This window comes from Crinia signifera, chromosome 1 (genome assembly GCF_055691185.1).
Source record: "Crinia signifera chromosome 1, ASM5569118v1, whole genome shotgun sequence".
In the NCBI taxonomy this organism is placed as follows: Eukaryota; Metazoa; Chordata; class Amphibia; order Anura; family Myobatrachidae; genus Crinia; species Crinia signifera.
In genome coordinates, this window is record NC_139217.1 from 253,201,678 (window position 1) to 253,273,766 (window position 72,089).

General features: G+C 42.9%; 1 protein-coding gene across 1 annotated transcript; it reads right to left on the reverse strand.

The window, feature by feature from the left end:
• Nucleotides 1-35,902: 35,902 nt before the first annotated feature.
• Nucleotides 35,903-53,483, reverse strand: CILP2 (cartilage intermediate layer protein 2; the record flags this gene model as incomplete). The annotated part of the gene is made up of 7 exons (XM_083179319.1): nucleotides 35,903-38,289; nucleotides 38,376-38,533; nucleotides 39,836-39,944; nucleotides 41,555-41,827; nucleotides 46,401-46,550; nucleotides 47,837-48,016; nucleotides 53,195-53,483. Coding segments are annotated over 7 exons (3,546 nt in total), but the record flags the coding sequence as incomplete, so codon positions are not given.
• Nucleotides 53,484-72,089: the final 18,606 nt, after the last annotated feature.

Sequence of the window (72,089 nt, forward strand, 5' to 3'; positions counted from 1 at the left end):
GCGGCGGCTGTCCCCCACTTACACCCATGGCAATGGTAATGTATTCCCCCTTCGTAAAGAGCATGTAATCCCACATGGCACCGAGCATGGAACCCCTGGCAATGAGCATGTAGGTGCGCAGCACTTATGTAGCATAATTTTTAATAGGCATTATGGTGTTTGGCATAATACGTAATGGACATTATGGTGTGTGTTTTAACATGCAATGGGCATTATGGTGTAAATTTTTAATGCGCGGTTTTGGTGTGCAATGCCCCTTTTTATAAAGAATATTGTGCATTATTGCTCAATCCGTTTGGTATAGCGGGTATTTTGGCTCAATCCATGTGGAAAATGTGAATTTTGCCTTAATCTGTGTGGCATAATGTGAATTTTGACTCAATCTGTGTGCCATATTGTGAATTTTGGCTCAGTCGGTGCGAATTTTGGGTCAATCCATGTGGCATAATGTGTAAGAGGCAAATACAGTATAAGGGGGTTACTATTATGTTGCATGATTTGTATAAGCGGTATATTGTGTGGTAAATTTAGGTGACATAGAAACATAGAATTTGACGGCACATAAATTCTGTCTAGTCTGCCCCTTTTTTAAACATGTTACCTCAAACCATATTTGATCCTTATTTTTTTGTAAGGATATCAATTATGCCTATCCCAAGCATGTTTAAATTGTACTACTGTATTTGCCCAGGGCCGGCGCCACCACTAGGCAAATCTAGGCATTTGCCTAGGGCGCCTGCCACTGGAGGGCGGCATTTTGCCCCCCCCCCCCCGTGCCGCCCGGGTACCTGTCCTGCGGCGCTGTGTATTTAAAGCTGGCGGTGGAGGCAGCGAGGGGTCCCTGCAGTCAATTAGAAATAACAAGCGCTATCCGCCGGGCTATGCGGAAGCGCTTCTGTTGTGAAAACACTGGCAGCAAGGCGCACGCTGATCTCAGCCAATCAGCGTGCTGCCAGTGTTTTCACAACAGAAGCGCTTCCGCATAGCCCGGCGGATAGCGCTTGTTATTTCTAATGGACTGCAGGGACCCCCGCTGCCTCCGCAGCCAGCTTTAAATACACAGCGCCGCAGGACAGGTACCCCCCTCCCCCGGCACCGGACAGCACCGCAGGACAGGTACCCCCCTCCCCCGGCACCGGACAGCGCCGCAGGACAGGTACCCCCCTCCCCCGGCACCGGACAGCGCTGCAGGACAGGTACCCCCCCCCCTCCCCCGGCACCGGGGCGCCCCCATCCCAACTCGCCTGGGGCGCTCCGGTGCCTTGCACCGGCCCTGTATTTGCCTATACCACTTCTGATGGGAGGTTATTCCACTTATATACTACTCTTTCTGTGAAGTAATTCTTCCTCAAATTTCCCCTGAAGCTTCCTCCCTCTAGTTTCAGTGCATGTTCTGTTGCTCCTCTTCCTGTGAAGATTGTCTCCCACCTGTACCTTGTTAAAGCCCTTGATATATTTGAAAGTTTCTATCATGTCCCCCCTTTCCCTAGTTTCAGTGCATGTTCTGTTGCTCCTCTTCCTGTGAAGAATGTCTCCCACCTGTACCTTGTTAAAGCCCTTGATATATTTGAAAGTTTTTATCATGTCCCCCCTTTCCCTAGTTTCAGTGCATGTTCTGTTGCTCCTCTTCCTGTGAAGATTGTCTCCCACCTGTACCTTGTTAAAGCCCTTGATATATTTGAAAGTTTCTATCATGTCCCCCCTTTCCCTTTTCTGCTCCAAAGTATACATATTAAGATATTTTAGTCTTTCCTGGTACGTTTTGTAATGTAGGCCATTTTAGTTTCCCTTCATAAAAGGTGTTGAAATGTTGTCTACCAAGTTTTGACTCAGTATTTTTTATATCACTGGAGTGCCGCCCCACCCCGCAAGTATCTTAGGACATCGGCATCCTGTGGGTGCACCTTTGGAGGGCACCCACCAATATATCTCCCTGCATTTTTCCTATGCCAGTCCCCTGCCTTTTGCTGGCATATATAATTAGTTGAAAGTATTTGCAGAACATTGGTCACGCCCCCCACATTATTAGGTGCTGGCCACAACCCCTATTATTGTGCATAATAGGTCCTTGATCATTTTCAGCTCCAGGCCCATTTACTAGATGTTGAGTGACGAATCTCCAAACCCGGATCCAAAATCTCCTTTTATTGGGCAGTAGAGACATATTTTATTAGTATGCAAGTAGGAGATACTGTACATAAAGTAAAAAGTCAATTATAATTATATCATAACTCAGGGAGAAACACTTAAGTATATCTGCGGCTACATCATCAAGAAGGGGATCCAGTGACATTTTGCAAATAAAGAAAAATAAGAGAGAATATAATGGAAAAAAAAAACAAAGAAGAGAGAAACAAAATCAAACCAAAAATAATAACAAAATAAAATATCTAAATACCTATTTGAAATGTTTATCTTGGTTGTACATGAGAATTTATTACTCTACCTATTAGTGTCCCTGTTTTAAGTGTATTTATGTTTTACTTAGAAACATAGAATTTGATGGAAGATGAGAACTATTCTGCCCTAAACACATGTGCACGCACACACTTACACACTAGGGTTAATTTGTGTTAATAGCCAATTAATCTACCTCTATTTTGGGTACATCCCAATGGTCAATCTCCTGAAGGATGCCTAACTACCTCTCCCACCCCCCCACCCCACCCCACCCCTCCCCACCCCCACACAGTTGGGGGTACTTGAAAATAATATTGGTAATGGCGGAAGAAAAGGAAGAAGTCTCCAGACAGTGTAAGATGTCTCCAATTGCCGTGGAGCTGAACCATGTCACGTCACTTCTGGATCCGTTTGCAGCGTCATCAGCGTCTCCTTGTGCTTTTGCCTGACCAGCAATCCACTGGGAGCTACATGCGCTGTCCTAAGACATCAGTGTCCATCTGCCCCGTACTGACATGGGTAGAGGAGGCGGCAGCATTAATCCTACAGTCATTAGCGGGAACCCCAGAGTCAGTACAGAGCCAGCGGTCACACACACAGAGGGACCCGATTCCTGACTGCACACTATTCCTCCTCTACTCCTTAATATAAGGACATGCATAAGAGGTTTACTTATTTGTTTTATTATTTATTGTGTATTATTTATCATTTTTTACTATTTATCATTACTCTTTATTACTATTTCTATTTGTGCTTGTGCATACATGTATTTTCAATAAATAGTTTTTACTATAATTAGAGATGAGCGGGTTCGGATCCTAGACATCCGAACCCCCACGAACTTACCTGATCCGAGGCCGGATCCGAGGAGTTCGCCGGTTCTCGCCATCTTTCCGAGTCCAAATCGAGGCTAAAACATCATCATCCCGCGTCGGATTCTCGCGAGACCTGGGGATATATAGTTCCCGGTGGTCGGCGCCATTTTCAAACAGGCTGGTGATTTCAGACAGCATGGATGTGTCCGTGCTGGCTGCTGAGGGGTGAAAGGGGGAAACCTGCTGGGGAAGGGGGGGGGGGGGATTAATGCATAGAGGTGGCTACTAGTGCTACAGAGGGGGCTGCATTATTTTAATAAATACAATTTTTTTTTTATTACTGCTGCCAGTGCCCAGGGTGTCAGCATGTGTGCTGCATCAGTCCAGGGGTGCCCACATGTGTACTGTATCCATCCAGGGGTGCCCACATGTGTGCTGTATCAGTCTAGGGGTGCCCGTATGTGTACTGTATCCATCCAGGGCTGCCCACATTTGTGCCGTATTTGTCCAGGGGTGCCCACATGTGTGCTGTATCAGTCCAGGGGTGCCCGCATGTGTGCCGTATAATTCTATGGGTGCCCCCATGTGTCCAGTATCAGTCCAGGGGTGCCCGCATGTATGCCATAAAATTCCATGGGTGCCCCCATGTGTCCTGTATAATTCCAGGGGTGCCCCCATGTGTCCCGTATCAGACCAGGTGTGCCCTTTTTTAATGAAAATAAAAATAAGGTGCTTTTTTTTGTGCCGCCCACTTGTGTCGCTTATCATAGTTTTCCAACTACTTCCGTGCAACCTTTTGGCCTAAAAACAATATTGTGAGGTGTTCAAAATAGACTGGAAATGAGTGGAGATGAATGTATTGAGGTTAATAATAGCGTAGGAGCAAAAAAAAAAATTATGCTTTTTAAAAAAAAATCAGAACCAAAAAATCCAAACACAAAACGTTTAGGGGGTGTTTTGGCAAAACCCATTAGAACCCAAAACCTGAAGGTAATCAGAACCAAAACACAAAACACGAAAAGTGGCTTGTGCACATCCCTAATTATAATAGCTTCCAAATGTATTCCTAAGTGTCCCACATTCTTTTTCATTTCCTGTTAGAGTTGTAGCCGGGGACCGGTGGTTAGAGGTCGGTCATGTGTCGCTGCTGTATCCCTTTGGGTGTCTGGCTGCAATGTCCACAATTGACTCCTCACGAATCGTGAGGAGTCAATTGTGGACATTGCAGCCAGACACCCAAAGGGATACAGCAGCGACACATGACCGACCTCTAACCACCGGTCCCCGGCTACGTTTACCAGCGAGGATCTGATCCCCGAGATAGGCACCTTCAGACACTGCGGCGTGTTCTACTACTGCCGGCCGCGTACACTGAGGCCAGTGCGGCAACGACGACACAGCATACTGGGCGCAAGCTCATGACAGTGAGAAGGTAACACCAGGGGATTCAGTCTATTCGCATCCACGAGTATCGGGTCTGCTGGAGTGACAACTACCCAGCATTGAATACCAACAATACTGATGTGTCGACCCCGCGGGTGATAGTGCTGTATTCCACAGTACGGACGCCACCAACTAATATCGGGCATCCAACAGAGAGTGCTAAGCAAGTGGTCTACTTTCCTTGGATTACAAATTGTTCAGTATTACATCTCTGGACACTAACATCTTGCACAGCTCTGGACCCTTGTTGGGATTATAATTACTGGCATCCACACCATCCAATCAGGACTCTGTAATTATCTGATGCAGACTTTTTACTTTATTTTTATTTAATTTTTTATTTTTTAGCTTTTATGTCTTTTGCATGCATGCATAGGTACATGTTATGTGTTTGTGAATTGCGATACTCGTATGTTGATTGTTGATTAAAACATTTTTTAGTGTACAGAAGGCGCCTACTGGCTCTCTTTTCTTCGCTAAAGCTTTCTCTAAGGGCAGCAACCCTAAACCAGAGGGCAGCATTCTGTACATCACACAGCACACGTGCCCCTAGCGCTCAAAATCACCCCCCAGTTTTGTCTACCATTTTTAAAATGTCATATTTAACAAACTCCTTCTTTAATAAACAAATCCATGTGCACTGCAGGAGGGGCAGAGAGAGTTAGATTTGGGTGAGGTGTGTTCAAACTGAAATCTAAATTGCAGTATTTACTCAGCACAGAAACAAAATAACTGCCCCAAATGTAATAGTGTGTACACATGGTGCGATTCCCTTGCTATTCGACTTAAGATTCGAGTGCTATACAATCTTTGCTATCTCTGTACTTTTTACATACAATTCACACAATCTGCATTAGATTTGCCCTATATAGTCATTGCTGCACCTTTCTATCTGGGTTTCGATTTGTGCTGTCACGAGAGCGCATCAAGATCGCAAGGTAAAACAACTGTGCGATCTGCATACGATCTGCTTGCGATTTTGACTATATAGTCAAAATCTCATGCTAGATTGTACCGTATGTACACAGTATAACTCTCTCTGCACATGTTACATCTGCCCCACCTGCAGTGCACATGGATTTGTCCATTAAAAAAGAAGTTTGCTTATGCAAACCAACCAAAATCAGGCCCCAAGTGTCATCAGTTTATGATACATACTGTTGTCTGTCTAGCCCAAATTATGAATATACTGTTCTAAATAGAAACAGAGCTTTGACTGACAGGTTAGCCAAGCTCAGCCAATCAAGGGAGCACTGCTGCTGACAGGAGTCACAGGGGGACTTGGCATTTGGGAGAAGGAAGCCCATGTGTATACATGGGCTTCCTTCAGCTTGTTTGGCCAGGCTTGACCAGGTTTTTTTATTTTATTTTTTTTTACTCCGGGATTCCTACATGGAATGAAGATCTACACTGAATGGATGGTGAGTATATATTTTTTTTCCACAGGTACCCTTTTGGATTCTACATGGGCAATAGACTGAACCTACGTGTTCAAAATAGATACGTATGGATGTGTGAAAGGGGTAATACATTTACTATTATACTTTATTTGTGTGTGTCATTTATTTCAGTATTGGTTCTGTAGTGGGTCTGCAAGTCCAAGTGGGCCCATTAATACCCCGCATGCTGAAAAATGTGGCTCTCCATCCTAGCATGCGGGGGAGGCTTGCTGGGCCTGGTAGTTCTACTACAGAATCCAATATCTATGTTTTACACTTTTATTTAACTCTTTATTTACCATGAGACTGTCCTGGGCTTCAGCACGGGCTGGGTGTTCACCTTTATTGGGATGGTCTCCACTACCCCAGCAACCTGGCCCAGGTCTGAAGCATCACATGGATCTGACTGTCCCTGCAATGTTTCAAGCCTTGTCCATATTTGGCTACCGGCACACTCAGCATCCAAATACGAATATCGACACTTGAAAATACAAATCAGGAGAATACGGAGGCTTAGTAAATTTGCTGTATTCTCTGGTCCTATTTTCAGCCGATTATGGTCAATCCTGTTCCTAACCGTTCGTGCACGGGATCGTAATCGGCCTTCTTAGTAAATTTCTCACTAAATATACCATTGTTTTATAGGCAACTTCTGATGTGTTAGGAAGGTACTGGTGCAGAGGTTTATAGGTCTAATTCATTATGAGCTGTAGTTTTGCGGGACATCACAAACTACAATTGTTCACTCTAGCATGTAGGTTGCTGCCCAGCACAACGCAAGATGGTACTGCATCCCAAGTCCCTTCCCGTGATTGAAAAATCTTGCAATGCAAAAAGGGTAAAGCTTTGTTGTGCAGGAAAGCGCTTGTATCTTTAGGGCAGACTCCTGCCTATGCAGACTTGTTGCAAAGGCATGTGCTTGGCCACCATGTTTTGACTTGCAATAGCTGCACAAGGCCGCCGAAAGGCGGGTGTTGCGGGTACAGCTGTCCCGAGCCCTGGCCTCTGGAAGGGCCCGGGCAGCTCATTTTGCCCACAGCAACCCTCCGCTGTCTGCTGCCTGCGCTGCGCTCGGCCCTCAACAGGACTACGGCGGCCAATTAAAATGCTGCACTGGCTTTTGAGCCAATTAGAGCTCATCTACCGTTAGGCAATCAGAGTGGCTGCCGGTACACGAGCTCTGATTGGCTCACCAGCCGGTGCTGCATTTTAATTGGCCGCCGGCGTCCTGCATTGAAGAAGCATGTACTTCGGGACCTGCTGAAGACGGGTGGTAAGTGAAGGGAGGGGGGAGATGGGAGTGCACAGCTCATCATCATGCATGTAATGTCACGCAGCCACTTTGGAATACCCTTCAAACAGTGCGGACATGCCTGCATTGTCCTGACCATGCCACCCGAACAATGTGTTGATGTTCACAAAACGCCCCCTCGCCACCTCCCACCTGCACTTAGACTGCTGCATATGCAGATTACTGAAATCGCCTAGTAGCGATTATCACTAATTAGTGATGGATGCTGAATACATGTACTGCCTCTTTAGTTTATATTAAAATTGTTCTATTTTTACCTATCAAAAGTGGTATTGAAATTTTCGGTACTCTTTACCTAGAACGGCGCCCGCGATTAGAATCGCGGGCGTCGGGGGTAAAAAATCGCGGTCATCGCGGGCATCGCGGGTAAATCGCGGGTACATAAAAATCGTGTACCCGCGATCACCGCGATTTTCCCATAGGGAACAATGTTAAAAAGCCTGATTGACCGCGATTTTACTTTAAAATGCCTCAATGCCCGCGATTTTCACATAGGAATCAATGTTAAATGGGCTACAGAGCCCAAATAGTCACAATTAACCCTTAAATGTCACCCCAATTTTTGTACGCCACGCCACGATCCACGCCAACCCGAAGCGTGGCGAGCGCAGCGAGCCCGCGAGGGGCGGCGGTACGCGTCCTCCGACCTTTTCATGCCCTACTATCCACGTCGGCGTGGAGTTGAGAATAGAATAGTGTGGCGAGCGCAGCGAGCCACCGAGCCCGAAGCGTGGCGAGCGCAGCGAGCCCCACGAGGGGACGCGGATACCTTCACAGTTATACGCGTCCCCTCGCGGGCTTCACAGGTATCCGTGGCGAAAAGCGGACACCTGTGAAGCCCGCGAGGGGACGCGTTTACCTGTGAAGGTATCCGCGTCCCCTCGCGGGGCTCGCTGCGCTCGCCACGCTTCGGGCTCGGTGGCTCGCTACGCTCGCCACACTATTCTATTCTCAACTCCACGCCGACGTGGATAGTAGGGCATGAACTATCTGCTGCGCTCGCCACGCTTCGGGTTGGCGTGGATCGTGGGGTGGCGTACAAAAATTGGGGGGACATTTAAGGGTTAATTCTGCCTATTTGGGCTCTGTAGCCCATTTAACATTGATTCCTATGTGAAAATCGCGGGCATTGAGGCATTGAATGCAAAATCGCGGTCAATCAGGCTTTTTAACATTGTTCCCTATGGGAAAATCGCGGTGATCGCGGGCATCGCGTCGCGGCCGTTTATGTACTGCCCGCGATGTCGCGATCACCGCGATGGGCGCCGTTCTAGGTAAAGAGTACCAAATTTTCTTTAAGCAGCATTGGCTTTGTTGTGCGCTATGTTTTTTTCATTAATCTGTTTGTGATACATTTCCAATGTCATAAAGTACCAACATTACATTGTACTGTATGTTATTGCAGAAAGAAAGAAATATTCATAGTTACATAGTAGGTAAGGCTGAAAAAAGACTTGCATCCATCTAGTTCAACCTGGTATAGATATCCATTGCTGATTTGGTAGGTTCTGGTATTTTACAGACAATTTATATTTCTTATTTGTACCCATGGATGTTTTTCTCCAGTAAATGTTTGTCCAACTTTGCCTTGAACGCATTTAATGAGCCAGCCGTTACCACCTCTCTGGGAAGAGAGTTCCAGAGTTTGACTGTTCTGACCGTAAAGAAATTCTTTCTACTAGCTGAATGAAATATTTTTTCTTCTAATCTATACTCATGCCCTCGCGTCCTAGATTCCTTTCTAGTAGAAAAGAGGGTGTGAGACAGTTCCTTATATTGGCCCTTGATATACTTGTACATGTTGAGCATGTCCCCCCTTAAACGTCTCTTTTCTAATGTAAATAGTCCCAAATTGCTTAATCTCTCCCCGTAGCTTAAATTCTCCATTCCCCTAATAAGCTTTGTTGCTCGCCTTTGGACTTTTTCTAATTCTATGATGTCCTTTTTATAGTGTGGGGCCCAGAACTGTACTCCATACTCTAGGTGAGGTCTCACCAATGCTTTATATAGTGGCATAATTACCCTTGAGTCCCTAGTTTCCATTCCCCTCTTAATACATGCCAGAATTTTGTTGGCCTTTTTTGTAGCTACATTACAATGGGCACTACATCCTAGTTTGCTGTCTATTTGGACTCCTAGATCCTTTTCAAGTATGGAATTACCCAGTTCCTCTCCACTAAGGTTGTAACTTGCACACTGGTTGTGTCTCCCAAGGTGCATAACCTTACATTTATCTACATTGAACCTCATCTTCCATTTTTTTGCCCACTCATCTAGAATTGCAAGATCATTTTGAAGCATGGTGACATCTTCTGATGATTTGATGACTTTGCTAAGTTTTGTATCGTCCGTAAAGATGGATACATTGCTGAGTAACCCTATCCCAATATCGTTAATAAAAATGTTAAACAAAATAGGCCCCAAAACCGAACCCTGGGGAACTTCACTTAGTACCGGTATCATATCTGATACGGCACCATTCACAACCACTCTTTGTTTTCTATTACATAGCCAATTCCCTACCCATCTGCAAATATTTTCACCCAATCCTAGGTTCTCCATTTCATTAATCAATCTCTTGTGTGGGACAGTATCAAATGCTTTAGCGAAATCTAGGAAAATCACATCTACAGCATTTCCATTATCGAGGTTTTTGCTAACCTCTTCATAGAACCCTAGTAGATTAGTTTGGCATGAACGATTTTTCACGAACCCATGTTGGTTAGTACTGAGTAGACGGTGATGATCTAAATATTCCTGGATACCATCCCTTAAAAATCCTTCAAATAGTTTACCCACAATTGATGTTAAACTAACGGGTCTGTAATTAGCGGGATCTTCCTTTTTTGAATATTGGCACTACCTCTGCTATTCTCCAATCTTTTGGTACTATACCTGACGATAGTGACTTGCTAAAGATATAATGTAGGGGGGTAGCTAGTTCATCCCTTAATTCCATTAATACCCTCGGATGAATCCCATCTGGCCCTGGTGATTTATTTGTTCAGTATTATTTCCTTCGGCGTGAAATCCACAATGAGATCTGGCTTATTTGTCCCGTTTGTGGTAAATGTTCGTTCCACAGTCTGCTCTCCCTTAGTAAATACTGATGAGGAGAACTCATTTAACAGTTTTGCTTTTCCCTTGTCCTCAGTAACACTTTTTCCACTAGTATCAGTTAGTGGGCCTATGTTTTCCTTAATTAAACGTTTACTATTTATGTATTTAAAAAACTTCTTTGGGTTGGTTTTGCTTTCAGTGGCTATGCACTCTTCATATAATATTTTAGCTGCTTTGATTACCCCTTTACAAGTTTTATTTGATTCTTTGTATTTTGCGAACGCCTCCTCATTCAAGTTATTTTTATAGAATTTAAAGGCTCTGGTTTTTTTTTGTTTTTTTTTTTAACATTAAATTTTTATTGAGAAAGATTATTTTTTGAAAGGAACAGCATATGATAAATTGAAACATTTCAACATGTATGGGAGCTGTACTGGAAGGGATGGGGGGGGGGAGGAGGGCACAGAAGAAAGAAAAAAAAAAGGGGAGGGTTGGAGGGGGGGGGGATACATCAGGTGTACAGTAAAATACAATCCATATAACAATGTATTACTTAACAATCAGATGGTCAATTACAAGGCTGAGGTAGATGAACTGGAGCTAGGAGATCTGAGGGAAGATAGATCGACAGGTCCAGTTTGTGTGATTGAGCGACCCGTATTCTCCCTATATGTGGACCACTTAATCCACTTAACATGTATAGAGGGGGCCAACGTGGAACAATTGCAATCTGTCGTTTCAAAGATAAAGTGTTTGTGTACTTTATTTTCAATCACTAATACCGTGTTTCCCCGATAATTAGCCCTACCCCGATAATAAGCCCTACCCCAGATTTTGGACGCTGGTCCAAAATAAGCCCTCCCCCGAAATTAAGCCCTATCAAATTTCCCATGTTTTTTTTTTTTTTTTTTAACTGTAGCCCCCGCTCAGCCCCGCTGACCCCCGCTGCCCTCCGCTGCCCTCCGCTGCCCTCCGCTCACCTCCTCTCACCTCGTCTGCAACACCGCGGCTCCCGTTCCCAGGGATGCATTGCGGTTGGCGCGGCGTGACGTCACGCCGCGCCAACCGCAATGCATCCATGGGAACGGGAGCCGCTCAGCTCAACGCATACAGACGGAGTCGGAGAGGAGTCCCTGCACAATAAGGTTTATACATGGCTTCAGGGGGGGGGGGGGTTTATACATGGCTCATGGGAAGGCAGGACTTGTCTGGGTCTTTCTTACTGAGAAGTTCATAAAAGGGAGATACCTGGTCCCAGTCACTAACTGTTTTAATGGAGCAGTGGGGCATGTTTTAAATAAGCCCTCCCCCGAAAATAAGACCTATGGTCTTTTTTGAGTGAAAAAAAAAAATAAGACAGTGTCTTATTATCGGGGAAACACGGTATATTGGGGATTTCAGGAGATTTCCACAATTGGGCTATGGTAGCTTTTGTGGTGATCAGGATATGCCCCAGGAGGTATTTGTCTCCTCCAGCGAGATCGCTGGGGAGATAGTGAAATAGAGCCAGGAGGGGGTCTCTTGGGATAACAATTCCCAGCACCTTTGAGATAAGTAGGAATACTTCACTCCAAAGGGGTTGAATTGCTGGGCAGAGCCAAAAGGTGTGCAGGATATCTCCCACCATTCCGCAGTTCCTCCAGCAGCTAGAAGAAACGTCAGGCCATATTTTATGTAAGCGATCTGGGGTGTAATATAATCTATGAATTAATTTATAATACATTTCCGAATGGTTGATACATCTGGAGATCTTAAAACATGACTGGAAGATAGCTTCCCAGACTCCTTCGTTAAAAGCATTGGGGAGGTCTTTCTCCCATTTGGCCTGTGCGGGGAACCTCGCTTTCTGCGTAACACTAAGGAGGTGTTGGTACCACCTAGAAATGCTTCCTTTCGTAGACTGGGTCGTGAGAAGGAATGGTAGTATTTTAGGAAGACCAATCTGAGTTGGTGCTTTTGGCAGGTATTTCTGCAGCCAATTCCGTAACTGAAGGTATTTATAGAAGTCATGCTTCGGGATATGGTATTTAGATTGGAGGTAGGAGAAGGGGGCTATATTCCCATCCAAGAGGACATCTTGTATGGAGTGAAGGCCTAATTCCCGCCATGTGTGTAACTGTAAATCCTGGATCGTAAGGGCTATTGTGTGGAGGGACAGTTGCGGGGCAGGCAATACTGTGTCCTGTGTACAGGAGACTAGACTATGCCAAGTGGCCATGGTTGCTTGAATCGCTTTACATTTCTTGACTCCTCCGATAGCTGGAGCATTGGGCATCCAGGGTAGATCTGATAGGGGGAAAGGTAGTACAGCGTTTTGCTCTATAGATACCCATGGTTTGGGAACCCCCTGGGAAAACCAGTCCCTGGCTTGGGCAAGTACACATGCCGAATGATATTTTTCCAAATCAGGGTATGCCACGCCCCCCGCAGTTTTGGCTACAGTCAGAGTTGACCTAGCTATTCTCGGCCTGGCTCCGCCCCAGATGTACTTAGATATTAGGCGATTAAATTTGTTACACAAAGTTTTAGGGAGAGATCTAGGAATGGTACGAAAGAGGTACATTAATTTGGGCAGTAGAACCATTTTTGCCGCTGCTACTCGGCCGACCCAGGAGACCTCTTGCATCATCCAATCTTTGACAATCTTTTCGAATACCCTGAATAGTGGGTCAAAGTTGCATCCCATTAACTCACTCTCTCTGGAGAGATTTACCCCCAGATATTTAATAGATTTAGATTGCCATGAATATTTGTATTTTTCTTTCAGGCGCCGAAGGACATCTCCGGAGACATTAATTGGGAGAGCCTCAGTCTTTGTCGTATTTAGTTTGTAATAAGAGATGTCTGTATAGGAGTCTAGGACATGGTGTAAATGGGAAAGGGAAGTTTCGGGTTCTAGCAGGCATAGCAAAATGTCATCAGCGAAGAGGCTGATCTTGTGGGAGGTTTCACCTATCTCGGGACCAACTATAGAGCGCATGGATCTAATATGCTCCGCCAAGGGCTCGATAGCCAAGGCGAACATCAGGGGCGATAGGGGGCAGCCTTGGCGTGTTCCATTAGTAATATTAAATGGGGAGGAGGAGCAGCCATTGGTGAACACTGAGGCTGATGGTGCGGAGTACAATGCTAGGATGGATTGTAATATTCCATCCGTAAAACCAAATCTGCGCAGGGTGGCCTTCATATAATCCCAGTTAAGCCTGTCAAAGGCTTTCTCTGCGTCTAGGGAGAGGATTAGCAACGGTACTCCCTGAAGCTGACAATGTTCCATTAGATTGATGACCCTTCGAGTGTTGTCGGACGCTTGTCTACCCAGCACAAAACCAACTTGGTCTTGGTTTATGAGGTTGGGTAGTACTGGCGATAGTCTGTTAGCTATCATCTTAGCGAATATTTTAATATCTGTGTTCAATAGAGCAATGGGACGGTAGTTTTGCACCGCTGTGGGTGGTTTGCCTGGCTTCGGTATGGTGACAATTCGGGCCTCCAGCATTTCCTTTGGGAATGAGGAGGAGTGGGAGGCTTCATTAAAGACTGGCAGAAGAGCTGGGGCAAGGGTAGGCTTAAAGGTTTTGAAAAAGTTGGTGGGATAGCCATCCGGGCCTGGGGCTTTATCTGAGGGGAGTGAATCTATGGCCGTCTCAACTTCTCCCAGCGTCCACGGGGAGCTAAGTGCACTGCGTGTCTCCGAATCAATAGAAGGGAGATCCAGTTTCTCCAAAAATGTGTTTATGTTAGTTAGAGTCGGTTGGGGGGTGTTAGGGTCTTCTTTTAGGTTGTACAGCTGAGCATAATAGTCTGCAAACGTGTCTGCTATGATGACAGGGTCAAAAACTTTAACTCCCCTGGCGGTGTAGATCGCATGTATGCGCTCTTTGGCTCTACGACCCCTCAACTTGCGGGCTAATAAGCGGCCTGCTCTATTGCCTAGGGTGTAGTATCGCTGATTGAGCTTTTGAATGTTACGGTGGACTTCATTGAGGGCAAATGTGTTGACTGCATCTCGGGCAATGCGGAGTTGTCTAAGAAGGGTTTTATTGTAGGGGTCTGCTTTGTGGGCCGTTTCTAGTGTGGCTGCTTTTCTTTCAGCCGAGGCTAAGCGTTGCTTATATTGCCGCTTCAGCCTAGCCGCTACCTGAATGGCAGAGCCTCGGACCACTGCCTTTAGTGAACACCAGTGGGTGAAGAGAGACGTATCTAAAGGGGAGTTAGTTTCAAGATATAGGTCTAGTGAGTCTGAAATGGCTTGGCGAGCTTCCGGGCGTGTGAGAAGGTGTGAACCCAATCTCCAAGAACCCGGGGCAATTGTGCGTTTACTAACCTCCCAGGTTATCAAGAGTGGAGAATGGTCCGACCAGGATATTGGTAGGATATCAATCTTACTAATTGACGCAAGTGTACCCCTATCAACCAATGCCATATCTATCCTAGAGTACGACCGGTGTACATGAGAGTAAAAGGTGTAGTCTCTTACCGAAGGGTGCTTGGATCTCCAAGCATCAAACAGTGCATACTCAGCTAATAATTGGCGGAATTTAGGGGATGGATCCTGGGACGGTGTCCGATGTAGGGTGCGCGTAGGATGAGAGCGATCGACACTGGGGTCAAGGACCATGTTAAAGTCCCCGAGTATCATCAGGGCTCCTCTTAAATGTCGTTGCAGGGTCCTACAAAAATTCCTGCAAAACGCAATTTGTTTAGCGTTAGGTGCATAACACGAGACCAAAGTGGTCTCAACATTGTCCAAGTGGCCTACAAGTATCAGGTACCTCCCCTCGGGATCTTCATATCTAGAGGATAGCTGAAACGCGCAGTTTTGGGCAATAAGAATAGCCACTCCGGCTTTTTTCGTGGGGCCATTGGCCGTATAACAATGGGGATATCTGGAATTAGTAAAGGGGGGGGGGGGGGGTTATGTTTTTGAAAGTGTGTCTCTTGGACTGCTACAACTTGTGCTTTAAGCTTGTAAAAATAATTCAGGGCCACCTTCCGTTTGTGAGGGGAGTTTAAGCCCTTTGCATTTATGGATACTACATTAACCATTTTGTATATTGAGGACGGCTATCACATAGCTGAAGGGTTCGGATGTATAACTCACTATACCTGATGTTTTAAAAGAAAACATACTTGGAAAACATGGGAAAACATGAGGGAATTAAAAGAAAAAGTAAAGACAGAACTAAATTGATCTCCCTTGAGATCCTTACCAGCCGCCATATCGGGGCGACTGTGTACATTATGTGGGGGGGGGGGGTAGTGGCAAACCTCCCACCTTCTAGTATATGCGATTAAATATGCAGAACTGTAACGAGAGAGGGGAACCAGTCTCGCATGGATTATAACTTTGAGAATTTGAATTGTCAGTAACTGGAGCGCAGAGCAAAATGTGCCGGAAACGATCCAACCACTGAGTTTTAACAGAACCGCAAAAAATAGCAAAAGTCTCAGCAGTAAACAAGGCACTCTATTGCACGTATTAGCAACCTCAGAGACTAAGACAATATGATGCAGTAATATAACAGTTGAATCAAGACAATGTGCAGGGCTTACCCCCTAGCCTACCGCAGACCAGTCCTGCTGGAGTCTGCGACTGGGGGAGCCAGCCGAGCTGGAGTCTGTAATGTTCCATGACTGAAGCATCCTCAAGCCATTCTCTGCATTATTAATGGAGACATTGGAGCCTTCGCGGAACACTAACAGTTTAGTGGGGAATCCCCATCTGTAAGGGATATTTGCATTCTGTAGGGCAACTGTAATAGGCTTAAACGATCTGTGCTTCAAGAGCGTCGCAGCAGACAGGTCCCCAAAGAGTTGAATTTCTCCAAGAGCTGTAGCCGTGTCAGATGATGGTCTGGCAGCTTTGAGCAATGATTCCTTCGTGTGGAAGTAATGCATCCGCAGCAAAACATCACGGGGAGCATTATCTGGGGCTGCCCTGGCTTTAGGCAGTCGGTGAATTCGATCGATAAGGAGGGTTGCGGCGGACGTCTGCGGTAAGAGTCCCTTGAAGATGTTCATAGCATAATCATGCAGGCTACTATTCGAGACAGATTCAGGGATGCCACGCAGCTTGAGGTTATTCCGTCGCGATCTATCTTCCAGGTCTGTCACCTTGTCGCGTAGAGAACGTACCTCCGCCTTTAACTCACCATGAGAGTCCAGCAAACAATTATGCGACCCCACCACCTCCTCCATCTTAGTTTCCAGATGGTTAGTGCGGCCGCCGAGATCGTCAATCGAATGCTGGCAGGCCTGCAGAGTGGTACGGAATTCAGCAGTGACGTCATCTTTAAATTGGGACAGGAGCAGCTTCATTGCACCCACAGTCAGGGCGTCGCCGTCTCCCATGGAAACCACAGACGAAGCTACCGGCGTTGCCACGGGGGACGGGAGTGGAGAGGCCACGGGGGTGGTGGGGGGAACCGCGTCTTTAGATTGTAAGTGTTGGGAGGGCGGTTTAAAAAAGGTGATTTGCGGATTCGGTTTTGGGGTCTTGCTGCGTTTGGACGGCATCTTAGATGATCTAACAGGTTATATGAAGATTCCACTTGTACAAAACTACCCAGCAGAGGGCTCCGCTGTCAGATGCGGGACTAATACATCCCCCTAATTCTGTGAGAAGGTGGGGGGATTCATGCGTGCTAAGTTAGCATGGGCAGGAGTGCCAGCACGTGGGAGAGGTACATACCATAGCCCCAAATGTAGGGCGCTTCTTATTTCCTCAGATTGACCCTGTCACAGTGCGTGGTCTTAGTAATATTTATAGTTATCCTCACTTCTCAGCAATAGGGGTTCTGGACCGTTGAGCGAGGGTGGCAGAGCTAGCAGTGATACTCTATTGAGGTCGGCAGAAAGGTATCATGAATAGGTGCCTCAGTCCCCGCTTCTTTCCCTCTGGGGGGACGTTCAGGGATGGTACCCTTTGGGCTGGGATGTGGTGGGGAGCCCAGGAGTGACTGCAGCAGGAGGGGGGGCCAGGATTGATGCTGGGACAGCCAGCCACCGACCTGACTCAGATCAGGGAGCCTCTGCCTCTCCCAATATGGCCGCTGCACCCAGGCTCCCCTGCTTGTTGGGACTATAGTGCACCTGCCCCAACCAAGATGGCCGCCGCCCGCTGTCTCTCGCCTCCAGTGGGCTCAGATGGAGGGGTGCACTTTTCTACATGTGCTGGTCCACCTTGGGGGCCCCTCAGTGCCGCTCGGAGGCACTCGCTATCTGGTGTGTGGCTGGGGGCAGTGTGGGAGCGCAGCTGCAGCGGCTCCCGGAATCCAAGATGGCCACAGCTATATTTGTATGGAGCCCGGGCGGCTCCTGAGGTGCTTCTTACCTTCAGGTAAGGGGGCTGGAGGGCTAGGTGAGGTCCGGCAGCACCAGGGCTCCCGCTGGGAGGATGGACTGCCTCTGGACGCAGTCTTAGGGCCCGTCCTCCCGCGATCGCAGATGCGGAGATCCGGCGGCGGGTGGGCAGCAAAATCGAGGTCCCGGCTTGCAGGGGGTACTAGGCCACAATCCACAGAGACCAGTGGAAAAGGTCTCCCGACTCCGTGGCCGTTCCCACTCAGGTACCCCAATGTGCAGGGGGCTGCTGTGCTTGTAGGTAAGGGTAAAGTGGGCCAGGTGAGGGTATTTTGGGATTGTTTTGTGGGCTAGGGAACCGGAGCTCTGGGTGAGTGCTGCTTACTCCTTCCCTGGTCAGGCCACGCCCCCGCTCTGGTTTTATTGTTGATAGCTGACCTTACTTCTTTGTCCAACCATGGTGGCTTTTTTTTGTTGAATTTACCTTTAGTTACTTTAGGAATGTATTCAATAGTTAATGAATCAAGCATCTTTTTTAGAGTATCCCACATTTCCTCTGCATTTTTTCCCTCCATAACCGTTTCCCACCCAATTCCTGTTAGGGCTTCCCTGAATAATTCAAAGTTTGCTTTTCTGAAGTTTAGTATTTTTGCAGATCCTTTTTGATGTAATTTACTGAAGTTGATTTCCAGTGAAACCATATTGTGATCACTGTTCCCTAATTGTTCAATTACTTTTGTGTTTGAAACTAAGTCTGTGTTATTTGTTAATACTAAGTCCAAGAGTGCCTCATCACGAGTTGGAGTTTCTACCGTTTGTGTAATAAACTGGTCTTTAAGTAAGCTTAAGAACCCATTGCTTCTTGCTGATTTACCTGTTTCGTTTTCCCAATCAATGTCGGGTAAATTAAAATCCCGCATAATTAATACCTGACCCTGATTTGATGCTTGTTTGATTTGGTTTAAAAGAAGAGACTCTTCCCTTTTGTTTATATTTGGTGGTCTATAGCATACCCCTATTATAAATTTGTTTTTTGTTTTTTTATTATTGTCGGTTATCTCTGCCCACACTGTCTCCGAGTTGTCGTCTTCCAGGTCTGTGCTCATATTTTTCTCACATGATGTTAAGTTATTATTTACATATAGGCACACACCCCCGCCTCTTCTATTTTCCCTGTCTTTCCTGTAGAGTGTATAACCCTACATGTTTAATGCCCAGTCATGCGACTCATTACACCATGTTTCTGTAATACCAATGATGTCGTAGTCGTCCCTACTGATCACCGTTTCTAGCTCCCCGATTTTACTCACTAAGCTTCTTGCATTAGCCAGTAAGCATTTTAATTTATGTTTATTTTTAGATATGGCTCTAATATTGTGATTAGTTTCACCCCAGGACCCATTTGAATTCTTTACTAGCTTTCTCTTTCCCCTCTCCCCTTCAATAGACTCTCTACAGGCCTCCCCACCATGCACACTGCCTGCCCTCTTTCTCTTCCTCTGTCATTCCCTCCTTCCCGTATACTAAGATCATCTGTACCTAAGAACTGTAATGGGGTAACGTGACTGTTACAACATAACATTTTATTACATGACATTCCTGATGCACCCTGAGAGTTACCCCCGATTATACCCTTGTTATGTCCCAGGACTTTGTCTATGTCTCCGTCCCCCCCCCCATCTCCTTCCCCCATATGATTCCTGATCCCAGTCCGGCTTCTCTCCCTGATGGTCCCATAATGTCTTGCTGCCCCCACCCCCCCGTCGCCTAGTTTAAGCTAGATGTTCAGCTGTTATGTATCTACATTGTTTGTATAATACCTATATAGTATCTGTGCAGCACTGTTCCTATGAAAAGGAAACTATGCATAATGTCACCCCTTGATGAAGTCACATTGACGAAACGCGTTGGGTGATCTTTCCTCCTACCATTATCTAAGATAAGCACCTTTATTGATTTTATCAATAATCTAGTCTTTTATTATAAGTTTATTTTATACAAAATTGTTTTTATCTTATGTTCTCATAACTTTATGTTCTTTTTATACCAATTTGTCATCCAATAAATTTATATATTTTATATTTTATATATATATATATATATATATATATATTATAATTTTTTATATATATAGTCGCATTTTACAATAATTAGTCGCCGACATTTTTATACATTGCTTTTTATGTTTGTTTAAGTAACGTACCATTATTTTTATTTAAAGATTGGCTGACACCCTATACAACTAAGGGAATATTATTGTTTGTAATACTATCTAAGCACAAGTGGCGCCGTTCATCCAAAATATATATGCATAGTGTTTGTTTAGTTCTTTGAAGTGCTGTTCAAACCAGCGTGGCAATCAGATTTCTTGTGTCATCCTCACTACTGCTAAACATGTGCTCAGAGTTAAGTAGTGCTGTGGCAAATTAATACACTTTACCAAGGGACTATAGAGCCTGTGTGATGTCCTAGATTGTAGCTAATAAATATGTAATACATAAGAGTAATCTGTTCTGGGAGCTCATATCAAGCTTTTACACATTAGATTATCTCTATTAATAAGCGAGTGATAATGACCTATTAAAAAATAAGTAATTACAGTTGCCATTAAGTTTTTGTCCCTTGACACAGCCACATCCTCATAAGATTCAAACAACCGACATATAAACATCTATTCACAGTTATAGTAAGACATTGAAATGTTTCTAAGTGGAATATAAATAGTATTTTAATCATACCTTCCAACACGTTTCATGTGTGTAGAATACACAAGGTATTTTTCACATTTTTCCCACTGAGGGGTAGATTTATTAAACTCGGTGAAGTGATAAAAGTGTCTATTTTTTATCACCGGCCAATCAGCTCCTACCTGTTATTTTTCAAACCAAGCCTGCAACTTCACAGTTAGGAGCTGATTGGCCAGTGATAATAACCAGGCACTTTATCACTTCTCCGAGCTTAATAAATCTGCCCCTCAGAGTTTCTTATGGAATGAACCTTAACTAAATTAAACAATTTATGTTTCATTACCTTTAACATGAATTATTTAATTTGGAATGGGTGATGCTGAAATTAGTATATTTATTGGAAAATAACATAATTTTCCATGCTGTCACCGAATACAAATACGTCTTGTTCAAATGTTATAATTGGAGTAGAATATCTGGGTGAGTAAACAAGCACATTTTTAAAAATAATAATTTTACCTCTTATTTAGTGTACCGTACAGTATACCACGGGTACTCAAACTCAGGCTGATATTAAATTACCATTAAAAATTCATCGGGTTTATTCTCCTGATGTTTTGCCATTTTTCAGATGAAAACACATGATTTCAGTGAAATCAGTGTTTTTTATGCAAAAAAAGCCCACTTCGGACCTAAACTAGGCCATTTTTAGGGACTTTGCTTCGCCTGCTGGAGGCTAATATAATAGCCCTGGCGATGAAATTACCCCGATCACTGATCGGAGGTAATTGAATATCGGTCTTCGTCCTGAGGTCCAAAAACAATTCTGTTTTTTAAGGTCTCACAGAATTAAAAGTGTGGATCTTTTAAAATGTGTCAGTAAGTAATGAATTCACAAGTACACCTGCAAGGTCAGGGGTGGATCAAGCCTTTGGGGGCCCTGGGTCACTTTAGACATGGGGCCCCCTCCCACTAGTCATTACTGGCCACAAACTGCACAGGAGAATATTACACTGTATATATATATATATATATATATATATATATACATACAGTATATATATATATGTATATATATATACATACAGTATATATATATATATATATATATATATATATATATCACCCAACTGCCTCGTGGGGCAGCTTCAGCAGCACTTCGGTATGAGTAAAGAATAATGAATAGCAGACTCAGCTATACTGCAACGTTTCGAAATTTATTCGTCATCAGGCATAAAAAATACAAACATCGCTCACCTTATATCCCCATCTCCCACGTGAACCGCACCTATCGGGTTTGCCGGGAGCGGACCATCCCACATATCCGCATCACTTCCGGTCCGGTCGTCCAGGAGATGTGTCAACAACACTAACCTCTCCCGGATACCTGAACCAGCCTATGATGAGTCACTTCCGCCTGGGTTACCACGGAGACGCGGCATCGCTGCCCGTCTGTCTCCTGGATACCCATTTAGCAAGTGACATCGGTTATGGTCAAAAGTCCGTTACCGCGCTGACCCGGATAGTGGTATAAACAACATATAAATTAAAACACCAGGCTGAGGTTAACCCCGCTACTGCATGGACCTCCATATATAATGCAGATCAATTAAACATATTATACAGGTATTTTGACCACAATTGCTATACAATCAGCAGAACATACACTATACAGAATGCATCATCACTCAATAGTTCTGTAAAAAATGCACAAGACTGAATGAATTCCACAGACCCCAATGTATCCCCCAAATCTCAATGAAAATAATAATAAAAAATAAACTAAAAATAAAATTAAAAATAAAAATAGAAATAGACAGAAAAATAAAAAGAAACAAAATGAACAAATATTACAAATATTACAAATATTACAAAAAAGCATGAAGCCCAAGGTGATCATTCAATCCATTTGGAGACATGGTATTTAATCTGAAGATCCAACGTGACTCACATTGGAGTAAAGCTAGCGACCTGTTACCTCCTCTCAATCTTGCTGGTACATGATCAATAATCATATAACGAAAATTTGCCATGCTGTGGCCAGCCTGGGCAAAATGTCTTGCCACAGGCTGGTCACTGGTACCTGTCAGTAGTGCAGCACGAATTGCTGTACGATGGCCTGCCATTCGCACACGAAGGGTACAGTCGGTCTTCCCAACATAATGCAATCCACAGGGACACGAAATAAGGTATATGATAAATCTTGTAGTACATGTGACCCTGTGTCTAATTTTATAGCGTTTGCCACTAAAGGGGTGGCAAAAGCTGTCACCAACAGTGAGGCTACGGCAGGTCAAACAATTGAGACACCTATAGCAGCCGTTACGGCGTCCCAAGAAGCCAGAGGATTCTGTAACAGGTGGTGGGGTGATGTCCGTCCGGACCACCCAATCGCGTACATTTCTCCCTCTAGTGTAACAAGACATTATTTTAGTGTCAGCTAAACCCAAGTCCCTATCAGTACTCACAAGGGGCCAGTGATGTTTAGCTATGGTGGAGATCTGGTTACTCAATGGATTGAAATGATTAACCCAGGGCATTTTTTTAGGACCAGGTGTGGTTTCTTTAGTTTTAGTTTTAAGTAAAGATAAACGTGGAATGGCCAATGCCTTAACCTTAGCTGCATTCAGTGTGTCTATGTCATATCCACGGATAAGAAAATTTCTGATCATGCCATCAATTTCATTGCTTGCTTGTTGAGGATCGCTACATATCCTGCAGGCCCTCAAAAACTGGGAAAAAGGTAGGCCAAATTTAAGTGGCCTGGGATGAAAACTCTGTGCATGCAGGATAGTATTGCGATCTGTACTTTTTTTATACAACGTCGTGGATAGAACACCATTTCTTAAAGACACAGTAACGTCCAAAAAATTGACAAAAGAATGATCTATAGTCGAAGTCAATTTAAGTGGACTAGCTGAAAGATTGTGGCCCTCTATAAAATCATGGAATCGCTGTTCAGTACCAGTCCATATCAGAAAAATATCATCGATGTATCTGGCATAGAAGTAAATCATACCAGATACATCGGACTTGAAAAAAATCTCTTCTTCCGCTTCGAACATATACGCGTTGGCGTACGATGGGGCCACATTGGACCCCATCGCACAGCCAGAGCGTTGGAGAAAAAATTTGCCGTTGTGTATGAAATAATTATGAGTCAAAATTATTTCCAATAAATCGCAAAAAAAATCTACAGATGGACCCACATAATATGGACTGGTACTGATCAGCGATCTCACTGCAGAGATCCCCTCCCCGTTGGGGATAACAGTGTAAAGGCTGGATACGTCTATACTACATAAATAACTATTAGCAGGAATATTTTGAATAGCCATGATCTTATTAATAAACATCGTCGTATCCAAAAGGTATTTAGGATGCCGTACTATGCACGGCTGTAGCATGGCATCCAAAAACACCGCACTGTTCTGAAACAGTGAATTGACTGCCGCAATAATGGGCCTGCCAGGAGGGGCGGTGGCATGCTTATGGATCTTGGGGAGGGTATACATGACCGGAGTTACCGGCCATGCAGGTGTTAATGCCTCTCCCAAGTCCTTGCCAATCACACCCTCCCTGACAGCCCGAGATATTCTGGCAGTCAAGATTTTAGAAAATCTTGCAGTGGGATCGCTAGATAGAGGTTGATACACACCATCATCAGATAATTGCCGATCAATCTCGGCAATATAAGTACTCATATTGCCGAGATTGATCGGCAATTATCTGATGATGGTGTGTATCAACCTCTATCTAGCGATCCCACTGCAAGATTTTCTAAAATCTTGACTGCCAGAATATCTCGGGCTGTCAGGGAGGGTGTGATTGGCAAGGACTTGGGAGAGGCATTAACACCTGCATGGCCGGTAACTCCGGTCATGTATACCCTCCCCAAGATCCATAAGCATGCCACCGCCCCTCCTGGCAGGCCCATTATTGCGGCAGTCAATTCACTGTTTCAGAACAGTGCGGTGTTTTTGGATGCCATGCTACAGCCGTGCATAGTACGGCATCCTAAATACCTTTTGGATACGACGATGTTTATTAATAAGATCATGGCTATTCAAAATATTCCTGCTAATAGTTATTTATGTAGTATAGACGTATCCAGCCTTTACACTGTTATCCCCAACGGGGAGGGGATCTCTGCAGTGAGATCGCTGATCAGTACCAGTCCATATTATGTGGGTCCATCTGTAGATTTTTTTTGCGATTTATTGGAAATAATTTTGACTCATAATTATTTCATACACAACGGCAAATTTTTTCTCCAACGCTCTGGCTGTGCGATGGGGTCCAATGTGGCCCCATCGTACGCCAACGCGTATATGTTCGAAGCGGAAGAAGAGATTTTTTTCAAGTCCGATGTATCTGGTATGATTTACTTCTATGCCAGATACATCGATGATATTTTTCTGATATGGACTGGTACTGAACAGCGATTCCATGATTTTATAGAGGGCCACAATCTTTCAGCTAGTCCACTTAAATTGACTTCGACTATAGATCATTCTTTTGTCAATTTTTTGGACGTTACTGTGTCTTTAAGAAATGGTGTTCTATCCACGACGTTGTATAAAAAAAGTACAGATCGCAATACTATCCTGCATGCACAGAGTTTTCATCCCAGGCCACTTAAATTTGGCCTACCTTTTTCCCAGTTTTTGAGGGCCTGCAGGATATGTAGCGATCCTCAACAAGCAAGCAATGAAATTGATGGCATGATCAGAAATTTTCTTATCCGTGGATATGACATAGACACACTGAATGCAGCTAAGGTTAAGGCATTGGCCATTCCACGTTTATCTTTACTTAAAACTAAAACTAAAGAAACCACACCTGGTCCTAAAAAAATGCCCTGGGTTAATCATTTCAATCCATTGAGTAACCAGATCTCCACCATAGCTAAACATCACTGGCCCCTTGTGAGTACTGATAGGGACTTGGGTTTAGCTGACACTAAAATAATGTCTTGTTACACTAGAGGGAGAAATGTACGCGATTGGGTGGTCCGGACGGACATCACCCCACCACCTGTTACAGAATCCTCTGGCTTCTTGGGACGCCGTAACGGCTGCTATAGGTGTCTCAATTGTTTGACCTGCCGTAGCCTCAATGTTGGTGACAGCTTTTGCCACCCCTTTAGTGGCAAACGCTATAAAATTAGACACAGGGTCACATGTACTACAAGATTTATCATATACCTTATTTCGTGTCCCTGTGGATTGCATTATGTTGGGAAGACCGACTGTACCCTTCGTGTGCGAATGGCAGGCCATCGTACAGCAATTCGTGCTGCACTACTGACAGGTACCAGTGACCAGCCTGTGGCAAGACATTTTGCCCAGGCTGGCCACAGCATGGCAAATTTTCGTTATATGATTATTGATCATGTACCAGCAAGATTGAGAGGAGGTAACAGGTCGCTAGCTTTACTCCAATGTGAGTCACGTTGGATCTTCAGATTAAATACCATGTCTCCAAATGGATTGAATGATCACCTTGGGCTTCATGCTTTTTTGTAATATTTGTAATATTTGTAATATTTGTTCATTTTGTTTCTTTTTATTTTTCTGTCTATTTCTATTTTTATTTTTAATTTTATTTTTAGTTTATTTTTTATTATTATTTTCATTGAGATTTGGGGGATACATTGGGGTCTGTGGAATTCATTCAGTCTTGTGCATTTTTTACAGAACTATTGAGTGATGATGCATTCTGTATAGTGTATGTTCTGCTGATTGTATAGCAATTGTGGTCAAAATACCTGTATAATATGTTTAATTGATCTGCATTATATATGGAGGTCCATGCAGTAGCGGGGTTAACCTCAGCCTGATGTTTTAATTTATATGTTGTTTATACCACTATCCAGGTCAGCGCGGTAACGGACTTTTGACCATAACCGATGTCACTTGCTAAATGGGTATCCAGGAGACAGACGGGCAGCGATGCCACGTCTCCGTGGTAACCCAGGCGGAAGTGACTCATCATAGGCTGGTTCAGGTATCCGGGAGAGGTTAGTGTTGTTGACACATCTCCTGGACGACCGGACCGGAAGTGATGCGGATATGTGGGATGGTCCGCTCCCGGCAAACCCGATAGGTGCGGTTCACGTGGGAGATGGGGATATAAGGTGAGCGATGTTTGTATTTTTTATGCCTGATGACGAATAAATTTCGAAACGTTGCAGTATAGCTGAGTCTGCTATTCATTATTCTTTACTCATACCGAAGTGCTGCTGAAGCTGCCCCACGAGGCAGTTGGGTGATATATTTTGGAGTTCCCTGCGAGGAGGTCCTACAGCTGGCACCGGGACAGTGTACCTGTAAGCTGGGAGTGCACAGCAACAAGGACGCTATATATATATATATATATATATATATATATATATATATATATATATGAGACACTTACCCCCTCAGAGAAAGGATGGATCCGGCACACGGTAGTATAGGTGAAGAAAGAGGTTTATTAAGAGTGCAACATTGTACTAAGTGACAGCTGCTGACCTGACAGCCGTTTCAACTGCTGGGTGCAGTTTTCATCAGAGGTGAGGCACAGTAGTACCTCTGATGAAAACTGCACCCAGCAGTTGAAACGGCTGTCAGGTCAGCAGCTGTCACTTAGTGCAATGATGCACTCTTAATAAACCTCTCTTTCTTCACCTATGTGCCGGATGTGCCGGATCCATCCTTTCTCTGAGGGGGTAAGTGTCTCTTATTGCTCTATTATGTTCCTGGCACCGGACTTTTATTGAAGCCACGAGTGCCAACCCGATACACCCACTTACCTATATATATATATATATATATATATATATATATATATATATATATATATATACTGGGTTGCGGCGGCACTCGTAATTTAGAATAAAGACACCAGGAGACTGGAAATAGTTCCCAACGTTTCAAAGCCGGTGCAGATTTTTTTATCAAGGCTTTATTTTCTGCACCGGCTTTGAAACGTTGGGAACTATTTCCAGTCTCCTGGTGTCTTTATACTAAATTACGAGTGCTGCCGCAACCCAGTCTACATATTCCCCGGGGGCATCCCGGTCCTTTAGCGTGGGGCACCGTCTCGTAGTCATACATCATCCCTTCACAAGCATTGGGAGTGCTGCTCCATCCAGCAACTATATGTAGATATATGAATAGAAACCAAAGTGTGACGTTTTATTGTTACCTATGAAGTCCGTATGAGAGCCGCCCAAATTCTGCTGGTTATATATATATATATATATATATATATATATATATATATAAAGAGAAAAGTTTCAGAGGGCGCTAAAGTATTGAACAATGGTGATATTCAAAGATATTTAATACATAAAGACAGTATAACATGACATAAAAATGCTCGATGGGCTTATACAATTCACAGATATAAACTTGATATAATTATAGACTTGCTCTTATAATAACTATTGCCTCTATTTTCTATTGTATATTTTTTGTATTTGATATTACATTTGATTTATTTGTGTTTTTTTTTTTATTATATTCATTATGTATTATAAATATATGTAATTAATTTAGCCACCAGCTTTATCCAATAGATATGTTAGCTGGTATTTCTACGCTCCTCTGAGCATATATCTTATCCCTTGAAGAACCATTGTTTGTGGTATGTAAGATTTCTCTTCTTTTATGAATAATCAATTGTTCTATAAAAATTTTGTTTATATTATCCATATATATTGTACAATTGAGATCCGTATACTAATCTGTCACAGGACATTCCCCCAATTTCATATTGGATATTCCATTACGGGACTGCATAAGTGATTATATATATCTAACAGTGATTAGGTATGTCAAATAACCATACCCTCCATAAACTTAATTACACATCCAATAGGATCTATCACAATTCCAACTGTGACTGTCTGTTGGTATTTAGAATTAATTCCACTATGGAGAAATTGGTATAGCCTTTCTCCTCTTCCTCCTTTTTTTCCTCGACCTGTTTGTGTTCACGATTGTGCCTTTTAATACAGACGTTTTATTTGTTCAACCAATGGGCCTTATTCAGATCTGATCGCAGTACAAATTTGTTTGGAAAATGGGCAAAACCATGTGCACTGCAGGTGGGGCAGATGTAACATGTGCAGAGAGAGTTAGATTTGTGTGAGTTATTTTGTTTCTGTGCAGGGTAAATACTGGCTGCATTATTTTTACACTGCAATTTAGATTTCATTTTCAGCACACCCCACCCAAATCTAACTCTCTCTGCGCATGTTACGTCTGCCCCACCTGCAGTGCACATGGTTTTGCCCATTTTCCAAACAAATGTGTACTGAGCTCAGATCTGAATAAGGCCCAATATTTTCTGTTTTATTCATATCATTGTATCATGATTTTCAGTGCAAATTTTGTCAAATCAAAATGGTGTATCTGTGCCCCTGAGGAAGTAATGATAATGACGAAATGCGTTGGTTTTCTGCATCAACTTGACGACCATTTCTACCAAATACCTAAAGAGGGATTTAGATCTGTGAATTGCATACGCCCATCGGGCATTGTTATGTCATTTTATACTGTCTTTTGTATTAGATATCTTTGAATATCACCATTGTTCAATACTTCAGCGCCCTCTGAAACTTTTCTCTTTCCATACCTAAACACTAGATTCCGTCTAACAGGGGATCCTTCAGAGGTGCTGCTTTAAATTGTTGGAGCGTGATTGGGGTTCTTCCTATATTATATATATATATATATATATATATATATATCAAAGCAGAATCTCCAATATGCGCTAATACAATAAAATAAATGGTCGCTGTAGACACTTAGTTCCCCACTAGTAGGAACTAACTTTACACAAACACACCAACAATAGTGTCTTCAGCGTCCTTACACTGTGTGATGTCATACACAATAATAAATGGATAAAACCAATAAATGAAATTAAGAACAGAGAACACTTGTAGCTTCTTGTTTCTTGTGGAATAGTTTTCTTTTTATTTTCACAGAGCTTTAAAACAGAACCCGACGCGTTTCGTCTCACTTGGAGACTTCATCAGGGGTTTTTTCTCTATAAAATACATAGTATACAATTTTTTAGACATCACAGAGTATATACAAAAAACAATTAAAAATTTAAATATACAAAGTAATTTACACCCAATTCATATGCAATTCATGGGGTTTTTCTTTTTTCAATTTTCAAAGGGGATGGGGGGAACAGATGATATACAATATGGAATTCAAAAAATGGAATTCAAAAATTGGGATGTTCAGTACATACCTTCTAAACATTAAACGCCCAATTAGGCTCTAAGAGATAGTTGTTTTTACTGGACGAGGAAGCGACTAAATTTAATCCTTTAGTGCTATTGTATGCCTATTAGGATCATAAAAAGAATATTGGTATTCTTTAATACAACACTGATCTTATAATATTTTTTATTATTAATTATTAATTTAAGGGGTGGAACATTCATAGATGTATAGACACACATACCTTGGTTTATAATAATAGGACGAAAACCGTCTTTGGGTGCTACTGCACCTGTATACTGAAGGATCTATATACTGTAAGGCTGTTCCAGTACCTAATTATAAAGGATTTTGATTTTAATTCACTGGAATATGGCCTTAATTCACATTAGAAACATAGTAGTGTGTAATTTGAATTTATTATAAATAATATTATAAATAATATAACATATAAAGAGCACTTACTCAGAAATATTCATAGTCCCGAATAGGCACTCTGTTGATTTCCAACCAAATTCTTAATAAATGAACTCAGCAAAAGCAGGCAGAATTTAGGAGATATTCCTAATAGTCAAAAATTACAAAGTCACGTTTTTAGCCCAAGTCAACCTCAATAACCTCCACAAAGCAGTCATATTAAAAAGTAATGACTTACCCAATTGTAATCCTGAATGTGTGTGCTCTCTGAGGTCCAGCCAGCAAGTGAAAGAGTCTGGTGGCTGATCTCTATATATAGGGACGTAGGTGTGATGTCATATCCTGTTTAATGTTAATTCCCAATATTTTTAAAAAAACAACTTTTTAACCTTTTTAAACTTCATAGGGATGTGTTTTTAATTAGATAATTAGATTAAAGTGTTCATGACGTGAATACTTGTGTAATATAAATGAATTTCAATGAATTTCTTAAATACATTATTTTGATATCCCATAATGCAATGCGCCGTACATTGCGTTATCTGTAATAAACTAACTTGCCCAGCAATATACACACTCCATGCCCATAGGCAATGAAGCCTGCGGTTGGCCTTCTCCGGTTACCTGTTTTTCATAACAGGATTTTGTATTCAAACGAAGATAAGTAACAGAATAGCGGCGTGCGTTCCACTCGAGCCGCTTGTGGAACGCACCGCCATTTTACCCGGAAATAGGGTTAGACTCGTAGCTATAGTAGCAGCGTGTGTCTCACCACGCTCACAGTGGACCGCAACGCATGTCTGGGCGCTTAGCGTTGCGGTCCACTGTGAGCGGGGTGAGACGCACGCTGCTACTATAGCTACGAGTCTAACCCTATTTCCGGGTAAAATGGCGGTGCGTTCCACAAGCGGCTCGAGTGGAACGCATGCCGCTATTCTATTACTTATCTTCGTTTGAATACAAAATCCTGTTATGAAAAACAGGTAACCGGAGAAGGCCAACCGCAGGCTTCATTGCCTATGGGCATGGAGTGTGTATATTGCTGGGCAAGTTAGTTTATTACAGATAACGCAATGTACGGCGCATTGCATTATGGGATATCAAAATAATGTATTTAAGAAATTCATTGAAATTCATTTATATTACACAAGTATTCACGTCATGAACACTTTAATCTAATTATCTAATTAAAAACACATCCCTATGAAGTTTAAAAAGGTTAAAAAGTTGTTTTTTTTAAAAATATTGGGAATTAACATTAAACAGGATATGACATCACACCTACCTCCCTATATATAGAGATCAGCCACCAGACTCTTTCACTTGCTGGCTGGACCTCAGAGAGCACACACATTCAGGATTACAATTGGGTAAGTCATTACTTTTTAATATGACTGCTTTGTGGAGGTTATTGAGGTTGACTTGGGCTAAAAACGTGACTTTGTAATTTTTGACTATTAGGAATATCTCCTAAATTCTGCCTGCTTTTGCTGAGTTCATTTATTAAGAATTTGGTTGGAAATCAACAGAGTGCCTATTCGGGACTATAAATATTTCTGAGTAAGTGCTCTTTATATGTTATATTATTTATAATATTATTTATAATAAATTCAAATTACACACTACTATGTTTCTAATGTGAATTAAGGCCATATTCCAGTGAATTAAAATCAAAATCCTTTATAATTAGGTACTGGAACAGCCTTACAGTATATAGATCCTTCAGTATACAGGTGCAGTAGCACCCAAAGACGGTTTTCGTCCTATTATTATAAACCAAGGTATGTGTGTCTATACATCTATGAATGTTCCACCCCTTAAATTAATAATTAATAATAAAAAATATTATAAGATTAGTGTTGTATTAAGGAATACCAATATTCTTTTTATGATCCTAATAGGCATACAATAGCACTAAAGGATTAAACTTAGTCGCTTCCTCGTCCAGTAAAAACAACTATCTCTCAGAGCCTAATTGGGCGTTTAATGTTTAGAAGGTATGTACTGAACATCCCAATTTTTGAATTCCATTTTTTGAATTCCATATTGTATATCATCTGTTCCCCCCATCCCCTTTGAAAATTGAAAAAAGAAAAACCCCATGAATTGCATATGAATTGGGTGTAAATTACTTTGTATATTTAAATTTTTAATTGTTTTTTGTATATACTCTGTGATGTCTAAAAAATTGTATACTATGTATTTTATAGAGAAAAAACCCCTGATGAAGTCTCCAAGTGAGACGAAACGCGTCGGGTTCTGTTTTAAAGCTCTGTGAAAATAAAAAGAAAACTATTCCACAAGAAACAAGAAGCTACAAGTGTTCTCTGTTCTTAATTTCATTTATTGGTTTTATCCATTTATTATTGTGTATGACATCACACAGTGTAAGGATGCTGAAGACACTATTGTTGGTGTGTTTATATATATATATATATATATATATATATATATATATATATATATATAAAACAGGGTCCCACCTTCCCACAGGTAGCTGGAACATACACGTCACTGCAGCTTGTAGAATTTCAAAAGGTTGCCTTATTGACCGAGGTCAATAAAGCAACCTTTTAAAATTCTACAAGCTGCAGTGACGTGTATGTTCCAGCTACCTGTGGGAAGGTGGGACCCTGTTTTTTATACATCTCTACAAAGGCACGCAGCAACGTTGCTTCTTCGTGGGGAGTGCCGGTCCAGGTCTGGATATATATATATATATATATACCACATGAAAATCCTGTGTTTGTCCCTCTGTATATCACTCTGTAGGAAACCTCACAGGCTCACTGCTGTCTCTGATTAAAAACCCTCCCATGACAAGGCCGCTGCTGCTAGGCCTGAGAAGCATGTGATGAGCTCCATCAATCAGAGCTCAGCACAAGCTTCTCAGCCTCAGACCTCTTGTGCAAAGTCTCATGGGTCGACACCCATTAATGCACTGCACACTTGTGCAGTCAGTGTGCCTTGGCCCCATTCAGCCCCATTAAGCATTGTCACATTGGCAGATAGGTGTAGCTGCAGCACTACCCCACTCCCATGCACAAAACATTTAGCTAAAAAAATAAAATAAAATATATAAAAAAAATACATGCTGGCCACAGAGGGCCCTAGATAGAGGGGGGCCCAGGGGTACTGACCCCTTGGGACCCCCTTTAATCCAGCCCTGTGCAAGGTGACCTGATACTGAATTTAAGATCTGCTGACATATACAGTACTATGAATCATACATATTCTTGAATCAGATATGTGTTTGCTACTAGTATATTTTGTTGTTGCATTGCTTCCATAAATAAAAGTAATTAATAACTGTCCACATCCTGTTTCCCCTCAGGCACTTCCAGATCTTAGTGGTACTTTGTTCTTACAATCATGAAAGGATGAAGGAATAAAGATCTACTAAGCTTCTGCCAATAACAATGGGAAAAAGTGTAGCATACTCACATGATACAGGCTAATTTAATGCAATATACATACAGTATCATAAAAGTGTAATTGTGAGACAGGGTATTATAACTTATATTGAATCCACTTATTGTGTACAGTTATTACGGGGAATATGTTATGAGTTCATGAACAATTCTGGATTAAGGGAGGGGTGGCACCAGAGTGAAAGAAATAAGGACCAGATGTATCAATCTTCAAAAGTGATAAAATGGAGAGTGATTCACAGCCAGCCAATACTCTCCTACCTGCCATGTTACAGGCTGGGTTTAAAAAAAGACAGGTAGGAGCTGATTGGCTGGTTGTTTATCACTCTGCACTTTATCACTTTTTGAACCTTAATACATCTGGCCTTGAGTACCCTAAAACCTGGCTCCAACCCTGTGTTCAGTGTCCTGGGTTGGGGGTATAAATACATTTAAATACATTTAAATTTGAAGTGTTTATAATGCATCAAATCATATGAAGAGATAACAAGTTAATTTAACTTTATGGTTTCAGTACCTCTAGTGCAATTTTTCCCAAAATCCAGTCCTCAGGGGGATACGGTCATTTGGTCTACAGCATGTTGGTCGACAAGCATTGGGTCGACACTGTTAGGTCAACATGGGGATAGGTTGACATGGGTCAAGGTCGACATGGGTCATCGTCGACATGGGTCTAGGTTGATATGGGTTTAGGTCGACAGGACATTAGGTCGACAGTGTCTAGGTCGACAGTCAAAAGGTCGACATGGGGTTATTCACTGTTTTTTGAGCCGACCTGCCGACAGGCGGTATTTTATGCCCTACCATCCACTAGGGTGTGGTGGGAGAAAATAGTGTGCCGAGCGCAGCAAGACACTGTACCCGAAGCATTGCGAGCGAAGCGAGGGGATGCTGTGCATTGCAAACTGTGTGCATGTTGACTATGTCAACATTCGGGGAAAAACCCAATGCTTGTGTCGACCTAATGACCTGTCAACCTAAACCCATGTCCATCTAGAACAATGTCGACATTTCCCCATGTCGACCTAACGGTGTCGACCTAATGCTTGTCGACCAACATGCTGTAGACCAAATGATCCCAATCCTCCTCAGGAACCCTTTAACAGTATATGTATTATAGATCTCCTCAGTATCTAAAGTGAAATAATTAGCACCTGGCACACATGGTTCCCAAAAATGTGTCAGCCAGTAATGAATATACCTGCGCACTAATTAGGAGATCTGTAAAACATGCACTAGTAGAGGTCTAGAGTTGGCAAACACTGTTCTAGGAGTAAGTTTTAATTATTTAATTGAGCACATACTGTATTATGTAGATTGTCATGCAAACAGGGCCGGCACCACCACTAGGCAGCATTAGGCATCTGCCTAGGGCGCCCCGGGCACTGGAGGGCGGAAGTCAGGAGCAGGAGTCGCCCCCCCCCCCCCCCCGCATCAACCCCAACCCCCTTGCTGGAGCGAGTGAGCGGTGGGCCATGTTGGTGAGCAGCAACTCTCCTCCCCCTGGCGCCCCGTCTCCATCCCCGCCATGGAGCGATGACCCGGCATAAGGCATCATCCACCCGTGAATCCCCCCCCCCCTGTCCCTGTGGAGCGACGCAGTGGGTGAATGCCGGGCTGCCGCATTACCAATTACCACTACCCGGAGCTATGAGGCAGCGGCGGGGGCTGCAGCACCCCCACCGGTGGAGCAAGTGAGTGCCAGGGCACCCCCCTGCCTGGGGCACTCCAGTGCCTTGCACCGGCCCTGCATGCAAACCTTATTAGTGGTTGTGAAATAGAGGATTGCGTCTAACAGTAGAGTGGTGCCAGCAACTGTAATGCTGATTTATTTGTAATATAATTGGCTCAAAACTGTGGAAAATATCGAAGGCTATAACCTTGACTGGCAGGATGCCCCCTGTTTCTTCATTCTGGTACATTTGTTTTTCTTATTTATGTCTGCCAGCAGAAAAACAATGTTCAGATAAAGTATATTCAGTTCTCACATTCTTCTACAGATCGGTTCTATGAAGTTTATGGTAATGGAGAAAAAGAGGTAGGGCCACAGAAGATGTATCAGTGGAGTAAAAACAGTAAATTCAGGACTGGTATGTCACATATAAGATTGCCTTGTTTTGTCCAAAGTTACCTTTCTGAAAGTATCTTAAAAGTAAATAACTTAGCACCTTCTTTGTGATCAGATATAAAGAGTTTGACTACTGATCAGGGTTCAGCACCTATTCACCTGAAAATAAAGGCTATTAATAATTAGACTTTCATAATTCATCTTTAGGTTTCACAGATTCCTTTCAAAGTATTTGAACAGTGGTAATAGGATGTTCTAGAACTTTTGTCCGGCTTATATATATATAAAATAATAAATGTCTTCACTTCTGTGGCAGTCGAGGTTTTCTCTGGTTGACAGAGTGTTTTCTGGTATTGTTAGAAGAGGAAGCACCTGTAAATGGATAAGGCACTATACGTGCGGGATTACCTCTTTGTTCATTCTCTTGCATACCACGACGTATATCACGAAGAGTTTCACCTGGGTTGTTAAGTAAACGTTGAAAGAAGCTTTCTTGTGTAACTGTTTTTTCCTGACAACGAAAAGTGAGTGCAATTCCTATGTGGGATTTCATTTCCCTGGAAAAGCCGTCTGAAGTGCCATCAAAACAACGCCCAATGGCAATTTCTTTTGCTAGCCTGGGATTCTGATCAGTAACTGTGTAAATTCCATAGTTGTGTCCTAGTGGGTCAACAGGAGCCAACATATTAAATGCCCCAGTGTCATTCCCTAATGCAAGTGGTGGGTGGTGGCTGAGATAGTCTTCCAGAAGCCTGTTGACTTCTGTGACACGACAGCTGCCTTGAGGAGTCACAATAACTTGAGTGCGATCCACCATATTTTGGTCATATAGCATTCCACTGCACTTGAACTCCAGACATGCTGCAGAACTGCTTTCCACTTTCAAATCTCTTACACTCCGGGTGTCACGCAATCCATATAGGAGACCCACAGTCTTTGGGTGACTTCCTCCAATATTTCTTGACCTAACCATATATTCCTGTTGGCCCTGTATCCGAATCTTAATATAACATGCCCGGAACTCTTGTGGGTTTGGCCACCAAGATAGATAGCCACCGATCCAGGAGGTCAAGTCTGTCTCATCAAATGGCACAACATTGAACTCATATTTGTCTTCTTCTGCTCTATAAAAACGAAAATGATTTTCTGAGATTGTGGCTTCTTCACATCCTCGCAAGTTTCGGTATGCATATATTGGACCACTGGTCTCCTCAACATTGTTTGGGTTTGGTTTAGCAAGGTTAATTTTAAAAGCTGTCTTTTTACCAGCTGAGTTTTCATGATCAGTTCGTTGATAGTTGAGTTTAGATAAATAAGGTTGAGAAACTCCAACAACATTTGGATTTAGTTTGGGGTAAGAGGAAGCTGCTTCAAGTTCCTCACCACCCATTATAGCAGTGACATATGCAGAGTAAGCATCCGGCTGCTTAGCATCACAGAAAGCAGGAAGGCACGCTCCATTCCTTCCCGTAATCACACTGTCAAATCTACCCCAAGCTCTAGGGTTAGATGAAAATCCTTGCATAGGCTCTAGATTTATAAGAGTTACTACTACTCCTTCTAGTTGTTCATATGGCATGAACTTCTCATTCATATACGCTCGTACCTTAACAAAGCATCGCCTGAACTCTGGCACATCCAGGTTGAAAAGTCTTCTCTCCCTTATTTCCAACTGTCCTATTAGAAAGGACCTCTCTTCCCTTCTTTTCCTTTTGGCCTGCCCTGTCATTTGAAAACTACTTTCTTCTTCCCAGAGTCCAGTCTGTGGGTTTAAAGACCAAAGTTTAATTTCATTGCGATGCTGGGGCATCTTAATTTGATCTGCATCCAGTCGCACCTCTACTTTCCCAGTCTGAAGCCAGGAATTAGTATCTTTTTCTCTGAAGTCCACAGCAAACATTCCATATGTCCTGAGTGGAGAAATATCTCCATCTCTGTTGACAAAGTTAAGATCACTTGAAGCAGCAGAAGCAGTGCTGATGTTCCTAGGGTCAAGGAAGGTTAAACTGGCCTTAACTGTACCACTGTAGGATTCTCCATTCATTTTGGTGAAGGAGTTTGGTGGTATTACAATCTCACCAATTGGATCTTCTCCAAGCATTTCTCCAAGAGAAATCACATTTGATAGTGTAGGATTGAGATCAATTGGGTCTTTTTTTCTCATTACTTTCACATCATGATAGACTGTATTCCCCTTTGGATCAAAAGGAATAACTTTTATAGTCTCAATAAACTTATCTCTATGATCTACAAATGTGACCACCAATCTTTTGGTCCCAACTGGTACTTCCAGCGTAAAATCTCCTTTGTAACCTGTAAATCCCATATTATGCCCATTCATGAAGATTTTGCCAAACTGAAGTGGCTCCTCTGTGTCATATGCAGTCACGCGTCCACGAACTAAAACTTTATGCTGGATACATCGGGCACAACCACACTCTACGACAACCATGACTGGTAGAGTGTATCCTGGACACTTCACATCCTGTAGTTTCATTTGCTTGACCCCACAACAGTAGTCTACTTCATCTTTACAATGGAGATCAGAGTTTAGATGATATACACACTGTGTATTAGGACACTTGCCTACATTGTAGTAAAAAGAACCAGATTCAGTTTGAAAACAGTCCGTTGGTAGCTTGATAAAATGTTCATGGGGTGACTTATCACAATGGGATTCTCCTTTACCTTTAGTGAAAAGAAACCATAATCAATAAAAGTCATTAAGGAATGTAAAAAAAATAAAGATTTGCAGCTTTTCATTGTTTTGTTACCTATGACTATTAACTGGGATATAGAGGACCTGATGACTCCCAATCCATTTCTGGCTTTGCATTGATATCTCCCAGCTTGTGATGCTTTAATATTTTGTAGAGTTAAACTTTTGTTATACTTGAAATTGTGTTTGTCCAGCAATGTACCATTGTGATACCTGTAAGAGAAAGGAGAAATGTGTGAGTAATGAATGGTTCAGTCAACTTTCCAACATGTATTCAGTAAGGTGTAAAGACAGAGGTCTTGATGGTTAATCACAAGGCGTAAGTATCCAGATCTATGACGAATATCATCTATATATTTGTCTAGTGTCCGTTTCTGTGTCTCCAAAACGCGGCCATCTGTTGGCAGCGAGTAAAACTACATCTATTTCTCTCTCACACATGCACAAACACAGAGGCAATCACAAGGTAGCAGACTAGCTTTCGAAGCATTTGCTTTGAGCGGGCTTACTAGTAGCTGCATATGTTTGCGGTCAAAGTTTGACACAATAACTATGACTTGTTGCAAATATTCATAGATCTCTAATACTGTATGGCCAGTGGTGTTAGAAGAGGGCATGGAGGGAGGGAACCTGGTTGATCAAAATGCTAGCACAGTGACAGAAGCCGCCCCATTTCTGGCCATGCGTGAGGGGGAAACAGAGTAAGCACCGGCTGTTACCACCCCATCAGCACTGGTCGGGTATATATTTGGTCCACATATGCAGGAATTTTTGTCCAAAGTGAGCTATAACAATGCATTTGCCTATGCAAATCACTGCATGCATAAAAACTTGATATTACCTGAAAAGAGGTGGATATATTGGTTAATAACTAACAGAAAAAAGTTAATTTCTCTCATTTTCATTTAATACACAATTAAGGGAAATCCTTGTGTTTGCATGCAATACAAATGTTGGTACTTGTTTAGTTTCACAGCGACATTTCCCAGTAAATCGTATGCAAATCGCATGCATACATTTTGTATACGATTCAATCTGCGATGCGATTTAACACACCCCCACTATCCACGTCAGACCAAAGCGTGGCGAGCGCAGCGTGCCCTGCGAGGGGACGAGGTACGAATACTCCCGACCTGTTCATACCCCCACAAATCACATCGGCGTGGAGTTGTTTTTATAAAGTGTGGCGAGCAGCAAGCAACCGAGTGCAAAGCGTGGCGATCACAGCGAGCCACACGAGGGTCCATTTAAAACAAGCCCGAAGTGTGGCGAGGGGCCGCAGAATACATGGCAAGTAATCCATGGCCGCTCGCCACGCTTCGGGCTCGTTTTCCGCATCCCCTCTAAATCGTATTGCGGATTGAAATCGTATGCAAATTGAGTGTGATATTTGCATACGATTTGCATGCGATTTGCATACGATGCGATCTGCTGGGGAGTGCCGCCATGAAACTAAACAAGTAACCAAATATTATATACTGTATATCATATCCACTAAACTATTTTATTGCTTACCAGTAATACTGGGAGGGAACTGGATTCCCAGTAGCCTCACAGCACAGGGTCACCTTTTGTCCTTCTCTTCTGATTTTGGAATAGGGATGCTGCACCATGTAAGGTTTTTCTGACAAAGTATAAAAGCAACCATTGTATAATCAGAATTCTGATACAACCACAAGACCCGTAAATATAAAGTAGGGTGACAGAAGTCATCGCTGCGCCTTCTTACATTTGCTGATTTAGGGCTGTGGTATAAGATACAGGACCAACTCTTGTCCCTGTTCCCTCCCTACTAGTCCAACTTTTAGTCACTGCATTACTCATGTCACCCTGATATTTATTTGTTTTTTGCAGTCTGGGCAGTGCCACTTAGTACACTTAACTATGCAGAATTCTCCAAATCATTACCCATTGGAGTATTTGAGGAACACTGGTTTAAATAAACTAACTATCCTGTCACATGACTTTGTTAACCAAGGATAAGGCTCTTATACATTTGTGCAAAGGTTTTAATGGAATTTTCAAGGCAGTATTTGAAGGGAGAAACAGTGGAGTGGAACTTCATCAATTAAAACACTCTTAAAAATGACACATTGGCCCTTATTCTGATTGAGTCGGACGGCTGTGTGTTCGGATGGACGGCCGATGTATTGTGTTTGCGCATGTGCAGAGGCGTTTCTGCGAATGCCGCGCACGTCCGAATACGGTGTGAATTCCGTACAAAAAATGATCAGTTGGAACAATCCGAACAGGGGGTTGAGAGGGGCGTGAAGGGCTGTTTGGGCTCATTACCATATGCATACGCCAAGTGTTTCATGGACGTTCCCATGAAACCGCTGGGCGTACATATGGTAATCCGGCCGTGACGCCAGCTGCCTGCCCATATCCCTGCGTTCGCACAGAGAAATGTCCGAGTGGTCTGGAGCACTCGGAGCTGTCTGACCGCTCGGTCCATCATTCGATGGTCGGCAACCATTGGAGGATGGGGGAGGTTCCCACAGATGGTGTGAGCGATCCGTACAGTAGGCAGGGCTAAGAACACTCAGTGGCCGTCCGAAAATACGCACCCATCTGAGTCAACTACAATAAGGCCCATTGTTCAGTATTGTTTTGTGCTATAGCTAGAAGGCTGCAAAATACTTAGATTTGGAATACACAGTAATTTACTGTAATTATACTCCTTTCAGACCGCAATTGCCAGATCGCACCGAGATCGGGATACAGGTCCGTCCAGGTAGTGACCTCGCATTTATGGTCTTGCAGCGACCTGGCTTATTACCGGGGGGGAGGATGCCGTGCATGGAGCTGATGATGTCTCAAGCGCTTCCGCCTCCATATAGTGTGAACGGAGCCTAGGTCACTTGACCCGAGTTTCCCATTCACACTGCACAGTAACCTGGGTCACAGACGTGTTCAATCCTGGTCATGACCAGAGTTGAAATGCCAGGTTGCTTGACCCGGGAAATGTAGCTGTGGCGCTTTCACAACGCATATCAACCTGGGATAACATGGCAATAATCCGGCTTGATTTGGAGGTCTGAAAGGGGTATAATTGTGCTAATTATTATTAACCACATGTTCTTGGTCTGTATATTATATTTGCACTATACTGTGTTTCATCATTCAACGGTTTACTTCACACAACAATCATAAATCACACATTTCTATGGTGTTATTAAGAAACAAAATCGATGTACACCTTATTCATGTAGCCATAATGCATAGTTTACCTACCCAATTGCTTCAAAAAGGCCTCAAAATAGGAGATGTTGGAGTCATTCTTAGTGCTTTGCAAGGTTAACGGAGAGAATCCATCTGTTATCACTGTGATGTTTGTGGTAACTTCTGTGCAGAAACCTTTTAAGCTGAGTATACCATGCCGATCTGTTGCACCCACAATCTTGTCATTTATAAACACTTTGGCATTCTGCTGAACATACCCATGTGTGCTTTGAACTTTGCCCATCAAAGTGTGACCGACACACGTGCAGCCAATACACAGTGCTCCTTTGATTTTTATTTATCAAAATCAATGCAAAGATGGAATCCAGGGGCAGAAAACAAATGAAAAAGAACATCAGATTTGCAGTTATATACAACATAAACTTAACATTTCACATTTCTACAATGTTAAACGAAGATAAATAGAAAATGTGGATAGAGTAAGATAAAATGATCTGATAGGCAGCCATTTGCAGATAGGTCACATGTATACATTAATGACATAGGGCCTAATTCACATCTGATCACTACATTTCACAAGCCCTGCTAAGCCACTTGCAGGTTTGCAAAAGACAGGCTTTCACTCTGACAGGGTGGCATAAAACAGATTGCAGGGTTATCTTTCTAAAAAATGGGCACAGTGACGGGGGCTCACTGTGTACCCCAAATTGATCATTTACCTTTGTGTGGTAAGAAATAGGGAATTATTTTTCAATCATTTAAAACAAATACACTAGTAATCAATGATATCAGTCACATTTTTTTATTTTTGAAAATAATTATTTTGAAACATTATCCACTTAACTATTTTCTTTTTCCAAAAACAGAAATTGTCATTTTGTTATGACTGACTTAGGTTAAGGACATTTATTTAAAGTGAATCCAATATACATTTATTTAAAAAAAAAAAGGTACTTGTTTCCTAGCATGGCACCCCGATTGTGATTGTACTATATCTTATACAATCGCATCGCATGGCATGCAATATAGCGGTGCGATGCGATGCAATCGTATACGATTTTTGATTTTACAAGCACCCTGATGGGTCCTTACTATGTGAAATGGCCCCCCATAGTCAACGCCACCCCCACAAACAACGCCAACCCGAAGCACCTTTTCCTACCCCCTCTATCCATGTCGGCGTGGAGCTGATTTTAGACAGTGTGGCGAGCGCAGGGAGCCACGGTGCTCGAAGCGTGGCGAGCGCAGCGAGCCCCACGAGGGGACACTGATTACTTTACATGTATTCCATGTATTGTGCCTTCGCTCACCATGCTTCGGGCTCGTATTCCGCGTCTCCTTGCGGGGCTCGCTGCGCTCGCCACGCTTCGGGCTCGGTGGCTCGCTTGCCTCGCCACACTGTCTAGAATCAACTACACGCCGACGTGGATAGTGGCGGTATGAAAAGGTCGGAGGACACGTACCACTGCCCCTCGCGGGCTCGCTGCGCTCGACACGCTTCGGGTTGGCGTTGATCCTGGGGGTGGCGTTGACTATGGGGGGCCTTTTCACATTGTAAGGACCCATCAGGGTGCTTGTACAATCAAAAATCGTATGCGATGCGATGCAATATTTTATTGTACAACATTGCGTCGCTTCGCATACCATTGTATACCTTAATTAGTGTTATGGTATTAAATTGTACTTTTTTTTAAACATCAGAACAAACATTAATGATCTGAACAACACTACAATCATGGCCAGTTTGCCGGCACCTGATCATCTCTGCAGCCTCCAGGTGCTCCAAAGGGAAGGTGAGGGCTGCTTTTTTTACATTTTCCCAGCCACTGCTAAAGTCATGTATACATATTAACTAAGAATGACAGCTTACAGGGGCATTATGTGCATGTCCTACCCGTTCATACTTCATTTAAGACAGTATGTGAAACAGTGGAAATATTTTGCAATTACAAGTGGCACGTGCCTAATGGAAAATTCGCTATTGTCTCGCTCCGCACTACTGAGATGGGCAGAGCTGCAGAAATGAGAATGGCGGGCAGCAATTAGAAAATATCAAAGAAAGTAAGTATGGTGGCTGCAGAGACTTGTGTGGGCTGGGGTCGGAGTCTGCAGGGATTCATTCATGTTGTCTGAGATATTATATATGTGCACTATTTTAACAACATTCTGCAGCTGGGTCTAGAGAGATACAAGGTAGAATGATGCTACGTGGGATGGAGTGCACAACAGAATGGGGAAAGGGGAGCAAAGCACCACAAGGCCACACCCTTCCATAAGACCCTGCGACTTATACAACAAGGCCATGTTTGTGTTTTATGTGCACGCTCAAAATCTCTCACATGGGGAAGGGAACCAGACCAAATCTTGCCTAGGGAACCAAAATGGGCAAAGCCATTTCTGGCATCCCCTTAAGGAAACATGGTTATATGCTTACTAACCTGCGGTACTCAAAGCCAGGTATGTTCAACGGTTTTGACTATTTGATTTAAAATGGCAACAGAAAAAATGTACAGGTTTTTCTTTTCCCGCCTTCTGTTGTTATCCATCTATCAAAATAGCTGTTTGTTAGGAAATCTACTGCATGGCCTCTGTATGACCACTATGAGGTTCTGCTTTACCATCTTCTAAGAAAACAATAGTCCAAATTATGGCAGCCTTTAAGGGCTTCATTTTTCCTTGTTCCTATCAGCTTCCTTTATACAGAGGGGCAGAGCTCCAGCTCTCTGACCCTTAATAATACAAATTTAAAATTGAATTAGTAACCACAAAATAGAGGTGTACATATACATTAAACATAATTATTGTGGATGTGGCTTTTCTTTGTATGTAGTCTACACTACAAAACATGGTCACAGGTACCAAATGGAAGAAAACAGGTTTGTGATGATAGGTTGACAGTGTCTAGGTTGATAGTAAATAGGCTGACACCATCTGGTTGACAGGATCAAAGGGGTTGACAGGCATGACAGACATGACACTAGTGAAATGAATTGGCGAGGGAACATGTCTCCACTTATTGTGGTGACATATTATGAAAGATCCAAAATAACGTCCCCAAATCTTTTTTTTAAACAGTGTGGACCGTTGTCATGTTGACCTTTTGTCCCTGTCAATCTTACTTACTGTCTACATATTACCTGTTGAACGTTTTGACCCTCCCATACAGCTAAATGTGAACAAGGGCAATTTATATTACCAATAGAGCTATTTTAAAGGGGGATTTGTGTGATTGATCTATTTAATTATACCTGTATGTACCGTGGAGCAGCTGGAAATGACCATAGTCCAGTTTAAACACATAATAAGATCTATATGATTATTGGAATTGCACAATCTTTCATTCACCAATTATCGGGTCACAAGTTATTCTAAAGCCCTGTACACACACATCGATTTGCTTTTGATTCGATGTTAGATTCGATTTTCTATTAGATTTGGCATTAGATCTTCCCATTACATTTTGCATTAGATCTGTATTTTGCATTCGATTCGATTTCAATTTCACAGTGTAGGCACAATGTACTCATTTGATTTACTGGATCGAATTCGAGATTTCCTTGGCTGCACAGTCTATTTTTCTTTTTGATTTTGAGAAAACGGGAGCGCGCATCGAATCGAATGCAGATCGAAAGTGTCCTAAAAACCATTCGATGTGGATTCGATTTTGCTTCTATAAGCAAAATCGAATTGAAAACCGGGAAAAATCTAAGCGTGTGTACACAGCTTCAGAATCTTATTTGTTATATGCGCCTTAACATTTATAGGGAGACCTAGAAGAAGGCAGAAGCCGAAACGCGTTGGAGGATATACACTACTACCACATCTATACCTGTTAGCAACCAAGCTAGCAGCATCTGGAAGGATCCCACGTCGAAGCGGCCGGTGGGTGCACACACCGCCACGCAGCGGAGACCTGAGCGAAACTGAAGGATACCAAGTGTACCGGCAGTGGTGAGTATCGGAAGGAGGGTGAGCCAGGCAGGTCATACAGGGTCTTGTAAAGGAGACCGAACGGTCACCGTGAAGGATCTCCATCCAGAAACAGTGAGCCGCTCCATCTCCAGACAGGGAGCAGCGTCTGCCTCACTGCAGCCCGGTCAGCCGCGTTACGCACGGACCTGCCGGTGCCACGTAGTAGACGGGCGCAGCACCCAAGTCCAGGACCCTGCGATCCCAAGCCACCTCCCAAACGAGAAAAACCGCGACCGAACACGAACGCCAATCTACAGGTACCAGCATTAACCGGTAACTCAGTGACAGGAGGAATACAAATAGCGGGACGCCGCTTGACATTGTTCTAAAGCACAGACTAAGTACAAACACACCTTTTTTTCTTACCAAGGAACCCTGAATTTACTGCAATTATTGCAAAATATTGTGACAACTGTGTACACACCGTCCAATTTATTGGACAGATAACTGACGACACACTTGTGTTGATTTTTTCTGAATTTTTTTTCATTTTCATTTTTTTTGATTGATTTTTTTCATTTTTTCTTTTCTTGTATTTATTCACCACGAGCAATTGTAAGAACCTTGAAGGAATACAATATTTCTGTCTTTCAAGTCAGGCGTTTGTTTTGAAAAGGTCTATTGCCGCATACACATTTTCTATTAATTACAAATAAAGAACAACAATTTATTCATTTTAAAACAGACTGTAGAATTTTCATTAACGGAGCGCAGCACCACAAAATTATTCTCATATCTTGCCCATTTCTTAAACGGGATTAGTCACCCGTTTAGGTGCAGCTGCTAGTTAAAGATTATCAAAAAGATAGATTCAGTGCGCAGGTAAAAACCCCTCGTTCTCTAATATATGATTCAGTTTATTATCAAAAGGTTGTCATACTATACAGAATATTTATTGTCATTGTGTATATATTTACGGTTTTACCTTTACATGGAGATTTCCCACACTTTTGAATTTGGAAAGAACGTCCCGAACAAGGAATCCCTTTACTGGAACATGTGCGGCGACGGACACTTTCACCTCCTGTACAAGTTTTTGTGCAAGGCCCCCAGGCACTCCATGCAGACCATTTTCCTATAAAGCACAGTGAGCAGATTATATAATAAAAAGTTAAAGAACATTTTCAGTCTAAATATTACACTAATATCCATAATGTAATTTAAATTTCCCTGTCCAGTGAAAAGAATACTTAAGAGTTTGTCAATATACAGAGAATACAGAGAGATAGGACATAGAGTCACTTAGCCCCTCTAGTCTGTGCTAATCACACATATCACACACACACACACACACACACACACACACACACACACACATTAGGGATGTTTTGGTGCCAATTATCCTACCATCATATTTTTGGATTGTGGGAGGAAAGTGGAGTACCTGGAGATAAGAAAGGGAGGATATTCCACGCCATATAGTTAGGGCCATGGTGGGGATCAATGTCATGACCTCGGTGCTGTAAGACAGCATTGCTAACCATTACACCATACTACTGTCAGTATTTTCTGTATAGGTACTGGCTAAACATTATCGGTAAAAAAATACATAATTCGAAAAGCAATTACTTATTTGCATAAAGCACACAGCTTTGTAAAAAAAATAGCAACAGTTTGCACCATTTGGGAAAATTGTTTAAGGTGTGTTTGAGTAAGATCAGAGAACTTTTTTGTTACTGCTCTTCAAAACTGGAACCACTGACAAGCAGCAATCAAAGCGGTTAGTGTGGACCTGTGGGTAAAGGGTATGGGTCATGGGGTCGACAGCACGAAGGTCGTCATGCATCAAGGTCGTCATTAGGTCAACACATGCATTAGGTCAACATGGGTCCCTGATGGGATGAGTAGAAAGGAGGAAAGCTGTCAGCAACAAATTGAAAAAGAGCTATTGGGAAAAGGGGAAAGAGCAGTAACAGAGCTAGTGCCAAACTGATGCTGGAAGTTTGTGCTGTCACGTTTATATGTGGAAAAAGTTCAGGCATACATCTTGTTCTAAAGCTTCTTTACACACTGGGTGTCACTGGGTGACACGTGTCATTAACGACCCCTTCCGTTATCTGTGCATGTACAGATGAGGGAGCTGATCATTAACAATGGCCCCCTACACCCTCATCCTCCTGTCGCTCATCGCACACCAGCGTTGACAAGTGTGTATGCACTTTCCAATGCCGGCACCCCAACTGACGGTGAGTCCTGACCAGCAATGTTTGGCAGTGCTTTAGGTAATGTAGCAGTTGGTGTGAATTTTGGACTATGCCCCCACCTCTGGAATGTAACTCATAATTAATGAGTTACATTCATTATTTTTCACAACTGCATCTAGTAATCACTATGTATTACTCAGGCTCTTGTATTTCTCACCAATGCATGGACGGGTAATGCAGACCCTTCGCTCTATAGCCTGGCCAATACATCTTTCTAGGCTCAATGTGCTTTGAGGTTTTACACTAGTGCAGGTGCGCCGTCTGATCTGGATGCCTCTTGCTCCGCAACTTTCTGAACAGGCGCTCCATGGTGACCAATGAGACCAGTACAATGATTCTGAAAATATATAGGGTTACATAGAAACAGGGTTACACAGAATTTAATGACAAATAAAAACCACATGGCCCATTAAGTAACGCCCTTTAGGGTTATGTCAGGTCATTTGATTTTGGTCACTTGATCAGGCCCTCTGTGTTGTCAGTTTGATGTAAAATCCCTCCAACATGAATTACACATGAAAGAGAAATGGTATAAAATAGTGAGTACTTTCAACTGTATAAACACATTATACACCCAGAGTATTTTATTTCCTTAGATAATTGTGAAAGGTGTTATTGTATTTCATCTTTAAAAACCTCTTACTCTGCGCTATTTGTGACATAGGGCTGACATGGATGAATGACACAATGATATGTATGGACAAAAATATATATATATAAAATGTATTCTATAAAACCGGTTTCAATACAATTAAAATTCGAATTACATCAAATTAGGACCAAATTAAATAACTTTGATTCTATTTGATAAGAGATATGGATTAATACATTTTCATGTGGCAAAATGTATTATTTGTGCAGTCCCTCCATTATAAGCTTGCAATCGGGGATAAACACTAATCTGCTCTCAAAAACAGGGTCCTCATTAATATACAGATGCGTTTTGCTCCTTACCTTGGGGAGCTTTATCAAAGAGTGAGTTGTTATCCAGTTTTGACCCTTTTTATTCCACCAGAATGCATATTATTGGTTGGACCTCATTTATGGTAATTGTTCACACCTGTTGTCCGTACCAATTCACTTTGTGTCTTGAAAGCCTCTCTTGTCATTTATGCACTAAAACTTTAAACTTTCAGATAATGGAGGGACATATATTATCATCATTCTGTCACATGGAAGCATCATCATGGCCATACAATAGAATGACCTGCATACCACATGATCGTATGCAGGTTGTAATAGCGATCGAACAAGTGATCATATGTGCTTTAAAATCAAATACGATCTGCTTACGACCGCAAGCAAAGCCAACAGAATGTACGTGCAGCACGTATGACCTAAAAATCGACCTCTCGACATAGCCAAATATTATGTTGACTTTCCTCCCGTAGGGGAGAAAGGAATATTAGCTTGTTTGCACTGACATTATTCATGTCTCAAAGGCCCGTATTCAATGCGGCCGGTGAGGGGGTTAAACAGTGGAGATCCTCGCTGTTTAACCCCCTCACCGGCCGCTCACCCTATTCTATGTGCCGGGGAAAACCTCACTGCCACAGGACGGCGAGGATTCCCCCAAACAGCGAGGCTCGTGGCTAGTGCAGGGAGCCTGCTGCATTAGCCGTGGGTCTCGTTGTTTCTGCGGCCGCATACACCGATTCCCACTCACTCCAAAAACGGAGCGAGGAGGAATCTGCGTATGCAGGGGGTCAGTTGAACACTGACAGCGAGAAGGCAGCCCTGCTCGCTGTCACAGCTCGCCCCCGGCATTGAATATACCCCAAAGTATCATTCAGTACACTCCTGTGCATTGATATAAAAAAGGGTACTCATATAGCTGCACAAATAATATTTACATTTTTTCACATGAAAATTCATCAATCGACCTCTCTTATCAAATAAAATCATAGTTATTTAACTGGGTCATAATTTGATGTTATTCGAATTTTAATTGTATTGAGACGGGTCTTATTGCATAAATGTTATATATATACATTTTGTTCATACATATCATTGTGTCATTCATCCATGTCAGCCCTACAGTATGTCACAAATAGCGCACAAGAGTATAAGTTTTTATAGATATTACTTCAAGCGATCTGGGCATGCCACCACATGCATACCAATCGTTTTCTGCAGCGGGTTTAGTAAATCTAAATTTTTGGATTGAACAGATGAAACATTACAAATTATTAGCGCCTGATTTATTGGGGGTATTTGTTATTATATTTCATATATATTTTTGATCCATCCCTGCATTTATTTATCCCCTGTGTACTTTTTTTATTATTACTATTACTATTATACTTTATTTTTATGGCGCCATGGCGCCACAAGGGGTCCGCAGCGCCTGACAATGCTTAAATAAGCAAAAATAAATAAATAAATAAATAAATAATGAATTGCAGTACAAGGCAATTTAGGACAAGGACATAGCAATAAAGACAGGCAAATAAAGACAGTTCCATCAGGGGACAGGACACTGAAGCAATTATTAGGGTGGCAGAGATACAGTATATATGAGCACACGAGGAGAGAGGGCCCTGCTGGTGAAAGGGGAGGTGCAGACAGATAGGAGTGACACAGCAGGGGTAGAAGTGAGCATAAACAGAAGATTACTTGACTTCCCATTAACAACTAAAAATAAGGCCCATACACACTAAGCGACTTTGAGCTGAAAGCAGCTGTTTACTCGTTTGTGCGGCTTTCAGCTGGAAAGCCGCCCAGTGTGAATGGGGCAGCAATGAGCAGAGATGCGCCCTCCTGCATCATCGCCGGCCACTGCCACTAATCTGCTGGTATCGCCAGCAGATGAGTGGCGGAGTGGACAGCCTTCCATAGCGTCCTGCTATAGAAAGTCATCAACCCCCGCGGGAAAATCAGCGTGTACTGTATGTACTGAGCTTTTTTCAGCCCAGCGAATTTCCCCATCATTGTTATCTATAAACACTGGGGCATAAATGCCCAGTGTGTATGGACCTGTACAGTACAGGATTAGGGATTGCCAGGACTTGTGTTTAAACGCTCAGCACAGGACTCCAATTTATTTATTTGTACATTTCTTATTTAACATATGGCTTGTGTTCTATTTTATGCTTAGGGTGCTCATTTATCTGAACACATCAGCATGCAGAACACACATCGGAAGATGCACACATGATAAATATGGATTTACATGCATATGTTTAGTTTGACATAACTCAACATAAGGTACAAAAGGCCAAATAAGTCTGAAAGAGATCACCACGTGGCTGGAACCCTGGATAAATAATAATAATAATAATAATAATAATAGTAATAATAATAATATGTATCATGATTAGGGAACAGCTAAGTTGTCAAACTGAAGAGCCAATATAACTCTTGAGAGTAGTGACAGAGAGCACTTATTTATGGCAAATGCTGGAGGACTGGGATCTGTTTGATTCCTGGATTTGTCCATCCATCTGCCCTTTGGTATGTTGGATGGTGTATGTTGGTTGAAGTTGGTGTCTTGACTGGTGAAACACCACAAACAGGACTTGTGACCATTTAGATACTATCCACATTGGAGTCTTGGATGCAACCCATAAGAAGTTTTTTATAAGTGGTCCTCCATAGGACTCAGGGCTAGACAAATGAAAGCTTGCAAAGAGATAAATTAATACAAATTAATCAGCTCCTAAAATTTAGAAGATGAACTAAGCATTGTAGAAAGATATAGTACCAGCCAATCAGCTCCTTACAGGTTGTGTTTGAAAAATGACAGAAGCTGATTGGTTGGTAGCCTATCTATCTCCGCTTTATCACTCCCCCAAGGCTTAGTGCATCTTCCTCACAGCCTGTAAAATGACAGTTAGGAGTGGATTGGTTGGTGCTTTATCTATTTCAGGCTTTGGTAAATCTATCCCTGAGGTGGTATAGTTGTGTTAAATGTAAATTTATGACCCTCCAATATATTATACATGTGTTTGGGGTAAGTTTATGACCCCTCTTTCTGTGGCATAATGGTTATTGAATATTATAGTTGTACTTTCCCTCTGATGGAACTGCCCTTCTCTAAGTGGATAAACCAGATGTGTACCTGGATGTCTGCTAGCTAAATATTTTATCTGCTATTCATTTTTGTTTCTGTTGGATAGCTTGGGCCACATTCCTGTGCATCTAGCTACAAGCAATGAAATGATTATACTTAAACTGTCTTTCAGATTTCCAATGGACAAGGATCTGTGAATGATTTAAAATGTCCATTTTCGTGATCTGCATGGACAAAACTCACAGTTCCAAACACCAGGAGGGTGTCTTGCATTTATCTCCCAGTGGATAACTCTGTTTTATCTGGTGTCCTATTTTTACTACACAGATTGATATTGCTCTAAGAATAACAATTGCTTTTTAGCTTTGCAAAGCTGTGTTATATAATATAAATGCTGATATTTACTGTAGTTACACTCATATATTTTACATTTCTTTTTTAAAGAGTAACCACTTAATACCCCTTTCACATCACAATGGCAGGTGGGACCTGTGTTTAACACTTTCACGCTAAACCCCGGTCGCCCATTAGGCGAACCAGGTTTAACCCTTCTTATATCCTTGAGTTGCCGGGTTGGTTGACCCGGTTTATTGGGTTTGGTGCTTTCGACCAGGCATCAACCCAACAATAACCTTAACTTTATTAGAATTGGACAATTTATTTATTTATAAGAAGCATCCATTTAAAGCTTTTTACGTATTCACCATAATTCCACCCTGCCTCCTCTCGGCATACCGGAATGGACCTAACCCATTATATTTTCCCCTAGCAAGTCCATATCTTTTCTCCCTCAATAACATTCTTCTTGTGGACCGGTTTGACCAACCCTGTACTAAGGTGTCTATGTAATAAGCCTTGGAGAGAGATAAAGTGGACATGTAACATGGCAGGTAGGAGCTGATTGGTTGGCACTTTAACTCAGTCCACTTTATCTCTTGCCAAGGGTTAGGAAATAGGCCCCCTCTTTCTCTTTCACCTTATTTCTCTGCACTTTCAGAAATCTCCCCACTAATCTCTTTGACTCTCTGCTCACCAGAAACCTAGCCTTACTGCTCTTCCTTCAACAATCCTTCTCTCCACTAACCAGACTCTCATCTTTCTTCCTCCCAGCTTGCTGCATAGATCATCTGACTTCTTATGGGACTTCACTTGGTGGGTGTTTTTTTTTAACACAGATCATAAATGTAACTACATCACTGAAAGCCCACATGCTTGCGGTCACATCTTATCAAGGGATTAAATTTATTCAATTTTGTAAATGCTCCCTGTGCTTTCTAATTTGTGTGTACCACCCATAGTAATGTACTCTCTTACAGTATTACTCAGCTGTTTTTTAAGTTTTTTTTCCATCCTTGACCAATGACCATTTGAATATAATAATATAGCTAACAAAGATAACTAAACATGGAAATCAGAATATCTAATTTAAAAGTATTAAACATTCCTTCAAATGAATCTCTCAAGTCAAATATAGTCATTGGTTTAAAATGAACTATTACTTACCGGGTGGGCATTGAAACCTAACATGGTAGTTAGAACAGTTTTGGCCTTTCCGCTGCTCCTTGTTGATGCACCAGAAGCCTTTTTCAGGATTAGAGTGCACAAACTCCTTTCTGTCCTTTGGGGTGGCCCATTCTGTGGTTCTGGCCTCAAGAGCTATAGGACGGAGGCACAAGCGATGCGGATAATAGAATCGAATGGCCTCTACAGTTTCATAGTCTCCACCACCTCCTGGATGGTCTACATTAAACCAAGACGTCCACTGTGTAACAACTGAAGATATGAGATAATGAAATCATAGGAATTGTTAGATCAAATGTAAGATACTCTGATGTGTATGAACACATTTATTTATTGAAGAATTGGGAACCAAGTTCCCAAATCATTAAATTTCAGATTGCCGAAGCTGCACAAACAATAAAATGGAAACAGTGAAATAAATAATTTGAAGGCAGAAAAGAACCAGTCTGCCCCTCTAGTCTGCCTCTTTTTATAACCATATTGTTACTTTAAAACCTATTTGATCCTTATTTCTTTGTAAGGATATCATTATCATTCTATAACATGCATATTTAAATTCTACCACCTCTGTGGGAAGACTATTCCACTAGCCTTTCTGTGAAGGATTTTTTCCTCAGGTTTCCCCTAAACCTTCCTCCTTCCTGTTTCAGTGCATGGCCTCATGTTCTGATACTTGGACCTTGTTAAAACCTTTCATATATTAGAAAGTTTCTATCATGTTCCCCTTTGCCTTCTCTGCTCCTAACTTTACATATTGACATTTTTTGTATCGGGCTAAGTTTTGTGATGTACCTGTAGGCCATGCACCGCTTTAGTTGCCCTTCTTTGTATCATCGTTAATGTATTTATATAATCCTGAAGATATGGCCTCCAGAACTGGACACAGTATTCTAGATGAGGTCGTACCAATGATCTATACTTTGACATTATTCCCTATAAGCTGTGGCAGGGCCGTTTTGGGGGGCTAATTAGAGACCCCCAAGCAAGTCTATTACCCACGATCAGCATTCACTGGGAATAGGATATCGGAGATAGTCTTTTAAACTATGGCCACTTTAAGTTTGTAGCCAAAATTTCTGAAATCACGCTGCACAAACTTGGAACCTATGACATAATTGGATAAAACTTTGACTCTATTACATAACCCTATTACATAAGCCACTTAAGGTCGACACCTCAGGGGCAGCAGGAGTATCCCACCTACCTGATGCAGGGTTCGAAGTTAAACAGTAATAATGCAGGGATCTCATCAGCAAGAGCTATGCAGGGGCAGTAAGGATTGTACAGGTTTGCTCAGCATTGCGTTAGATCAGGTTCTATACTTCCTGGCAAGGACACCAGGGTGCTTGGCCATCTAAGCAGTGGCTGTAGCTTGGTCCATGGTGCCTGGGGTGTATCTATTGCTAATGGATACTAATGGAGAAGAGACATGTTGCAGGACAGATCTGCTGTGAGAGCCTCGGCAAGCCCTAGTGCCCACCATCTGTACAATGGGCCTTATTCTAGTTCACTCTTTCTGACAAAATCCTTCTTAGATGGACAAAAACATGTGCACTGCAGGGAAGCAGATGTAAAATGTGCGGAGAGAATAAGATTTGGGTGAGTTATTTTGTTTCTGTGCAGGGTAAATACTGGTTGCTTTATTTTTACACTGATCTCACTTTGAAGTAAAACCCCACCCAAATCTAATTCTCTCTGCACAAGTAACATCTGCCCCACCTGCAGTGCACATGGTTTTGTCCATCTAAGAAGGATTTTGTCAGAACGAGTTCACTAGAATAAGGCCCTTTGTGACAGAGGCAGTGCAACAATCTACTATCCCAACAGACTAGTGGCTTTCAAATGTTTAGGGGCCCCTCTTGCCCTTCAGTTCTGGCACCTATGCCTGTAATTTTTTTTTTTTTTAATGACTCTCTGCTTTGGGATCCTACACCAATCTTTGGGCCTGATTCAGACCTGACTGCATGGCTGCCAATTTTCCAAAAGACCAGCAATTAGGTATATAGGGCACCACCAAATAGCTGCAAATGGCTTAGCACTGCTTGCGAAAAGTAGATGGATCCTGGATTCACCTGCAAATCAAATTTAACACCCTCCCCCCAAACACCTGGGCATGTCTGCATTTTCCCTGACACTCCCTGAAAACATCTGGTTACCACCCCCCAAATGCTGGCTTCCTGTCAATCATCTTGCAAATGGCAAGCAGGCTTTCATCGCAGGACGGCCTTGCCATGCATACTGCGGGCTGTACGCATGCGCAGTCTATAGTTAATCGCCTGGACTGCAAACTGACAGCCGTGAGATCAGGTCTGAATCAGGCAAATAGGTACTTGTGTAGTTTCACGGCGCCGGAAGTGCAGAGGCTCGCGTGCCGCTCTAGCTATGAAACTTGGCAGCCTGCCAGGTAGCGTAGCGCTGCGCGTGCCAAATGTAATGAAGTGTATCGTGTAAAAAACAGACAAACGGGGCTTAAAAACAGACAAACGGGGCTTATAAATCGCACACCCTGGCACATGGCACACCCCGGCACACCGCTGGTGTTCCCAATGTAGACGCTAACTTATTTAGCATCTCAATTCACACTCCCGGCACTTCGGCTTAGACGCGCGCGGACAGCGTTAGTCAATCAGGGAGCTACACAGTTTGCGTAGTCAGTCAGTCAGCAGTAGCCCTGTATGAGACACTGAGGTGAATGTGTTCCTGAATCAGCCTCACTATCCACGCCCACCCGAAGCGTGGCGAGCGCAGCGAGCCCCACGAGGGGCGGCGGTACGCGTCCTACGACCTTTTCATACCCCCACTATCCACGTCGGCGTGGAGTTGAGAATAGATTAGTGTGGCGAGCGCAGCGAGCCACCGAGCCCGAAGCGTGGCGAGCGGACGCGGATACCTTCACAGCTATCCGCGTCCCCTCGCGGGCTTCACAGGTGTCAGCGTCCGCTTGCCATGCACCGAGCCCGAAGCGTGGCGAGCGGACGCTGACACCTGTGAAGCCCGCGAGGGGACGCGGATAGCTGTGAAGGTATCCGCGTCCGCTCGCCACGCTTCGGGCTCGGTGGCTCGCTGCGCTCGCCACACTAATCTATTCTCAACTGCACGCCGACGTGGATAGTGGGGGTATGAAAAGGTCGTAGGACGCGTACCGCCGCCGCTCGCCACGCTTTGGGTGGGCGTGGATAGTGGGATTTACACGGTCCACAGCTGTGGCGTCCACTAGTGGCACTGAGGGTGGGTTTCAATAGTGTTCCCCTAGGGCCACCTAAATTTAGATGCTTTTGCGTCTAAATTTAGATGTACCCCTTCACCTAAGTAAATCCAGACGCATTTGCGTCTGGGTTTACAAGCCCCAACACCTTTGCAGCTTGCAAGGCGCCTGTATTCTAACGCTTTAGCGTCTGAATCCAGGCTTTCCGGCTTCTTAGCGGCTATCTATGTGACTCGAGATTCAGATGCAGTTGCGTCTGAATCTCGCATACAGTTTAGAAGCCCCGGCATCGCTGTGCCGGGGTGTCCACTTTAACGTACCCCCGTTGTCAGCGCTGCCCAGGCGCTGCCTATTTCACTGTGGAACTACAAGTGCCACAGTGACAGTGACCTCTCAGCGGCTGGGCAGCGCGCTGCTGCAGCCCAGGGCTACGCTGTCAATACAGCTATACGCTGTTTACATAGCTGTCAATACAGCTAGAGCGGCGCGAGCACACTCTGTCTGAGCTAGAGCGGCACGCGCAGGGTTAATCAGAGCCTCTGGCAGGCTGCCAAGTTTCATAGCTAGAGCGGCACGCGAGCCTCTGCACTTCCGGCGCCATGAAACTACACAAGTACCGGCAAATATATACAAATACAGGATTCCTTATATTCACCCAGAACTCTGCTACCTTTTTATGAAGTGCAGGATATGACTAATAAAAATAATTTAAGAACAACTCATGCTTCCGATTTGCTTCTCTACCACATATACTTCAACCGATAAAGCTGCTTGTAGAAAATCTGACATATTGTCTGGAAATTGTTTTTGTTGTTGTTGATTGAAGTGAAGAAATAAACAATATGAATGATGTGAACTCACTGATTGTGATTATTTTGGTTTCCTCAATAAGGTACAAACCTTTCCTGTCATGGCATGTTTCACATGTAGGAACGGTGATTGGCATCCCATGCAGACCAAACTAAACAGGATTTCAAAGCAACATCTGTTGTGTGAGATTATTTTATACCTTACTAAAATATGTATTTTTTTTTATTTGCTTAAATCAAGGTCTGAACATGTTATCCATTCATCCATGTAATGAAACACATGAGATTTTGTTGCTTACATGATGTCCTGGGGAACAATGAAACACCAACTTGGAAAAAAATACCAACATAATACATCATGCATTCTAGAAGTTCTATAAACATTATTATCATCATTAGCCTTTATAAAGATCTGTTGTATTGTGCCCAGGGCTGGTGCTAGGGTGTTCGGCGCCCTCCTGCAAACTATAAATTTGCGCCCTCTCACACTTCACAAAGGGACAGCGCATGGCCACACAATAGTACCCCATTCCAAATGACACCACACAGTAGCATAATCTTATTCACATTACACAGCACCAGTGCTGTAACTAGTCATTATGGTGCCCTTTGGCAATTGGTGACTGCCCCACCACTGCAGTGAAAACTGGTAGAGTGCTCGCCTAAGGCGTGCGGCAAAAATGTAGGAGTGCGGCTTTATGGGGAAGGGGCCATATAAAAGGCAGAAAGGATGCACTGAGCTAGGATGTGCTGATGGGTGGGCATCAATAATCGGCGATCCGTCATCAGTCCCGCCCGCCCGTTCCACAGCAGCAGCGTCTTCCTTTAAACCATCAGTGCACCCTAACAGCAGCAGCGGCGGTGCTGCCGTCATCAGTGCCGCCTTCCCGTCTTTCAGCAGCAGCGTCAATCTGGCTGCCAGTGGTGCTATGGAGCTGATTGAAGTAACGGAGGCCCGGCAACAGGGTGGTCCATGTTCGGGCAGGCAGACTTGGCCAGTAAGTGTATCATTGTAATTTTTATAAAATCCATCAGGCCTGTGAAGAGGGTAGGGGTGTTCGGGGGGTGGGGGGGCGCAGCTGGCAACAGTTTTGCCTAGGGTGCTACAAAACCTTTCAGCGGCCCTGATAAGGGCCCCATTTCATATAAAATTGAGTAACCCAATAAATCTAGGTAGGAAAGGGTGGACTGATGCTCAAAGTACATTATAGAGGTCATAGCATTTTTAAGCTTATCTAATCGAGGAGAAGAAGTATACATCCAGTGTGATCAAATCAGCTTCTTAACCATAGTAAGAATGATAAGATAAGGTATAAGGTAAGATTGCTTTGGTGACAAACCCCAGCCATGAATGTGTAGACCTAGGAGAGCTGCGGTTGCAAAAGGTAACTCAACACCAAAGGACCTATTAATGTAACACTTAACTTTGTACCAGAATTGTGCAATCTTTGGTTAATACCAAACATTAGGCATAAACAAGGCATATGGGGATCAGTGGAGTTTACCATGTCATTTTCCTGGGCACATGTTCATAGTGCCAGCTATAATACATGAGACACCACTAAGCACAGTATGTCTTTTTAGTGTGTCCTGGAGTAAAACATGCAAATACAGGACACATACACACTGCATGCAGAGAAGAAATTATTCTGAATTGAGCTTAAGGCTCGCGGACTGGAAGAGACCTATGCTAACTTCTGTGCTTCGTATTTTGTCAGTATAGGTAGGTGATTGTTATGGCGCACATGCATTCACAATTAGTTGTTTAACTCTCTCGATAACCAACCAGATTAGTGCCCAATTTCTACAGATCCAAACTTCGATTGCGTGGGATACAACATTTCAACATACAGTAGAAATCTTTGTTCAAACTGGCCAATAGCTGGTCACACATTAAATATATGCCATAAACTTAGAGACTCAGTTTTCACAAGTTTGGCACAGAAAATAAGGCAACAGTCAACTGTAATATTGGTACTGGAAAATCAGCCAGAATGTCAACTCCCTAGCCCCATCAAAGATTATTGAATACTCACATAGTGAAATTAATATTGATACATTACAGAGACAATAGTTGTAAATAACTTGCCATTATATAAATATAAGTAATTCAAGTTATAGCAAATATGGGGAATCTTGTCGGGGGTGCGAATAGACATTGTGATGGTGTTTAAAAGTCAACAATGGCACCTGAATTCCCCCCCCTCTTTCCCTCATGGCCTCTGCTAGTGCCAGACTGCAACAAAAATCCACAAGTACAACGGTAACTTACACCAGCCAGGAGCGGTTCGCCGCTAGTTGGATATACCACTATGAATGAAGTCAAATCATAGATTTTGCATATTTTATTTTAATCAAAAAATAAAGTTAGCAGTTACCTGCAAATACAATGCATTAATACAACACAGCCAGTATTGTGTCAGAAAGGATCTTCAGTTCCTCCATTTTGAAAACACAATATTGACGTAATGATTGAGTTTGCTCATACCGAAAAAGCCTAATGGATTTTTTCTACCGATAGCAGAATATGTCATTTATGCAGGTCAAAGAGGATACTTTAAAAGTTAGCAGACTTTTTGTATGTGTTGGAACTGTAAAGCCCGTTCTGTCCAAATGGAATTTGTGCAATAGGATCTAAGGCTTTATAATGGCGTCAGCAGTTCTGGGTTTTCAAATCTAGAGATTTCAGAGGGGTTTGCAATAAAAAGCAAATTCAAATGTACTAGAAAGTTACAATGAAACACATTCTTTGTAAGGATTCTTGTAAAAATAAAGTGTGACTCTTAAAGGCCACAATAAAAAAAGCTTTTGCAAAACTGAATATATAAAAAACCCCTGGGAAATAGTTTGTAACATGAGCAGGATACAAATTATTCTACGGTTGGAATATGTACGGTACGTAGCTCAGTTGGGACCTATTACTTTTAACTGTAATTATGTTTTTAGTAGAGATGTACATTAACCCCTTTTAGTTGGTTCTAAGTAGTTGTCGGGTTTTTGTTTTGTTTGGATATGCATTTTTTTTATATGAATAAAAAAAGCAGTATTGTTTTCATCCAGGTTAGGCCGAAAGGATGCACCGAGCTTGGTGGTTGACCTAAGCATAGGATGTGCTGATGGGTGGGCATCAATAATTGGCGATCCGTCAGAGGAATAGGGAAATTAAGCATGTTAAAAATGTCTGAATGAGTGATTCCGGACAGTATTGGGTATCATGTTTTTTAGTTGGTTGCCGATGCGACTGTCAGGGAATTTGGAGGTTGCCCCCCCTCTAAAAATAGGGAAAAACAGATATTGTGTATGTGTCAGAGCCCACAGTGAATTGGCAGGTCTACAGGAACGCTGTGTGAGAATGGGTCAGGATCAGACTCAAGAGCATGCAGAATGAGCATTCTCAAGTGGGTCCCATCTCACAGTCCAGGAGCAGCAGTGGGCACATCATTGACTGCTGCAGCACAGATTAATATTAAGTCGTACCAGACGCAAGCCATCATGTTCCCTGTTGCCGGTGTTAGCAAGGCTCCTTGAATAGTGCCAATTAAATATGCGGCAGCAGATGTGCCTCAGAGCTGCATTGGATGAGCTACGGTCACATTTGGGTACCACTGTTGTTGTTAACCACACAGCTTCTGCTGTACATGCAGGTGCTCCTTCAGGGCTTAGAGACTGGAGGCAGGTGACTTCTGGGAGTTATGCTTCTGTTTGGGAGGGTATTAAATATTCCAATTTTTTTTTGCCTTTTGGCTCCACAAGTGCTGCAGAATGTTACAGTTCTCGAATCAGGCTTCACACTTAATTTTACCACAGGCAAGAACTGCTGACACTGTTGGCTGACATGAACAACATCATCAGTTGTTGCTGCTGCTGCTGCTCTTCTATCAACTGATTGTTATAGATTAAGTGCTTATATTCACATTTAGATGGCGCTCTGGTTTTCAGCTGCAGTTGCCCCAAGGGTTGATGCTCAGCACGATTGTGACACATGGGTAAATTTAGTAAAGCTTCTAAAAATGAAAAGAGGTGATGTTGCCCATAGCAATCAATCAGATTCTGTCTACAATTTATTTATTGCCTCCTAGAAAATGATAGACAGAATTAGATCGGTTGCTATGGGAAACATCACATATTTCATTTGTAGAAACTTTAGTAAATTTACCCCTTAAGGTTACACAGCAGCACCAGTGTGACACACTTAGGCAATAGACATGAGGCATAACTGTGAGAGGCAATGGAGCCATCTGTCACCGGGTTCCTGCTCCCTGCTTTGACCAGTGGTATACCTTTTGACTGCTCCACCTAGCAGCGCATGGTGTTTTTAAATATAGCCATTGTTGACTCCCTCTCCTATCAATATTACATTAACATACCTCCCAACAGTCCCTATTTTAGCGGGACAGTCCCGATTATTAGGGCCTGTCCCGCTGTCCCACCCGCGGGCGGCAGTGTCCCGCGGTGAGGGGGGGCTGTTGGGAGTCCCCTCTGTCGTCTGCTAAGCAGCGGGGAATAAACGCTGTGTGCATGCGCACAGCGTCTATTCCCGCAGCCAGGGGGCTGGGGGCATGGCTAGAGGCTCACAGAGCCTCTGGGTCATGCCCCCATAGCGGCAAAATGGGGGCGTGGCCTCGCGGGGAGACACGGGTATAGACCACGCCCCCTAAATTAGACCACGCCCCCTGAAATTTCCGTCGCGCGTCAGCTGGGTCCCGCCGGAAGATCTTCAAAAGTTGGGAGGTATGCATTAAGAAGACACTGAACAACTATTGGAGTGGACATTCAGATAGTTCAGCAGCACAGCAGTGGAGGATGCAGACATTTATATCAAATCCAAAAACCTGCAAGATACAGTGCCAGAATGAAGACATTTTGACTCATTTTGGAATCCGAGTCTGAAAGGATTTCCCTGAAGTTCGAGTCACCTACTTCATTTAACCAGGAAATGAGCAGACACCTTTTCCACTTAACTCTTCCATCTATCAGTTATGATAACAATCCTATGCAGATGTTTGTGCTGGGATGTAATGGGAGCTGATTTGGTCCAATCTTTAGAATTTCTCCAAAAAAGTCAGTTAATGTTATAGCGTCCGAGTTCATGTAAAGTTGGGTGTTTTTGGTTCTGAATAAGAGCAGCAGGTGAAAAGTGGGATCTAGATGTTTTGCCCATGAAAACATACTTCACAATGACCAATGTAATGTAGTCCGACTTAGAAAGTCAGACACAAAGCAGCTCTAAAAATTTGAGGTTTTTTTTTGTGGGGTGAATTATATCCATTAATGCTTAAAATCAATTCCAAGTATACAATTTGGCTAATTTCATGTGGCATAATAACTATTGCGTTGCATGATTTGCATGATTTGTATAAGGGGAATATGGTGTGGTAATTTTAGGTGACCACTTAAAAGGTGCTGAAATGTTGTCTACCAAGGACATCGGCATCTGCGAGTGCATCTTTGGAGTGCACCCGCCAATATATCATCCTGCATTTTTCCTATGCCAGCCCCCTGCCTTTTCCAGGCATATATAATTAGTTGAAATTATTTACACAAATAGAGACACACCCATGAGCAGACCACCCAAAAAGAACACTGGTCACACCTCCCACATTATTTGGTGCTGGCCACAACCCATATTATTGTGCATAATAGGCCCTTGATCATTTTCAGCTCCAGGTCCATTTAGACCTTAATCTGGCACTGATTATGTACCTGTATTTGATTTTCAACATTGCTGAATACAACTGCACCCCCCCCCCCACCAAACAGCAGCTCTAATTATGTCCAACTTTATTGAGCTGTTTTGTGTGAAACTTTCTGCTCCCATAATGTCCCAACCTGCAACTGTTATACTATTTGATGCATTCTGGTTGGTCTGAAAAAGTCAGACACTTCCTGGTGTAAAAATCCAATGAGAAGATCCGATTTGCATTGAGAGAGTTAATGATGCACACTGTAACATTGGCCGAGATCTGGAAAAAAGGATATTATAATGTCTGACTTTTTGCTGGCCACTAAAATAGTCGGTACTTGTTTCCTAGCACGGCACCCATCGGGTCCCATTGCATACCTTAACTTAAGGTATGCGATGGGACCCGACGGTGTTAGATATCGGGTGTGACCCCACAGCCGGGACTGCTGTTTAGAACAGCCACGGCAGAACCCTACACTGCCTCTGTTGTACCCCCCAGGCTGGGTGACCGACTCCTGCAGATATTCTAGGCTTCGCCTGTAGCCGTCACATTTGAATGGGCGAGTTAAGCCCGCCCAAGCTCCGGTGCAGCCAGGAGTTAAGGAAGGACAAGGAGCCAGGGACCCCCCTAGGGTACGGCCAAGAGGAAAGCTGGCTAAGGGTCCTAACTAAAATTAACAAACGGCAGCTTGCCGAACCCTGGCTAACGCAGCTATGCGCCAGCGACCTGGTCGCCACAACCCACGACACCAGTCGCCCAGGGAACCAACGGAACCAAAAGAATATGATACAATATCGCACAATAGAACAAACGGAACAGGGAATCCCAGATGGGCTGGGAAACGGAGAGGAAGAACAAAGTAGGAGCACAACAGGTACTCCAACCTAAAAGACCTGCCTAACCGGCAGACAAAAAATGGAGGACAAAGCAATAAATAACAACTGAAAGAGACCAGGGGAAACTACCCTAAGTGGGGCAACTCACGGTACCCGGAGAGCCCGAAGAAACGGTATCCATGAGGGTAACACTGGGAACAGCTAGGAACAGACCGGACAGGAGCTGGTAGATAGAAAAGGAAAGCTATCACCGGCGAGGACTGCTGGGCTGACTCCCTTAATATGGTAAGCAGGAGCCAATGGTAATGGAGCCCAGTCCCGCCTACACTAATTGCCGACTCGGACACCTGCGGTCCGTCTCCTATTCAGCCTATTAGAGGCTGTCCTGCTCTCTGCCCGTCGGCGTCTGCCGTTGCTAAGCAACGGTGCCGCCGCGGGCAGGAAGTCCCCCCGGCGTCCTGCAGCGTCCCAGGTTGCTGGGTGACGCTGGGTTGGAGGGCGGGCGTTGCATCTAGCAACCGGACGTCAGACCCGGAAGGACATTCGGCTGGACGGACGCGCCGCTCTGTCCTTCCCGGAGCGCTCCTGCAGCACACAACAGACGGACCCAATTTCTGGCTTTTCTTGAGGTTACCCGACAAATAAAAAATCTGATCCATCGCATGCCATTATAATGGCATGCGATGCGACCAACGCGACCGACCCGATTTTACATTGTAAGCATTGTATGTAATGTTAAATTCCTATGTAAAATTGGGTCCATTGTATGCCATTATAATATCGAGAAGGATAAAAATACAGAAGTGACCCTTCAAGTCTGCTATAAATACCTTTTACGTGACCTTAGTGAGGGCTAATTTAGTTATGTGAAAAAAAAAAACCAATAGAGGTAATGGGAGGGAGGAGGAAATGAGAGGAGACTGATGCGAGGAAATATTATGGTGGATAGTATATATTTTGGTTGTATAGTGGGATGCAAATCAATAGTGTACTGTAGGTAGGTGGGGTAGGGGAAAGGCGGCAAAGTGAAAGCAAGGGCTAGAGAGTGTCACAAACTTGGGGTGCACTACCACTCGGGGATTGGCTAGACCTGACACAGGGGCGTGGAGTCTAACCGTGCCGGGGGTTTTCTGCCAGTGACCCCTCCAAGCAGGCTTCTGCGGCACCCGACACGTCGGTCGCTTTCCCCTGGTCAGGTTCCCCGTATGAGTGGTGGTAGCTTGTGGAATATGGAGCGTGGTCGTCAAGCCGGGTCAGTAACAGGTGGACAGAAATGATACCAATGGATGCAGCAATGATTAGTCAGAGTCAGGCCGGGTCATACACAGGAAGGCACAGGATGCGATACACAGGGAGCAGGCAGGAGGATGGTCACAGAACAAGCCAAGGTCATACACAGGAATCACTGGACACGGTACCGGAGGATCAGGCAAGAGAATGGTCAGGAACAAGCCGAGGTCAGATGCTATAATCAGAAGTCTGGAATAGGACAAGGCACTGGAACGCTGGAGCTGGTGTGAACCTATACTCTGGCAGCTTCTGTCTGCCAGAGACTGCCTTTTATAGCAAGCACAGGGAAGTCACAGGTGAATTAATCAACAGGCTGAGCATGCTCAGTTACACAGAGTTTCCCAGCAAGAGAGGTTCACCAGGTGTAACTAATTAGCTGAGCTCAGATCTCACAGCACAGTTCAACTATACAGAGCTTGTCAGCAGCATGAGACAAAGCCAGCAGGATTTGACCAGCAGGTAACTGAAATACATGCATATTGTGACAGAGAGGATTAGAAGGACTTACACTAAGGCAAATCAGATAGGGAACGTGCAAAATTCTAACCAGTCTAAGTTTATTTACTTTTATTTATTTTATATAGCAAATTAGTCAATTTGACCCTGGTTCACACTACAAACATTACACACTAACATGAACCCTGCATTGAGCTTCTGTGTGGGGCTTGGGGGGCTTTTACCTGGACCTATTGGTGCAACATCGTTAGGTCACGCCAGAGACATCTATCATGTGCCCCAACCCTTAATGCATTCCCAGGGTAAGTGCTATTTCTACACTTGGAAAATCTACATTTACATAGATAGTAATGGAGGAGGGTAGGACCTCGCCACAAGCCCTTATTCTTGCTTTTTAAATCTGTCTTTCCAATGTTTTACCAAAACAAAAACACTTAAATCCCTTAAAATGAATGGAGAAATATATGAATCTTATACACCTTTTACAGTGCTGCTTTGACCTGGGACGCAACTTAATGTGAATGGGTCCCTGGAAAAAAAAAAACCCGAGGTAGTGAGCAGAGTTCCTCCTGGAAGGACCCAGGTTATGGGGCAGTGCGAACAGGTCACCCCAGTAATATCTTACAGAGAGCCAGCTCCCTGGCACTTGGTGATGATGTAATGATGCCAAGCAGGAGCAGAGGGGATCCCCAGTAATTACCATGGTCCAGCCCATGGTGTGAACGTATTTCAAACCAATGTAACCTTGCTACAAATACATGTTTACTAAGCTGCAATGGACCCGGGATATTGGTAGGAAAGAGATCATAGATATCACTTTTTAAAGCAGTTGCCCAACAAGGTCTTTTTTGGAAAACAATGCTTAAACCAGGGGTTCACCAACTTTTTTAAATCACGGAGCCATGTAGTATTAGAATTTTTTTATGGCACCCCTCAGCCAAAAGTTTCTAATTGAGAATTTTTTAAAACATTATTACATTAACTATATTGTGTTTACACGTTATCCTTACATTGAGTTATGGGGTGAGGACCAAGATTGGCAGGCACCATCTATATAGTCGATTATTAAATTGGCTGTAAATAACTTGAATTGGTCCTGGACCACCAATCTAAGGCACCCTTGCAAGTGTCTCAAGGCACCCCAGGCTGCCATGGCACACAGTTTGAGAACTACTGGCATAAGCTATTTCAATGCTCATTGAGATTGAGCACTGGGGTGTGCTGGTTTATCCATAAGCAACTTGCACCTTATTTGTACCGCACATGCATATTATACATTGTATTAATATTATTTCCAAGTGAGAGAATAATAATAATCCATTACATTAATATAATCCACTTTGTGTGTGGTATTTACTAATAATAGTAGTAGTATACGCGGGGAACATTTCACATGGAGCTCTGCAGCTTTATATTCTGAACATGATAAATAAATGCAGGTATTTAATTTACAGAATATACTTTTTCATTACTTAGAAGACAGACAATATCTATAGAGACAATGCGGGCAAGCAGCAGGTGTCCCCGTCCAAATATGTCACCCAGACGTCATACAATATTTCCATGCATGATAGCAGCAGTGAAAGAGGGAAATCAATAGCCCAAATTGTGTAAACAAAAGTTCCAGGAAAACTATACAATTTCACTTTATCCTCTTAGATTCTGAAATCAAAGTTAAATAATATAATAAAATCATAAAATAAAATAAAATTGTTGTTTACCATACAATATTTAAGTTCCAGATAATAAAAGTAAATATATGTTATTACTATATAGTCATATACTATATTTCAATGCTACATACACATTGATTTAGGTACCAGCTCAGCAGAAAGATGAACAATTTGTGCATCAAAGTACTGTAATGAGGGACAAGTGGGTGTGAGAGATAAGAGTGCCCTGTACAGTACATTGATTAAGCCTATAAAAAAAGCACAGATAACATTTCTATACTTACCAAAGGTGGCTACAACTTTCACAAGGACAGAGAGCAGCAGAGTTTGATGGAAAGCTGACATGTCTGCCCTGTATAGAACAGATGGTGCTGGATCTACCTCTCACTCTCTCTGGTGCTGGACAGGTAGTGAGCTCCTCAGTCTGCTGAATATAAAGCCTCTTCTAGAACAACATGAGGGGTCTGCTAGCAGGAGATGAAATAGGAGCTTAACTGGTATGTAATAGGAACTGGAGGCATCTCAAAATGTAAACCAACACTAATGTGTGTGTGTGTCTGTGCCCCTTTAATTCTTGTTTTAGCCATTTTTTCTACTTCTTCATTTTTCACTCCTGCAGATGCTTCTAACTTTTCAAGTGGTGTTTTTTTCTCATCATTCTTTGGTTTGTTTCATTATGTCATAGTTTATGTCTTTATACCTTTTCTTCTTACAATGTGGGGTAAATGTCATAACAGAACGCCAGGAGCCAGAAGTGCGGGATTCCAAGCAAGAATGGATGACTTTCCGCACTTCTGGCTTCTAGCACCTTCTTACATCTACCACTGTGCCAATTAATCATTTTAATTAATATACTTAGGTCAATAAGTATTCTTGAAATAGAAAATTTGAGTTTTCACACTTTAACTTTTCTTATATTAGTTTGCAATGTGTATCTAAGAGTATCTTTTTCTGTAAACCTTGATTATGGCTGCACTACTACAACGTACAGGCATTGGGGGATTTCCATCACAGTGCAAGAAATGCCACTTGCTGGGCGATGGCATATCGAGATCCCCTGCGTATGGTTCCTGTTGGCATGAGGCCAGGTGATTCTTTCTTTTTCATTACGATTTATTTATTTTGCACTGGCTGTGAGGTGGGGGGTGAGGTAGGGGTTGCTTTGGTGGTCTTGAGTACTCAGGGCTGTCTCTTACATAGGGGGTTATTTTGGTTCACTCTTTCTGACAAGTTCCTTCTTAGATGGACAAAACACTGTGCACTGCAGGGGGGCAGATGTAACTTGTGTAGAGAGAATTAGATTTGGGTGGGGTTTTACTTCAAGTGAGAGCTATATTGCTGTGAAAAAATAAAGCAGTCAGTATTTTCAAATTCTCTCTGCACATTTTACATCTGCCCTCCTGCAGTGCACATGGTTTTGTCCATCTAAGAAGGAATTTGTCAGAAAGAGTGAACCAAAATAACCCCCATAGGGAGAGGAAGGGAACAGTTAAGAAATAGGGTGCAAACAATAATGTTGTGCCTATGGGGAGGATTGACCTCTTGATTAGACTCTGCCTACAGTAAGAATGATATTATTAGTACATTCTGTCAATACAGTTGACAGAGATAGGTTAGGTTGTGTCTCTTGTTTGACCGGTCATAATTACAGTGTCATAATGGGCAAGATGTACTAAGCCTTGAAAAGTGATAAAATGGAGAGTGATAAATCACCAACCAATCATCTCCCAACTTTCATTTTCAAACACAGCCTGTGACATGGCAGTTATCCCTTTTCAAGTTTAGTACATCTGTCCGAATTACTCTAAAAGACCAGCTGAGACACAATGCTGTATACAAATGGGCCTTAACAGGTGCTCCTCTTAACATCCAAAGTTTAGTTCTCCTGCTGACTTTACTTTATGGAGCAGATAGGGCTTCCATAGATTTACCTATCAGCTTGGCCACCATCAGATCCTTCAACATCACCACTTGTCCCATCTTGAAACACACAAATGCAAGTGATATTCTAAACACCCCCCAATTCTTATCAACAATGTTAAATAAAACAAGGATGTGATCAGCACTCCAGCACGCCATGACAGGGAAATATTGTATCATGTGTAATTCTATGATCACTTGGTTTTCAAAGTTGTTCCTTCTCTCATGTTCTGATATTTTATATGGGCTATATATCTACCTGTCAATACCCTGATACAGTGACTGGCGATTTGTCAGCAGATAGGCAAAATCCTATAGGTTAAGAATCCCGGGATCACCGATTCCACATGTTACATCTGCCCCACCTGCAGTGCACATGGTTTTACCCATTGTAGAATTTTTTTGCTTTGAGATCCTTACTGAATAACCCCCTTTATAAAACAAAAGACCTTCCAGCCAAGTCTAATTCCATTTAGGAAAGAGGACTAAATAGGAATCAATTATTAGAATAACTCTGCTCCAGAGAAATCATGCCTTGCGAATTAATATGCTCTCTGCTGCAAATGGATGTGTATGGGTGTACATCCGTTCGCACCCGTGCGCATATGTCTGAAATTCTTCGTAAAAGGCTCACCACCTAATGATTTTTTACATAGGGTACAAGTCATCGCAGGCGATGCTTAGCCTGTGACTTACTTAGAGGTGACTACAAGAAGGGGCCATGTAACAGACCAGGATGTCTGACAGCACAATTAAAACCATGTCCGATACACAAATGTTATTCAATTCTCAGGGACTCATTCTGATTTTGGAGGATTGTTCTTTCATCTACCCACAAACAGTTATGATTATTTAAGTGAGCATTACTAGCGCGCCTAATTGGGAATAGTATATAACACAATACAGTTCTTAAAGTGATTCTCCTGTCCTTCTTTTGGGGTTGTTTTCAGTTCCAAAAGTATCTTTATAACAGAACCAGGAGGCTGGCTATCTGGATTTGCATTTTTCTTTTGGACTATCTTTTGTTACTGCTGGACATTTACTCAAGGTACTGTGTGGTTTACTCACTAACAACTTTCTGATATATCCGGAAGGTCATTACTGTTGTATAGAGAGTTCCTTCTGTCATCACCCACTTTTGATTGTCGCTCAACAATCCTCTCAAGCAAAAGAAACCCAGATGAGTTTGAAACCGTCTTTGTGAATTGTGAGTTATCGGTATGCCTACACTAAAGAAACCTTTATATGTGTATTTCTGAGTGAGTGAAAACGTACGTTTAGAAATACTCCTAGAACACATGGTGTATTTTGGTGAAGGTCTCTGGCACCACTGTAAAAGATACCTTTATGCGTTTCTAACATACACACTTTAAGTGAGTGTGGTATGTCCCATTCATGCTCTATCTTCTAAAAAGAAATATAGCTAAAAAGTTAACAACCCTACACATTGATCTCTTCTCTCTTTGTTCCATATAAAACATCACCTGGGAGAAGAAGGAGAACCATCTACGGACAGCGCTCTGGATATATCCCAAAACTGTACTCTGTCTCAGAACCAAAATACCAATCAAATTTCCCACCCAATAGGGGATAAATGGCAAATAAATGAATCACTCTGTTGAAATGAGAGAATAGGCTATCCAGAGATGGGCTTCTCCTAGGCCTGGATGAATCATGTATCTGTATGACAAAGATGATGCCTTCTTTTCAAGTATCTCCTTACACTTGTATGAACAGGAACATATTCCTCCAAAAACATAAATTAAGTAACTCTCATGGTGCGTATAATGTAAATTAGTAATTTCGAGAAATAAAAACAAGTAAGGTAATTAAAACCAAGTACCGGAAATTGGCCTCTCCTAGGCCTGGGTTGATCATGTCTTTATGCAAGAACCAGGCAAATCTCCATCCTCATTCCTTATTTACCAACCACAGGGACATACATGAAATGTGAGGCAAAGGATAAACGGGGTCAAAGAGCCAATCAGATGCTTCCTTCCATTTATACTACACTGCTCAGTCCTGATGTTCCCCATGTACAGTAAGATACATACAGATACTGATACAGGTATATTACACCTATGTGCCAGCTCTGACCTGTCACTTGGAACAATGTTCCACTTTCACACTACGGCCCTGGTAATTCCCGGGTCAGCTCCGTTCACATTGCACATGGTGCAGTGCCGGCACTTTGAGATGACATTTTCTCCTTGTGCTGGAAATGCATTCTCCCGATGCTGTGAACTGGACCGAATTTCGGATGTCCTGGGTTACCCATTCACACTTCCACCTAAGCCCTTACAGGGACCAAACCTGTAATCTATCTGTACCCAGGTTAACCCTTTTAAACTGAAATGCTATCAAGGTTAACCAGCAATAACCCAAGTTATTGCGACAGTGTAAAAGAGATATAACAGGCTGTGGGTTAAATGAAAGAAAGGTCGTTGTGGGGTAGATGCGATATCAGCGCCATTATAATATATGCGCTCTCTCTTCTCCCCCATATATGTGCTGCCATCATTATCAGTACTACTATTTACACAGGATAGCGTCAGCAGAGTAGCTAGGGTGGAGCACGATCTCCGGGTTCCGAAATATCACAAGGCGCCGGAGCCATGCACTCTGCCGCCGGCTCCCCCGCCCTGCTCCCCCGCCCTGCTCCCCCAGCTCGCCCGCTCCCCGCTGTGCCCAGTGTCAGAGTCCACTGCTATTTCCAATTAAAGTCTCCCGTTAGACCGCTAGCCAATAGGGTCTTGCGGTCCAGCAGACAATCAGAAGCAGCATTGGCTGCTGGACTATGAGCGCCTATTGGCTAGCGGTCCAACGGGAGACTTGAACTCTGGTTCAGCCGGGCACAGCTGGGAGCAGGAGAGCTGGGCGGGCGGGGGAGTGGGCAGAAATTTCAGTTCCCCTTGGCAATGAGCTATTTCAGTCCCTCTTGGCAACAAGCAATTTCAGTCCCCCTTGGCAACAAGCAATTTCAGTCTCCCTTGGCAATGAGCTA